Source organism: Siphateles boraxobius, unplaced genomic scaffold, assembly GCF_051911475.1.
Source record: "Siphateles boraxobius isolate OS27281-9 unplaced genomic scaffold, OSU_SipBor_1 8, whole genome shotgun sequence".
NCBI lineage: Eukaryota > Metazoa > Chordata > Actinopteri > Cypriniformes > Leuciscidae > Siphateles > Siphateles boraxobius.
The window spans coordinates 19891767-19963855 of NW_027509208.1; the positions used below are offsets into that span (position 1 = coordinate 19891767).

The 72089-nt window shown below is 42.7% G+C and overlaps 1 protein-coding gene across 1 annotated transcript; it reads left to right on the forward strand.

Moving 5' to 3' along the window:
• The first annotated feature begins 24996 nt into the window (after positions 1–24996).
• On the forward strand, positions 24997–25961 carry LOC143728608 (uncharacterized). The gene is made up of 2 exons (XM_077219405.1): positions 24997–25481; positions 25599–25961. Exons 1-2 carry the CDS (start codon positions 25000–25002, stop codon positions 25675–25677), a joined length of 561 nt encoding a protein of 186 aa, XP_077075520.1. The 5' UTR covers positions 24997–24999; the 3' UTR covers positions 25678–25961.
• Positions 25962–72089: the final 46128 nt, after the last annotated feature.

A 72089-nucleotide genomic window follows, 5' to 3' on the forward strand; every position in this document is an offset into this window, starting at 1 on the left:
CATTGCGTTATCAAGAGGAATGCTATCTTTGAACGAGCGCGATTAAGAACCAGGAGTGAGCATTGAGTCATTTATTACAGCTGTTCATTTACTCGCTGAGCAATGTGATTTTGGTGCTCTAAAGGAAGATCTGATAAGAGACCGTATCGTGGTCGGCATACGAGATGCCAAGTTGTCAGAAAGTTTGCTGTTGGATGCTGATTTAACGCTAGAGAAAGCAATAACGAGAGTGAGACAAAGCGCGGCAGTGAAAAAACAACAGCCAATACTGCGCGGAGCAGAGCAGCCAATAGGACACGTTGAGGCTATACACAAGGAGGAAAGGAGATCACAAAAGCCACTTAAAATTAAGACAGAAAAACAGTCACTGGGATGTGGTAGATGTGGAAACAGTAAGAATCATCCTTGGAAAGACTGCCCTGCTAAAGATTCTGACTGCAGGAGATGCCACCGTAAGGGACATTTTGCAAAAATATGTAGGTCAGCAGGAGGGGTCCATAACATAACAGAGGGGCAGTCAGAGAGTTATGAGGATGGTGATTTTGCTTTTCTTGGAGAGGTGTATAAACAAGGAACTGATGGATGGAATGAACTGATTGTGCTGAATGAGGAACACACAGTTTTCAAATTGGACACAGGGGCTGCTGTCACAGCAATTCCAATCAGCAGTTTCTCCAGAGAAATATGGAGTGTTGCAGCCACCTGGAAAAGTGCTGTTCGGACCAGGCAATCAAAGGCTGGATGTGAAGGGACGGTTTAAAGGGCGACTAAGCATCAATAATAAAACTACAGAACAGGATATGTATGTAGTTGGTGGACTGTCCAAGCCCTTATTAGGGCTACCTGCAATTTAAGCCCTCACACTAATACAGCGTCTCCACACTGTACAAGCGCAACAGGAGGATATTATAGCAGAATACCCCTCAGTGTTCTCTGGCTTAGGCAAATTAAAGGAGCCATATAAAATCGAGTTGGAGACAGCTGCTGTCCCATATGCTCTGTCTTCTCCACGCCGTGTGCCACTGCCGATGAGAGATAAGGTGCAAGCAGAGTTAAAACGCATGGAGGATATGGGAGTGATTTCTAAAGTGACTATTTTACTTTAGATTTTACCTCCGGCACAAACAAGCGATTCGGTGGGCAACCGGGCGGAGGCGTTACCCCTTCTAAGGCCTTCTTGACCCTCGATTCGACCTCCCATGTGAGTGTGGAAACGAATAGAGTTTCGGGCAAAATGTACTCGGGAGTAGACGGGCGTTCGGAAAAATCAAATATGCGGGATAATGAATCGGGTTTGATGTTTTTGGAACCCGGACGGTATGAAAGAGAAAAATCGAAACGACCGAAAAACAATGCCCACCGAGCCTGCCTGGAGTTCAATCTTTTGGCGGTTCTGATGTATTCTAGGTTCTTGTGAACAGTCCAGACAATAAAAGGTACCCCCGACCCTTCTAACCAGTGGCGCCATTCCTCCAACGCTAACTTAACTGCCAACAACTCTCTGTTACCAATGTCGTAATTGCGTTCGGCTGGAGATAAACGATGAGAAAAAAACGCGCAGGGATGCATCCTGTCGTCTGTGGAAGAGCGTTGGGACAACACTGCGCCTACTCCCACCTCTGATGCGTCGACCTCCACCACGAACTGACGTGAAGAATCAGGGGCGACAAGGATGGGGGCTGAAACAAAGCGGCCCTTCAGTTTAGAGAACACAGCCTCGGCTGTGTCTGACCACCTGAACGTAGTTCTGGGGGAGGTCAAGGCAGTCAGAGGTGCGACTAGTTGGCTGAAATTGCGAATAAAACGGCGGTAGAAATTGGCGAATCCCAGAAACCTCTGCAGGGCCTTGCGGGAATCTGGGCTTGGCCAATCTACCACAGCCTTGATCTTCTCAGGGTCCACCCGCACTCCCTCAGACGAGACGATGTACCCTAGAAACGGGACCGACTGTGCATGAAAATCGCATTTCTCCGCCTTGACAAAAAGCCCATTCTCTAGCAACCGCTGAAGCACTCGTCTGACGTGTTGCACGTGTTCCTGGAGAGAAGAAGAAAAAATCAATATGTCATCCAGGTAGACATATATGAACTGATCGATCATATCTCGCAACACGTCGTTGACCAGTGCCTGGAAAACTGCCGGGGAGTTGGACAGCCCGAAAGGCATGACCAAATATTCAAAGTGCCCCCTGGGGGTGTTAAACGCAGTTTTCCATTCATCCCCCTCCCTGATGCGAACCAAATGATAAGCGTTACGTAAATCCAATTTTGTGAAGATGGACGCTCCCTGCAACCTCTCGAAGGCTGAAGACATCAAAGGCAAAGGATAAGTATTCTTTACCTTGATGTTATTCAGCCCTCGGTAATCAATACAAGGTCGCAGAGAACCGTCCTTCTTCCCCACAAAAAAGAATCCCGCCCCCGCTGGAGAAGAGGAAGGGCGAATGAACTTGGTTGCTAGAGAATCAGAAATATATTTCTCCATAGCCTTCCTTTCAGGAATAGAAAGTGAATATAACTTGCCTTTAGGCGGAGACTTACCTGGCAGTAAATCTATAGCACAGTCATAGGGACGATGCGGAGGGAGAGAAGCAGCACGAGACTTACTGAACACCTCCTTCAGGTCCAGGTACTCCGCGGGCACGTTAGACAGATCCCCTGCTTCCTCCTGAAACACAGAAACAGGCACAGACGAACATGCAGACACGAGACAAGACTTATGACATTCCTTGCTCCACTCCAGTACTGATCTATGGTGCCAGTCCACTCGGGGGTTGTGACGGATGAGCCAGGGATGTCCGAGGACGACGGGTGCAAGAGGTGAGTCCATGATATAGAATGAAATTGTCTCAGAATGGTTGCCGGAAGTGGTGAGGGTAATGTCTTCAGTGCAAAGGGAAATGGTGGGGAGTTCTTGTCCGTTAAGTGCGTGAACTGCAATTCTGTGAGTGAGGGGTCTGAGGGGAATCTGAATCTTCTGTGCAAAAGTGTGGTCCATAAAATTACCTTCAGCCCCAGAGTCCAGAAGTGCATGGCAGTCGTGCTGTTGGACTGACCACCTTAGTCTTACCGGAAGGAGCGTGGAGGTAGATGTAATCGATGATGAGGTCTTCCTAGCGGAGATCCCACCCGACAGTAGCCTCAATCTTACTGTCGGGCTTGGCCTTTTACCGGGCAATTGTATGCGTAATGTCCCGCTCCTCCACAATACAGGCAAAGGCCCTGGGATCTCCGCCTCTCCCTCTCCTCCCGGGAAAGCCGAGCTCGACCCACCTGCATTGGCTCGGGATCGTAGACAGGGCTGACCACGTCCCTGCCACTGGATCGTGGAGGGTCGGTCCCTGCGAAGGTACGGGTGGACGGAACTCGGCGCTCGACCCTAGACAGCCGAGCGTCCACCCGCAGAGCCAAGTCGACCAACCCGTTGAGAGTGGTGGGTAGATCCAGGGCGTAGATCTCCCTCTGGACGTGGTCAGCCAGCCCATGCAGGAACATATCACACTGCGCCTCCTCGTTCCAGCCGCACTCCGCCGTCAGGGTCCGAAATTCAATAGAATAGTCGGAGACCGATCTCTCTCCTTGCTGCAACTCTGCCAGTATTCTGGCTGCCTCCCTTCCAGAGACAGCCCTGTCAAAAACCTTCCTCATCTCAGCGGCGAGGATCTGGAACGAGGCGCAGCATGGGTGTTGATTCTCCCACACCGCCGTTCCCCAAAGCGCAGCCTTCCCAGTCAGCAGGGTGAGGACGAACGCCACCTTTGCCTATTCCGTATCGAAAGTGCGGGGCTGCAAAGCGAAATGCATTGTGCAGCGGGTCAGAAATGCTCTACAGAAGGCTGGCTCACCGGAATAGTGTTCTGGAACCGGAAGACGAGGCTCTGACTGGGAGGGTCTCTCTGGTGGTGTGGGAGGAACGGCCGGTGTGGGCGGCGCAGTGGGACCCAGTAGGCGTTGGATCTGCTGGGTGAGCTCGGACACCTGCGTCACCAAAGCCTGTACTGCGCGGCCCGTGTCGCCGATCTCTCTCTGCTGAGAATCCATTCTTCTGATGCTATGGTGAATAAACTCCTCCATTGTTCTCTGAGACGTACTCGCTGCTTCCCTTTCCTGGTCAGATCGTTCTGTCATGATCTGTGTGATGAACGACGGGAAACAATAGCGAGTAAACAGGTAATTTAATGATGAAGGTGAAACAGTACAGGCAGATGTAAACAAGGTGACGCAGGGACTTCGGTGGTCAGGATCCGTGATGAAGTGAAGAGGTGCGGTGACGGTGAGACGGCAGACGAAAACCCAGCGACGAAGACGAAGAACAGGAACAGGAAGACAAGGCAGGAACCGGACACTGGAACACCAACACGAACGACATCAAACAACGATCTGACAAGGATGATAGAACAGCGGTAAGTATAAGTAGAGTGGTGAGATTGATTGCAGCTGGTGAAGTGGATGAGGATCAGCTGAAGTGGATCAGGTGATGTCATACACTCACGCCCACTACACACGTGCATTCATACCACAACATAAACACGAGACGAGAAGGAACAGAGAATGTGTCTACCGTGACAAAAATATTTACAAAACTGGACGCTACCTCCGGCTTCTGGCAAATTCCTTTGTCAAAGGACAGCTCACTTTTGACAACATTTATCACCCCATTCGGGAGATATGCATTCAACCGTCTACCATTTGGAATTTCATCAGCCCCAGAGCACTTTCAACGTCGCATGTCGCAAATGCTGGAAGATTGTGAAGGAGTTGTGTGTCATGCGGATGACATTTTAGTCTATGGAGAGGACATGCAGCAGCATAATGATAGACTGCATCGGGTCCTTAATAGACTGAGAAGTGTGTGTTTGCAACTGACAACATGTTTTTTCTGGGGCACCGAATCGGAACAGATGGTGTGGCACCAGATCCAGAGAAAGTCAGGACGATCTTGGAGATGCCTGAACCAACTGTAGGGGATGGAGTAAGGAGAGTGATGGCTGAACCAACTGGAGTGGATGGAATAAGGAGAGTGATGGAAATGGCTAATTACCTCGGTAAGTTTTTACCCCATCTTGCATCCTACACCCGCCCACTCAAAGATCTGCTCAGTGAGAAAAATGAATGGTGCTGGGGATCACCACAGAAGGAGGCTTTTAAGAAATTAAAATCAGAACTGAGTTCACATCGTGTGTTGGCATCATACTCCCCAAAGCAGAGACATGTGTTTCCGCTGATGCCTCATCCTTTGGCTTGGGGGGTGTACTGAATCAAAAGCAGGCAGATGGAACATTGAAGCCGGTTGTGTTCATCTCTAGGAGCTTGTCTGAAGCAGAAAAACATTATGCCCAGATTGAAAAGGAGGCTTTAGCAGCCACTTGGGCAATTCAGACTGGAGACGGATCACAAACCACTGCTTTCACTGTTAAGCACCAAAGCACTAGAGGAACTACCTCCACGAATACTGCGGTTTCGTCTGAAGCTGATGAAGTTCACTTTTGACATAGTGCATGTGCCGGGTAAGCAAATGATGACTGCCGGCACATTATCCAGAGCTCCAATGAAGCACACGTTCACAGAGGTGGTGAAGCAGAATGAGAGCGACGTTAAGGTGTTTGTGGATGCTGTAATTCAAGCCGTCCCAGCTACATAAATGAGGTTGAATACAATAATCAAGAACCAGAAGGCTGATCCTATCTGCGCTAAACTAATCCAATACTGTGGGACTGGGTGGCCTGAGAAACATGTCCTTCCACCAGAGCTGGGACTATACTGGTCTGAGAGAGAGAATCTTACAATGGCGGGAGAGCTGCTTCTAAGGGGTCAAAGAATCGTGGTTCCCCACAGCATTAGGCAAGAAATTCTTCAAAGAATACATGAGGGTCACCAGGGCAGAGTAAAGTGTCGAGCTAAGGCTCGCCAGGCCGTCTGGTGGCCAGGATTGTCTGTGCACATCAATCAGCTGGTGGAAAGCTGCAGCACATGCTCACAACACAGGGTCGAACACAGAGAGCCGTTGTTAACCACTTCAGTACCGGAGAGACCATGGCAGCGGGTGGGCACAGACTTATTTTTCTGGGAGAAAAAGACATACCTTTTAGTTGTAGACTATTTTTCACGTTACATTGAAATAGCACACCTAAATGTTGCCACAGCCAACACTGTCATCGCGGCTTTAAAAGATGTGTTTAGCCGCCATGGGATCCCAGAGACAGTTATGTCCGATAATGGACCACAGTATAGCTGTGCACTCTTTAAGAACTTTGCCAGTGAATACGGGTTCACACACATTACCAGCAGCCCAGGATATCCGCAAGCAAACGGGGAGGCTGAGCGCACAGTGGCTACTGTGAAAGGTCTCTGGAAAGGTGGGGGTGAGAAAACAAAAACTTTGCTGACATATCGTTCTACCCCTTTGGAAAATGGGTACTCTCCAGCACAACTTTTAATGGGGAGACAACTGCGTACTACCATACCACAGCTTCCAACTTTTCTAACCCCTCGATGGCCAAACATTAAGAGATTCAGAGAATCTGACAAGTGGGCAAAAGAGAGACAGCGAAGCAGGTACAACAGGCGGTACAAGACACGTCCCTTACCAACTTTGCGGCCTTGACAGAGCGTGTGGTTGCAGAAAGAGAAATCACAAGGGACTGTCATTCGCCAGGCAGAAACACCTAGGTCTTACGTAGTACACACTGAGGGAGGTCTGATCAGGAGAAACCGCACTCACATGCGGCCAGTTCTTTCACTGCTTCAAGAACCCATGGAAACAAATGACACAACCCTCGAACAGAGTGACATTGACACTTATGTGCACACTACTAAGGGAGTGAACATTTCCAGGGACACTGACATGAGTAGAGCACCTTATGTGACCAGTTCTGGCCGAGTATCATGGCCTCCTGAACGTTTGAATTTGTGAAGAGGTAGAAAAGAGAGAGAGAGAGAGAGAGAGAGAGAGAGAGAGAGAGAGAGAGAGAGAGAGAGAGAGAGAGAGAGAGAGAGAGAGAGAGAGAGAGAGAGAGAGAAAGGGTAACTCTATTCACTGTTCATAAGAAGGTGGGAGATTGTGTGGCCTATAATTGAATGTTTAAAGGTTTTTCAAAGAGGTATCCAATATATTACAATTGGAAAACTTTCCCTCCTTTCTTAAAAGGGGGATGTGTTCTGAAATGGGAACTATGTTTAAGGGAACTGTTGTAGTACGGGGAGATAAGTGGGGACACAGTGTTATGATGTGACTTCCTGAGTAAAGAGTTATTCTGATTATCACGAGCATTCCTGGTTTGTTATTGTGAAGATAACACAACAAACTTGAAGGGTTTAAATGGAGAAGGTTACATAAAAACAACAACATTCCTTTTAATTAATTTCTGTCAATTATGAGACAACGCCTTCCTGCCATTGATGGAAATTTCCGGCTTTCTGTATTTTCACTGTTACTATGACATCTTCTGAAAGAGTGCAGAATCTCCTGATCAAAACACAGGTGAAGAAGAAGCAGAAACAAGCCACACTGGACAAAATTATAAATGCAACACTTTTGTTTTTGCCCCCATTTTTCATGAGCTAAACTCAAAGATCTAAGACTTTTCTATGTACAGAAAAGGCCTATTTCTCTCAAATATTGTTTACGAATCTGTCTAAATCTGTGTTAGTGAGCACATCTCCTTTGCCGAGATAATCCATCCACCTCACAGGAGTGGCATATCGAGATGCTGATTAGACAGCATGATTATTGCACAGGTGTGCCTTAGGCTGGACACAATAAATTGGGGGTTATTGCTGCTCTCCCTGCTCTTATCCATGCTAGGCTGCATGGATGCACAAGGAGTTCTTGCCCAGAACAGAACCATACGGCCAATCCTAACTGAATGCTAATTGTCAATCGTATTTGACGAAAGTGGTTCTGACAGAAATGCGATTTCCTCAGCTTTTTGCATAAAGTGTTGTTGTTATGAAACTTTCCAACATTAAAGTGTTAATGAAAAAATAAGGCACAAAGCTACAAAACTTTTTTTTGTTTAAAAGCAGAGGGTCTGTCTTTTTTTCTTTTCTTTTTGATATATTGCATATTCAGATATTCATACAACATAATATTCTGTGGGCCATGGAAATTAGGGTCCAGCATGTGAAGAATAAATATATCCCTGCTTTCCACCTTTTTCAATGAGTGCATTAATTCAATATTATGCCACAGTCTCATATATTTTTCCGATTTAATTTTATGGCAACATAAAACTTTCCCCGACACTTTCAGCGAAGCCTCTCTTTTAGATGACCTTTAGAGCAGAAACTGCATCACTTTATTAATGTATTGACTTATCAAGGACCCACCACTGGATAATTCTTGCCGGATTTACTGCAGACAGTCCCAGACGATGTAATGACACCAGTTGGAGTGAAGCAGGTCAGATTTATTTCTACAGCCTTTGAAAAGTGACTTGAGGAATAGACAGCAGCAAGCTCATCTTAGTGGATTCAAATGGACTCTAATCAAGACAAATGTTGCTTACAGGGCCAATTAGATCTTGAGCTTCCTGCTAGGAAGAGTCTGTAGAAGAAAATCAATCAGTTATTTATTATGTTCTTTCTGAGTTTTAAAAGCTTTGTGGATGCCCTTCTGGAAATGACTTCCCGCCTGATGACTCAAGAGTTTACCAAATGAAAACGCTTCAATCAGCGCAACGATAATGACACAAAGAAAGTCGTTAAAATGGGCTTTGGCTTCAGTAGTACGAATGTCTGCATTCAGTATACAGTATATGACAAAGGGAGGGTGCGCTCCTGTCTTTAAGAGGAAATTAGATTTTGCCAGTCATAGTAAATCACTCTGAATTAATTTCAGTTAGATTACTGCATCAAAGTAGGCCAAGGCTCTGCTGTACTATCAGAAGCTCATGGGTCACAACTAAGTAGATGAGACAATTTTAGTAATGCAACGATGCAATCAAACAACTTATACAGGTCAGATAAAGAAAGATCACAAAAAGCAGATTTTAAAAGAAGATACACTGAAATTCAAATAAATTCAACACAGGTAAAATGTATTATTGGAAATAAACCTTCAAACTTTAAAGCTTAAAAAATCTAACTTTCAAAAACTTTGCTATATGTGACTGAGTGATTAAGGATTCGGTATGGGGCGGAGCGTGTATATTTCACCTGAAGCAGGTTTGAACTAAACTCTGCAGGACAGTGGCCCTCCAGGAGCAGGATTGAAGACCTCTGCCTTAAATGTTTGAGTGTGGCACCTTGTTGTAGATGAGTGCGTCTTGCGTGGTTAACGCCCCCTTTACACACCTGTTGATGATCCTTATTGATGGTTTCATTACCCATGATCTCCAAGGACTCTGATGAAGATGTAACTTTACATCGAAACGTTAGTCACTGGTTTGTACCTCAAATAAATGGATTACTAAGAAGATTTATGTGTTGCACCGGCAATTTTCCTGTTCTGCCTTGTCCTGTCCTGCCCTGCTTGCACCGGATTGTTTGGGAATCACAGTAGCGCAGCAAGCCTTCCTTCTCTTTTTCAAGTCAAGTCAAGTCAAGTTGGTATTTGTGCTTCGTTCCTTGCCTTCTGTTGGATTGTGTTCACCTCATCTCCCACCATCTTTTGTCCTGCCTGCTGTGTTTCAATAAACGGTTTAAAACTCATTCTGTGCTTGAGTCCTCTCTTACTGTTCTGTGACACCTGTATTAAATCTAACATTGAATTGAACTTAATTCACCAAGTTGAGTTACGAAAATAACGATTTTGATGTTTTAAAACAGGTTGCCCAAACACTTCCCTCACTGGTTTGTCAAACAGGTGGCCCCGCCCCCAAACTGATGCTATTGGTTGATTCAAAGTTGAAGTGTCAGGCTGATCGGGACTCTCAAACTAAATAAAACAATGAGCCTCACTCATTAATAATTCTGTACAATTTGCATACTTATGTTTGCACAAACTTTCCATCATTTTTTCAGGTATGTTATATTTATTGTTATACAGAAATAATGACTTGTTTATTAGGGATGTCCCAATCAAGTTTTTTTTTGTTTGTTTTTTTGGCCCCCGATCCGAGTCATTGAATATTGAATATCTGCCGATGCTTGTAATATTATTCTAATAATAAGATACACATGCTCCCTCTCTCTCTCACTCTCTCTAGATATTGGTAGAAATAAACATCTCTTACAATGGTAGACATTTTAAACAGTGTGGTCACATATGAATATGGGACTACAAATATAAGAGGTTTCATGTTCTAATCCACCTTCGTATAGTTTTTTTTTCTTCCACATTAAAATCAAAGACGTTTATCAATGATTGTATGTCAAGAGCAGAGACATGTTTGTGTGAATTTTGTTAGTGATTTCTCCAGAAAATAATAGAGAGTCTCTACAATGGCATTAAGCGATGTCCTAGATTGATTGAAGGTTGAGCACGAGCCAAAAGAGAACGTTCCGCCACTGATAACATTGGCAACAAACACTCAGCACAATTTCAAAAACACATTCCAGCGTCAGATCCCCTCTGATTTAAGATAAATTAACGTTAACTGGATATGTTTCATTTGCATATATCCAGTTATATCTGTGCAGCTAGATGTATCATAAAAATGGTGGGGACATGTCCAGAACCTAAGATGAGTACAATGCAGGCTAGGCACAAAAGCTTATCCTGAACTGGAGCAGTTCCCACTTTCTCAAGACAATCTGTTGTTTATGGATAACAACTTGTAAGTATGTCTTATTATTTGTAGTTGTGTTTTCTATTAAATAGTTCCAATTTTAAGTTATGTTATAGCTACGATGTAAACAAAGGGCAAAGCGTTTCCTCCGCTCGCCTGCTAACTACAGTTTTGATACAGTGTACTGTAGCTTTTGTAAGCTCTCACTTTTGTAAGGCTGTTCACCACTCCACAGGAAAATTCACAGGAAACATTTCGTATTTCGGAAGGAGGGGCTTCATCAAAACAGGAACTAACGACGCGTTCGAGACAGACTGGGAAAAGAGGTGCTGTAATAATGTAAAATATGTGAAAAATAATGTTTTTTGAACAATCAAGCATGAAAGCATGTTCTAGTACACCCCAAAAACTAAATCAAGACTACTTAAAAGAGCATAATAGGACCCCTTTAAAGAGCTAAATCCAGGACTCATGACACTGAATGGGGATATTTTACAAGTGCAGCTCTCAGACAAAGAGATGTCAGCATCTGTAGCCTTGAGATAAGCTCATCAAAGTTTCATTCTAGATGTCACTATTTTTCTGTCTGATTGTTCTAGAGACAGTGAACCCTATTAACTTCACAAATGTTTCATGAAAGCTAGTTGTATCACCTCAATCCTCCATCAATAAGTCATTTAAAAAAATTATCCTCTTTCTGCCAGTATGTGCTCCTGGCAAGAGCCATCAATTAAACATGTCAAATGAATCACTAGAGTCTCGCTGGGTGTGCAGATGATCTGCTCCACTGGAAACAACCCATTTCCACTTCAAAGTGCAATCAGAGATTATTAGCAAGCTGGTTTGGAGGAAAGGTGGGATGTGAAAGGGGCTGACCGGCACGGCAGTTCAATCGGTTTTGTTCACATTTAATCACATTTTGGGGAGAGATTCATAATTCATATCTGAAAGACATCAAAGCAAACGATGCAGTGCTGGTCCACAGGGGCTCCCAGAGAGGCAAACGCCGAAATATTCCTGTCTACTGTATTAAATGATCTTAAATGATTAAAAGCTTTTTTTGAATAATACCTTTTATGCAGTGTAATATAGCTGTTTGTGAATGTAAAAGGTCTGCAGAGTTTTAAAGATCAAAGCACACAACAAATTAAGTTATTGTCTCCTAAAATAAATAATTGATTCTGAGCTGCCGAAATAAGTCATCACTAATTCCAGTTTCACTGGACTATGTAACAATATAACATTGGCTACCTGTGAACAATTACTACTCTGACCCAACCTCAGCATTAGCTGAGTCCTGGAAGATTTTGGTTAATGTTGTCGACATGTCGGGACATGTCAGACGCTGTGTTTTGCGCTGCGAAAACAAATCTACTTTGCATACATTTCCAAAGGATGAGGACTTGCATTGGAATTGATACAGAAAAAATAATACTACACCATTGTTACTGTTCGTTTCACTGTGTATCAAGTGTTGAAGAAGCCTGGGGAGCTGAAATTCAGATATGGTAATGGACGTTTCATTTCCAAAATGCGCTGTGAGCAGTTGACCAATCAGAGCAGGGTGAGAGGAGGGTTTAAGAGAGACTGAAGCCGTTTCTCAATGTCAAGGATACTTCCATGTCAGGATTGATCCTTCCAAGTCATTTCCTTCAGAGGCTAGGCGAGGCTCCTCTTTAGCATTCGGAGAACACGTAAATGGAACAGGCTAGCAAGTGCACGTCATTGCGTCATTACGTCAGTGAAAAGGTCCGCTTTTGGCGCTGCAAAAATTCAAAAAGATCAAAAAGTTGTGATGTACACTACCGTTCAAAAGTTTGGGGCCAGTACGATTTTAAATGCTTTTAAAAGAATTATCTTCTGCTAACCATGTTAAATTACTTTGTACAACTTAACTAGTTATTTATAAAAGAAATGCCGGTGACGGCAACCAAGCTAAATGACAGGTCCGGTTCAGTTAGCCATCAATAACGTAATTTGTATATATTTGTATAATTTGTAATATCAATACGATAGTAATTTGTACTGGCATTTAAACGTTAAACTTTACTTATATGTACAACGGTTATAACAAATGTATGGTAACTTACATGTACAAGCATATTGCCCCGTTATTGCTCCGACTCCGTTAACGTCTGACATTTTTTATTTTTTGAACAAGATAGCAAAGCTAGCGCATAGGATTGTGGGTGATTTGAGAGCGCGAAGGCTACACATATGCATCCTTTCCTGTGTATGGGATATTTTTCGAATGAAGGGCTCAGTCCTTGATTGAAATTCTGAGGATCCTCGACATTGGAACAGTCCTTCGACGGATGTCGATGACGTAGCATCCTCGAAATAACGGCTTCCGAGGATCCTTCCTTGACATTGAGAAACACCTTGAATCTTTGAAAGTACCATTTAAGTCTCTTTGAGAAATGTACAATATGAGAAAGTTAATGTTTTTTTTTAACTTTAATGCATGTAAACCTATTGTAGGAGACATCCAAAACAAAATTAGAAACCGTTAAAATAGTATAATAGGGGCCCTTTAATACTGACAGTCACGTTATATGGCCTAAGCTTATCTGAATTATACTATAACTTTCTGATTACATTAATTAAATGACTGAGATGCAAACAGATTAAATGCAATTTAAAAACAAACAATTAAATGTTTCTGTTTTATTAATTTAAACCAAGTCCATCATGCAATTTATTTAATTTAATTTATTAGTTTATTTAATGCCATTTATGGCACACGACAGAAGTTAAATGTGGTGCCTCCAATGAGACAATAAATTGTGTTCTAAAGCACATTGAAATCTCCAAGCATATGTGCAACTACACGTGCGCACATGCATGTACATGCGCACATGACCTATCCAGCGCAGCCGACGTTGAGTTAGCAAAAGGTGCATGCTGTGGGAATTTGTCTGTTCCAGGACAGATGTGTTGGTGATCTTGTCTTGCCAGGTTATACCAACTTTCCAAGCGGTTTTCCTGTCTGGCATATGTCGTCCAGGTTTCGCTGCTATACAGCAAGGTGTTGAGAACACATTTTTGGGTATACTCTGAGTTTGGTATTCAATGAAATGTTGTTATCCCACACTTTCTTACTCAGTTTGGACAATATTGCAGCAGCTTTTGCAATACGTGTGTCTATTTATTTATCAACGACAAGTGACTGTTGATGGTGGAGCCCAGATACTTGAACTGGTCAGTGAAGTGGTCAGTGTTTTCCAGCACCTCGTCGTCAATACTGATTGATGGTGGTGAAGGGACATTTTGGCTCATGACATTGGTCTTTTTAATACTGATCATGAGCCCGAACTCTATACATGCATGGGAAAACTGACTGAGCAGCTGCTGTAGTTCTTCCTCAGTGTGAGCCACCAGGGCCGCATCGTCCACAAGCAGCATCTCTCTAATAAGTACTGTGCTGACTTTAGTTTTGGCTTTCAGGCGGGTCAGATTGAACAACCTTCCGTCACTCCTGGTCTGTAAATGAACACCTTCTGTAGAGTGTCTGGAGGGCCAAATGTAAGCAACACAGAGAAGAAGATGACAAACAAGGTTGGGGCAAGGACACATCCTTTTCGCCGCTCTTGATTTCAAAGGGTTTAGAAGTTTTGCCATCGCAGCTTACAGTCCCCTTCATGTCATCATGAAAAGAGGCTATGATGTTGAGCAGTTTTGGGGAGGGCAACCAATCTTCTTCATCAGCTGGAACAGACCCTTTCTGATCACTAGGTCAAACGCCTTAGTGAGGTCGACGAAGGCGATGTAGAGTGACATCTGCTGTTCTCTACATTTTTCTTGAAGCTGACGCACAGAGAATATCATGTCCACTGTACCTCTTTTAGCCCTGAATCCGCATTGAGACTCTGGATAGAGGCGGTCAGCAAGGACTTGCAGTCATTTTAAGATCACTCTAGCAAACACCTTGCCCACTACGCACAAAAGTGAGATGCCCCGGTAGTTGTTGCAGTCTCCTCGATTGCTCTTGTTCTTATAGAGTGTAATGATCTTAGCATTTCGCATGTCGTGAGGCACCATCCCTTCTCTCCAGTAGAGGCACAATAGATCATGTAGCGGTTCCAGAAAAGTTGGTTTACCGCACTTGATGATTTCCGGTGGTATGCCGTCCTCACCAGGTGCCTTGCCACTGGCTAATTCGTTGATGCCTTTGCTGAGATCTTCCAAAGTTGTCTCAGTGTCCAGGTCATCCAGCACAGGCAGGTTTTCAATGCTGTTGAGGGCTTCTTGGGTAACGATGTTTTCTTTGGAAAAAAGTTCAAGGTAGTGCTCAGCCCAACGACATATTTGCTTGTCCCTGTCAATGATGACATCTCCTGTCTTGGACTTCAGGGGCACAGTTTTCCTTGTTGGTATGCCTGTTGCCTGCTTGATCCCCTCATACATTTTACTAATGTTACCAGTGTCTGAGGCTTCCTGGATGCTATCTGAGAGTTGGAGCCAGTTATTGTTTGTGCAGCGTCTTGCTGTTCGTTGTGCTTTATTGCGAGCAGTTCTCAGTGCTTGCATGTTTTGCTGGCTGGGGTTTCGCTTATAGTTGATCAGTGCATCCCGTTTGGCTTCAATGACTGGCTCCAATTCCATAGTATTGGCCTCAAACCAGTCCGTGCTCTTGTATTATTTCTTTCCATATGTCAAGAGTGCAGAGTCAAAGATGGTATTCCTGATGAAATTCCATTGATCTTCTGCATTCAGCCCTTCTCTTTTGGCCAGAATCTCTTCAAGTCGCTTGATGAACTCCTGGTTTGTGTCAGCATAGGCAGTTTTGCAGGTATCGATCTTTGGTTGACCTTTCTGTTTCCTGTGGGGAGATTTCTTGGGCTTCAGTTTGATCTTGGAGGCTACCAGAGAGTGGTCAGTTTCGCAGTCAGCACTGTGGTATGCTCTGGTGTTGCAGACACTGTTCAGGGAATCCTTCCTAGTGATAATCAGGTCTAGCTGATGCCAGTGTTTTGACCTGGGATATCTCCAAGATGTTTTGTGACACACCTTGTTCTGGAAAAAGGTGTTAGTCACACAGAGGTTGTGATAGCAGCAGAGTTCTAAAAGTATCTGACCATTTTCGTTCATGTTTCCTATGCCTCGATGACCTAGGGTGCTTGGCCAAGACTCTCTGTCTGCACCAACCCGAGCATTGAAGTCCCCCAGAAGGTACACTTGTTCTTGTTCTAAATACATATAAGATTTATAACACCTTGGACTGTTAACCCTCTGAGGTCTGCTATCGCGCCAGCGCGATAGTCTCGCTTTTTTTTCTTATCAGTGCAAAAGAGACTCAAAATACTCTGTTGATTGTAATCTTATGTGTTAGTGTTATACATCATTCGATCCTGTTAAGTGTGTATTTTTTTGTGTATTATATTCACAATATAAACAAAGTATTGTGCTTTTAGTCAAATGAAGAAAAATAAACATGATGCTAATTTTGCCTTCTCTCTGTCAGTGAAGTCCATTCTGAAACGCGTACGAAAATTAACAATAATTCCGCGAATACTTGTCATACAGGCACGAGTGTTTTTCCATAATGAAGCTTGAACTCTCTTCTTTTAAATGAATTAATTTATATAAAAAACAAATATTCTCAGTTTATGTAATCTGTATGAAAAAAGAGAGATGTCAGTCTTTTTCTTTCCAGCTCATTATACCTAATTGCGCGTTAATTTGCCACACCCACAGAGAGTGCACGGTATTCAAACGCAAATGATCTAAGGCAAGCCATTCAAACATGCCAACGCCCACCAGCTGGATTATAAAACAGATCAATTTTAGTAAGTATTTTACTATCGCTGTGTACACAGCGTATCCCTATGCTGTGAGGAATAATACTATCTAATAACCCTGGAAAATGTACCAGACGCGCTGGTAGTTTCTTTTCGAGGAGCAACGGATCCAGCTGATGTAGTAAGTCATTTATTCTTAAGTGCTTTGTTCTAATCGCGATGTCTGTAAACCGCAAAAAGACTGTTTAAATATGAATTGCGTGTCTGTGTGTAGGTTAAATGATGAATGAACGGCAAAGGCGCGCGCACGTTGTTTACTACAGTTATACAGCGCGTGTCTGTGCCGTTCATTCACTCTCGCACCTACATTAGTAAACATGTACATGAACACATCCAAACTGTATTGCTATCCTACTAAGATGAGTAAAAATAGACTGAAATATGTTGAAATAAAATGTCTATATAAGCAACAAACTGCAAATTAACATGCTAATATAATATCATAAACACGATAGGTTACAGACTAAATATGAATGTTTAGACAAGATTTCGTGATTAGTTTTGGATAGATTATAAAGTTTTGACTGTAAAAAAAGACTACTGTGCGGTTTGTGTTTGTGTTTGGAGCTCCGTCGAATTGATTCATTAATCCTTGATTTTCTTCTTTTCAACTCATTTATAAACAAGCACTTTCTATTTTTATATCATGGGAACTTATCCTCGCTACTATTCCTTATAAAAAACAATCGGATTACTTTGAGATCGCTACTTAGATCCAACTTTGCGAATCTCGGCTACTAGCCTTTAGTCCGCTAGCATTTCACGCGTGGCCTCGCGCCTACAGACCGTCTTATTTTACACCCGTTTCACTGAAAGGATACAGGTTATATCCAGCATTTCAGTCCTAAATTAGTAGTGATATTGGTAGTATCACTACTAATTTACTGTTCATCTGTTATAATGGCGAACATATCGGATGTGTGTCTAACGTTACCTCTGAGTGCAGGTGAGGACACATTCGAGCTGATTTCGGTACGATTGGAGCTGGAATCGGTGGAGAAACAGATCCGTGGTCTGCTGGAGAAACAAGCCGAGCTGCGGGATCGGCGATCAGCACTTGAAACGTCACGCGCCGATGCTCATAAGTCAGTGGTTAGTAACTTTTTGACTCCGACTTCGTCTACTCGGTGCGTTTCTCTGCCCAGGAGGACGCGATCATCTCTGGCATCATTCACTCCGGCACCGACACAACACCATGGACCCTGGGTGATCCCACAGCGAAAGACACGAGCCAGGACCAGAGCAAGAACCTCACCGCCCCTCCCGGTCTTCGAGATCTCCACCCGGAACCGCTTCTCCCCCCTTCGCGAGTCGGAACGCGTCGACGCCGTGATCATCGGCAGTTCCATGGTCCGTCATGTCCGCACTACCTCAGGTAAGGGTACGGTGCGCACTCACTGCTTTCCTGGTGCTCGTGTTCTTGATGTCGCCGCACAGGTTCCCGAGATCCTGAACGGTGACGAGCGCGTCGGAGCTGTTGTGCTGCACACGGGAGTGAATGACATCAGGCTGCGGCAGACGGAGGTTCTGAAGAAGGACTACAAGAGCCTGATCTAGACGGTACGCAGCACAGCGCCTGAGGCAACGATCATCGTGTCTGGACCGCTTCCCACGTACCGACAAGGACAGGAAAGGTTCAGTAGATTATTTGCACTAAATGAATGGTTAATGTCATGCTGTAATGAACAGAAACTGCTCTTTGTAAATAATTGGAATCTGTTCTGGGAGCGACCTAGGCTCTACCGTGCTGATGGCCTGCACCCCAGCAGAATCGGAGCGGCTGTTCTGTCGGACAACATCTCCAAGACGTTACACACCATATGACTAGAAAATCAAAGTCCAAATCACAGTCTTTGCTGTGCCAAATTAATTGATACAAGTAGTGTAGAACATTATATAGAAACTGTGTCTATTCCTCGTTTAGTGAGGCCATATAATAAATCTACTGTAGGATCTAGGAAAAATATTATTGTAATTAAACCTGAAAATCTAAATATCAGTGAACAAAAACAATTTCTAAAACTAGGTCTTCTAAACATTAGATCGCTCACCACTAAGGCGGTTATTGTAAATGAAATGGTCACAGATAATAGTTTCGATGTACTTTGCCTTACTGAAACCTGGCTTAAACCAAATGAGTATTTCGGTCTAAATGAGTCTAGTCCACCAGGATACTGTTATAAGCATGAGCCCCGTCTGATCGGTCGTGGCGGCGGTGTTGCAACAATCTATAGAGATATTCTTAATGTTACTCAGGAAACAGGTCACAGGTTTAATTCGTTTGAAGTACTTGTACTAAATATTACGCTCTTAAATGTAAGAAAGAAATCCCTATTATATCTAGCCTATGCTACTGTATATAGACCTCCAGGGCCCTATGCTGATTTCCTAAAAGAGTTTGCAGAGTTTCTCTCAGATCTATTGGTCAATACCGATAAAGCAATAATTGTTGGAGATTTTAACATACACGTAGATAACACAAATGATGCGTTAGGGACTGCGTTTACAGATTTATTAAACTCTTTTGGGGTCAAGCAAAACGTCAGTGGTCCCACTCATCGTCTAAATCATACACTAGACTTAATTATATCATATGGAACCAATCCAACTGATATAGATATTATACCGCAAAGTGACGATCTCACTGATCATCACAAGTTAACTTGTATAATACGTACTGCTGAAATTTGTCATGTTGCGCCACGTTATAGACCAGGCAGAACAATCGTTCCAACCAATATAGATAGATTCTCAAATAGCTTACCTGATCTATCTCAGCTGCTCAGTGAACCCAAACAAACAGATGAACTAGAGGAAATGACTAGCAGTTTGAGCACCATTTTCTCTAGTACATTAGATATTGTTGCACCAATTAGATCAAAAAAGGTTAGAGAGAAAACTAAAGCACCTTGGTACAACAGTGCTACGCATGTTATCAAGAGAGAAACTCGTAACTTAGAGCGTAAATGGAAACAAACTAATTTAGAGGTCTTTAGAATCGCGTGGAAAGACAGTATATCACGTTATAAAAAGGCTCTAAAAGCAGCCAGGGCTGAGCATCTCCACAAACTAATAGAAAATAACCAAAATAATCCAAGGTTTTTATTTAACACCGTGGCTAGACTAACAAATATACAGACATCACCAGAGCAAAATATTCCGTTACAGTATAGTAGTAATGATTTTATGAACTACTTTAATGAGAAAATAGAAAGCATCCGTAACACAATTGTAAATGTACACTCTTTTATGGTGTCTTATGATTCAGCCTCAATTATCGCCCCTCTGGAACAACTACACCGCTTTACAACTATAGGACAGGAAGAGCTAAATAAACTTATCATTGCATCGAAACCAACAACATGTTTATTAGATCCAATACCCACTAAACTACTGAAAGAAGTGTTACCTGTAGTGGAAGAGCCTCTTCTCAATATTATTAACTCGTCTTTATTTTTAGGTCATGTTCCAAGAATATTCAAGCTGGCAGTAATACAACCTCTCATTAAGAAACCGCAATTAGACCCAAATAACTTAGCAAATTACAGACCCATTTCGAATCTTCCATTTATGTCTAAAATACTAGAAAAAATTGTGTCCGCTCAATTGTGCTCTTTCTTGCAAGAAAATGAGATATATGAAAAATTCCAGTCAGGATTCAGACCGCATCATAGCACAGAAACTGCGCTAGTTAAAATTACAAATGATTTACTTTTAGCTTCTGACTAAGGCTGTATCTCAATACTAGTTCTACTCGATCTTAGCGCTGTGTTCGACACTATCGATCATAAAATACTCCTGGATCGACTACAAAACTACACTGGTGTTCAGGGACAGGCATTAAGCTGGTTTAGATCGTACTTATCAGACCGTTATCATTTTGTCTGTTTAAATGGGGAAAAATCAAAGATAACGTCAGTAGACTATGGAGTGCCGCAAGGATCGGTGTTAGGCCCTCTGCTATTCTCAATATATATGCTCCCACTTGGTAATAATTATTATAAGAAAACATGGAATTAATTTCCACTGTTATGCTGATGACACTCAATTATATATTTCATCACGGCCAGATGAAAACAATAACTTATCAAATTTGACAGAGTGTCTCAAAGATATAAAATGCTGGATGACGCGTAATTTCCTGCTACTAAATTCAGATAAAACGGAGGTATTACTTATTGGTCCAAAAAACTACCCACAAACTCACTTACAATACAACTTTAATATAGAAGGATGTCCTGTTACTTTATCCACTACAGTAAAAGACCTGGGTGTTATACTAGACCGCAACTTGTCTTTCGAAAATCATATTTCATATGTTACAAGAACAGCCTTTTTCCACCTTAGAAACATTACAAAGCTACGTAACATGCTATCTGTTTCTGATGCAGAAAAGTTAGTTCATGCTTCATGACCTCGAGACTAGATTATTGTAATGCTATATTAGCTGGCCTTATTTCAGACACTTTAAGTTTTAGTTTTTTCAATAACCATGTATAAACAATATTCTCTCAAAAATACAAAACATGTACATACATCTTGCTCACATATTATGGCAGCCCTGTTTGTGCTAAATAGAGTGTAATTACACCTTTGCAATTAATATGTTTGTAAGCAACTGAAAAAAGCAAAAATGTCAGGGCATGTCAAAACATCTCAAGGACCCCAAAAACACCTTAGACCTCAGAGGGTTAATATCAGGGTTTTCCTTCCCCTAGACAAACTGCCTTTCTAGCCTTACGAGCTCCGTCTGCCCTAAGCAAGTGGTTTTAAGGCGCCAGTGATCCGCCTACCACCCTTCTCCTGTTAGTTTAAACAGTTCCGCCGGGCTTAGAAACTAAGCCACACATGAAGGCCAGGAGCTGGACTTTGGTTGTCAGAGGCTATCAGAGTGAGAGACTCAAGCCTTGGGAAGCATTTTATAGGTAGTGGGAGCTTAACCCCATTACCACCTCCTGGCTGTAACAACCTTTTTGGAACGTTTTTGGACTACTTTGACCAAACCTGGAAGATTTTTGTTAATGTTGTCGACATGTCGGGAAGACGCCGTGTTTTGCGCTGCAAAAACAAATCTACTTTGCATACATTTCCAAAGGATTAGGACTTGCATTGGAATTGATACAGAAAAAAAAAATACTACACCATTGTTACTGTTCGTTTCACTGTGTATCAAGTGTTGAAGAAGCTGGGGAGCTGAAATTCAAATATGGTAATGGGCGTTTCATTTCCAAAATGCGCTGAGAGCGGTTGACCAATCAGAGCAGGGTGAGAGGAGGGTTTAAGAGAGACTGAATCTTTGAACGTACCATTTTAAGCCTCTTTGAGAAATGTACACTGTATAATATGAGAAAGTTAATGTTTTTTTAACTTTAATGCATGTACACCTATTGTAGGAGACATCCAAAACAAAATTAGAAACCGTTAAAATAGTATAATAGGGGCACTTTAATTCTGACAGTCACGTTATAGTGCCTAAGCTTATCTGAATTATACTATAACTTTCTGATTACATTAATTAAACGACTGCGATGCAAACAGATTAAATGCAATTTAAAAGCAAACAATTAAATGTTTCTGTCTTATTAATTTACACCAAGTCCATCATGCAATTTATTTAATTTAATTTATTAGTTTATTTAATGACATTTATGGCACACGACAGAGGTTAAATGTGGTGCCTCCAATGAGGCAAATTGTGTTCTAAAGCACATTGAAATCTCCAAGCACATGTGCAACAACATAGAGCTGTTTATCTCTCAGGGTATTTCCACAAAGTGAGATAAATCCATCACTAACTTCCACTTTCGACAGATTCAGGATGCTCTGACACCTCAAACGAGTGATAGCTACCAGCCAAATGTTTAATTTGACAAGTTAAATCTATCTTTTTTATTATTATTGCAGCACAGCTGTGTTGTTAGACAGTTTAATATTGCCTGAAGCAGCAGATATTCATTCAAAATGAGATCAAATCAGATTTTTGTCCTAATTCATATAAAGTTTTGTGAACAATATGAAAAATGAAACATTTGTTGGTATAAGTTTACTATCGTCAGTCACTTTTTAGAAACTACATTTGACAAGACTAAAATATAAATTACTTTTTTTGGTTGTTACTAGATGTCTGTTGTTAACCAATGTCACTAAACATCAACAATTCAACTAATCCAACAAACAATTTGAGGCTTTCAAGTTCCACATAAAAAATATTAGTTACACTTTAGGATTAGGATTAGGGCTTGGTTTAAAGGTGCTCTAAGCGATGTCAGGTGACATCACTTCTTGTTGACATTTAAAGTATTATCAAACAAAACGAAGGCTAGCTAGACCCTCCCTCCTCCTCATCCGCGCACTAACCCCGGATAGCGGATAGTTAGGAGATGTTTGTTGTATGTGACAAAAAATGTTTTGGCCTAAAAAACGCGTGACCGCTTTGAGCACCTTTAAGGTTAGTTATTACTGCAGTTAGTACACAACATGTAAAGACACTGCAAAATAAAGTGTTACCAAATTATTTTTCAAAGTTATACAAAGATTATTGGAGTATTTTTACAAGAAAATACTATTGGTCTTTGTAATTCTCTGTGTACTCCAGCAATTTCTGAGATTTTAATAAAATTTTCTGAGATAATAATTTTCTACAAATTATTAACCAATCGAAAGTGTTGAAAATAGCTTGTGAGCAAACCTCTTAACTCCATTGGACACTTCAACTGTCTGAGAAACCTTGTAACTCCACCCCTTCTTCACTTGGCGCCGCCGCGCTGGGAGCTTCACGGCATTTTTTCTCCTCAAGATTGGAAGTCGCAATCCTCTTCGAGCAACACGTCCTCTGAGGTAAATGCCCTTATTCATGATTTAGTTATACAAATTATACAATAACAGTTTATATATTATATATAACAGTTTTATCTCGATCGAAGTTATGGTAGTGCTAGTTTAGTGTAATGTATAATTTCTGAGGATGCTAGATTTTTCTTTCTGCTATGTCTTGCATTGGACGGTAAGTTAGCTAAGTTAACTTATCATGTTGATTGAAATCTTCCATGGTTTTGTTTCTGACGAGGAAATTTAATTTAAACCGCAAAAATTGTCTGTCGTTGACTTAGTTAGCCTCTATGTAACGTTATTGGTTTTGTCATCATGTTAGGTGAGATAGGCAGCTAACGTGATTTTCGTGGGGCTTAAATAAAAATCTCTCGACCCCCACTAACGCTAGTTCTGGCACTCATCTGAGGAACAACATAATAATTAAATGTACTATGTCAGTATTGTAGCTTACAATGTCAAGGCATTCCGTCATGTTCAACAAGTAGCTACCTTTTACGTCATGTTCATCACTTTAAGCAAGCTAGCTGGCTTCTTGCCTTGTTATCATACGTAAACATGCCGTATAAATTAGTGAAACGATCATTTGACCTTTTTATTTATTTTATTTTTTGCAGAAACCATGTCTGTGTCCTTAAAGGAACTCTGTCAGATGGTCAATGTGCCATATGATCAGGCAAGGGCCCTAATAGACAGTGAGAGCTCTGATGGAGAGAGTGTAACGTTAGAGGAAGAGGAAGCAACAGTGGTGGAGGATACAGTGGTGGAGGATACAATGGTGCATGCTGGTAGAGTGAATTTCTGAGAGATAATCATGATTTCACATGCCAAAATGAATGAGTTTTAATGTAGATGTATTTCAGAAAAATATAAATTAAAAAAAATCACACTAATTGTACGATGTGTTTGAAAAGATTTCTCTGGTTGTCTGGAGGAAGGGGAGGCCTCACTGCTGCCTCCAGAACAGGTGCAGTTTGACACGGGTAGGTTTGATGCTTTTCTACATTTTGCTTTTCTGCTTTCTGCTATTCTACATGGATTTCACAACAGTAAATTAAAAAAAAAGACTCTAATTGTACCATGTGTTTGAAAAGATTTCTCTGGTGGTCTGGAGGAAGAGGAGGCCTCACTGAGAAGACGCGTCTGCAAAACTATGTTTTTGTCTACCCTAGGAATAGGTGAGTGGTCTGCTCTTAACTGGGCAAAGGAGGGACACACGCAAGCAGAGACAGAGGGACAAACCAGCAATGCACGTCATTCAGTGGCAGGCCATGAATTCATTTGCAGTTTTTTGACCTCCCAAAGGTGCCCTCACATTATTGCAGATCCAGAACATCCAAACAGTATCTGGAACCTGTGTTTCAATCGATGGCTGATCTGTATGCAGTGTATTGTCGTGCTGCTGCACAGAAGAATGTAACACCTTTGTCAAGGCAAGTGTTCACAAATGAGTTCAAGCGTCTCAACCTAGGCCTTTACCACCAAAAAAAGGACCAGTGCAACATCTGCTGTGCTTTCAAGACCGGCAACTTACCTGATGACGAGTGACAGCACCATCTCCTTCAAAAAGAAGAGGCCCGCGCCGAAAAGTTGTCCGACAAAAGCAAGGCCAGCAACAACACTATGGTCTTATGTATGGACTTACAAGCCCTCCTTTTGTGCCCAAACCTAAAAGCCTCTGCCTTGTATTGTATGTACAACATGCTGACACACAGTGCCACATGTTATGTCTGGCATGAAGGCGAGGGATCCCTGTCTGCCAGTGAGTTTGTTTCATGCATTGTCGACTACCTCTCTGCACACACTGAGCCTGACACATTTATTCTGTGGAGTGACAGCTGCGGGTATCAGAACCGGAATGCAGTTCTAAGCAATGCACTTCTTCTGTTCTCCATGAAGAATAACAAAGTCGTCATTCAGAAGTACCTTGAGAAAGGGTATACTCAGATGGAATGCGACTCTATTCATAGCGTCATCGAGAGGCGTCTGAGGGACCAGGATGTTTATCTCCCAGCAGAGTATGTTAACCTTATGAAGAGGGCCCGTGTAAAGCCTCCTCCATATGAAGTCAAGTACATCGACCACACCTTCTTCCAGGACTTCACCAAGCTGAGGCTCTGCAAGTCTCTGCGCCCTGGAGGAAGACCTGGTGACCCAACTGTCCATGATATCAGAGCCATCAGGTAATTACCAATGCAAATCTTATGTCTTACCAATATACTCATGGCATTATGATGTTGCATATTGTTTTATGAAATCTTACAGTGATTATGTTGTTGTGTTATATGTTGTGGTATTAGGTACAACAACAATGGAACGATGGACTTCAAAATCAACCACTCTGATGACTGGCATTCACATCCAAGTCACCAACTCTGAAACTCCACCTCAGACAGCCACACAGTCACCCCGCTCTATTCAGACCGCCTGAAGATCAAAGAGCTGAAATTCAAACACCTCCAAGACCTGAAGGAAGTCAATCCCAAAGGACTTTCACAGCTTTTACGACTATTTACTTCACTAGCTTAATATAGGATGCAGTATTAAAGGAGAACTCCTGCGCAAAATGAACCTGGGGTGTAATAACACATTGATACCGAGTCGACCGTTCTCTGGGATTTGTTTTCATGATAATTGAATGTAAAGAGTTATATCTCTAAAAACTGTTTAGATTATAATGCTAGTATATGTTGGCATATAATAAGTAAAAAGAAATCGCTAATTAATACCATTAACAATGCTCAAAATAGCCCCACACTAACACTGTAGCATAATGAGGGTCCAAACTGAAGCACTGAGAACTTTGTAAGTGTACAGACAGTTTAATAATAATATACTTTATAAAGACAGTACCATCGCGGAGCCATCTTTGGGAAACAGCCTCGAACAGCTAACGCCGTGCTAAGTGAGCTGAACTTTGAGATTCCAAGTCACAGTTCAGCTCGTAGCACGGCGTTCGTGGTTCGACTGGTCGAGACTGTTTTCCAAAGATGGCTCCGAGATGTTACTGTCTTTATAAAGTATATTATTATTAAACTGTCTGTACACTTAAAAAGTTATCAGTGCTTCGGTTTGTATGTATGGACCCTCATTAAGCTACCGTGTTAGTGTGGGGCTATTTTGAGCATTGTTAGTGGTATTAACTAGCGATTTCTTTTTACTTATTATATTCCAACATATACAAGCATTATAAGCTAAACAGTTTTTAGAGATAAAACTCTTTACACTCGATTATAATGAAAATAAATCCCAGAGAACAGTCGACTCGGTACCAATGTGTTATTGGTGTGTTAATGAACGTCTCGGTTACGTATGTAACCCTCATTCCCTGAGTAGGGAACGGAGACGTTACGTCGGATGACGACGAATGGGGTTTCGCTTAGAACACCTATCGACTTCGAGTATTACAAAACGAGCCAATGGCAAAGAAATGCAATGGGTCTGCGGAATTTGCATAGCGTATCTTGCTTTACCTCGTGGGTATAAAAGGAGGACGCCGGCAACATGCAGATATGTTTCTTCGCTGAGGAGCCGAGACTGAACTCAGGCGATCCCCGCGGCACAGCGGAAAGTGGCAGGAAGACGTAACATCTCCGTTCCCTACCCAAGGAACGAGGGTTACATACGTATCCTAGACGTTCCCTTTCGTTATCACTCCGAGTTATGTCGGATGACGACGAATGGGGTTACCAGTCTAATCACGCCACCTTCACAGCTGTCTTCCATTGCCCTGCGTAAATCTGAGATCCCTGTCGTAATTACTAGCAAGGACTCCTATTTAACAGAGGTACACTGGGGGGCATATCCCATAGTTTACAGGAAATATGCAAATATTGCCAGCCCAAACGGGGGGGACTTAGAGAATACACATATGACACGAAGGATGCATATGGAGAACACTAGGGTGTCCAGCCGCAGGTGGAATATTTCAACCCCAGGGGAGGCAAGGTGGCTTGCCAAGGGAAGACACATGTCCAGAGAGGCTTACAGTGGAAATACACATGTGGGGGTCGCTCAGAGGAGGGACCATGCACACGGGAGGCACCTAGCCGACGCACAAGGCAATAGACACTGGCGCCGACGTCATAAGTGCTGGAGGAACTCAGGGCTTTCGGAGAAGCTCACCTGAGGAGAATATCGCACGTATCCAGTCCGTGGAGTGGAATGGCGAGCAAGCGAAGACACCTGAGCGGGTCCAGTACTAGCTGGTTGAAGCGAGTACATGAGAGGACACTGGCTCCACTCGGAGATTGTAGAATCTGACGAATGTGTTAGGTGTCGCCCAAACTGCAGCTCTGCAGATGTATGTTAGCGAGGCGCCATGCGCTAGAGCCCAAGAGGACGCCACACTCCGGTGGAGTGGGCAGTCACACCAAGGGGGACCGGGTCGACCTTGCTGCTGGTATACCAAAGCAATGATGTTCACTATCCAGTGAGACAACCTCTGCTTGGAGAGAGCCTTCCCTTCAGCTTCCCACCATAACAGACAAGAGCTGGTCTGAGGTCCTAAAACACTGCGTTCTGTCTACATAGGTGTGGAGAGCACATACTGGACAGAGCAGTGCCAAAGCTGGGTCTGCCTCCTCAGAGGGCAGCGCTTGCAGGTTCACCACCTGGTCCCGGAAGGGAGTGGTAGGAAACTTGGGCACATATCCAGGCCGGGGTCTCAGGATCACGTGAGAGTAAGCCGGCCCGAACTCCAGGCACGCTTCGTCAACGGAGAATGCGTGCAGGTCCCCTACCCTGTTGATAGAGGCCAGTGCAACCAGGAGCGCAGTCTTCATCGACAGGAGCTTAAGCTCCACTGATTGCAAAGGCTCAAAGGGAGCACTCTGCAGGGCAGTTAGAACCACCGCGAGGTCCCAAGAGGGAAGGAGAGGAGGGTGAGGAGGATTCAGTCTCCTCGCTCCTCTCAGGAACCTGATGATCAGGTCGTGCTTCCCCAAGGACTTACCTTCTACCAAGTCATGGAGTGCCGGCAAAAGCGGCAACATAGATTTTGAGGGTGGAGGGAGACAGCCTTCGCTCCAACCCTTCTTGAAGGAAGGAAAGCACGACACCGACCGAGCATCTCCGGGGGTCTTCTCGGCGAGAAGAGCACCAGCTGACGAAGAGGTTCCACTTCAACGCGTAGACGTGTCTCGAGGACGAAGCTCTAGCGGAAGTGATAGTATCCATCACCGCAGGTGGTAGGGTACTCAAACCTGCCTGGTCCTGCCCAGGAGCCACATGTGGAGGCTCCAAAGATCGGGACGAGGGTGCCACAGGGTGCCCCGTCCCTGAGAAAGAAGGTCCTTCCTCAGAGGAATGGGCCAAGGAGGTGCTGTCGCGAGGAGTATGAGTTCTGAGAACCAGGTCCAGGTGGGCCAGTAGGGCGCAATCAGAAAGACCTGCTCCTCGACCTCCTTGACTTTGCGCAAAACCTGCGCATGAAAGCTCACTGGGGGAACGCATATTTGCGGCCCCGCGGCCAGCTGTGCGCCAGTGCATCCGTGCCGAGCGTGCCCTCGGACAGGGAATAATACAGGTCGCAATGGGTCGAGTCGTGAGAGGCAAACAGATCTATCTGTGCGTCACCAAACTGGTCCCAAATCAGCTGAACCGACTGGGGATGGAGTCGCCATTCTCCAGGGAGGGGCTGAAGCCGCGAGAGCTCGTCAGCTGCACAGTTCAGGACTCCGGGAATGAAAATGGCTCGAAGCGACCTCAGATGCTTCTGACTCCATAAGAGGAGGTGGCGGGCGAGTTGCGACATACGGCGCGAGCGTAGACCACCTTGACGGTTGATGTACGCTACTGTGGTGGTATTGTCTGATCGGACTAGTACGTGTTGACGCCAGAGCAACGCCCGGAAGCGGTGCAGGGCAAGGTGTACTGCCAGCAACTCGAGGCAATAGACATGCCATACTGCTCAACACTACTTGCGAGAATCACTGAGCTTCAGGAGCAACCTTGCTCAACACCTCAGTGTGAAGAAATTCACTGAACTTCAGGAGCATCTCTGCTCAACACCTGGGTGTGATAAATCTCCCTGAATTTCTCAGGAGCATTTCTGCTCAACATTCATTCATTCATTCATTCATTTAGCTGACGCTTTTATCCAAAGCGACTTACAATTCATATATGTCAGAGGTCGCACGCCTCTGGAGCAACTAGGGGTTAAGTGTCTTGCTCAGGGACACATTGGTGTCTCAAAGGGGATTTGAACCTTGGTTTCTCACACCAAAGGCATGTGTCTTATCCACTGCGCCATCACCACCCCCTTAAATTTTTCAGGAGCATTTCTGCTCAACATGAGAGTGAGACAGCATGTCCATTGAGCATGGCGCCCCAGCCCGTGGAGGCATCTGTTGAGACAACAACATGCCGGGAAGCTCGTTCCAGGGGCACTCTGACCCGTAGAAAACTGAGGTTCGACCACGGGGTGAGTACTGACGACAGGTCGGAGTAACTGGTACTCGAAGTGTGCCGTGTTGCCATGCCCACCTCGGGACTCGGTCGCGAAGCCAAAGCTGAAGCGGTCTCATATGAAGCAATCTGAGCGGCGTACCGCGGCTGCAGATGCCATATGCCCCAGGAGCCTCTGAAAAAACTTCGGTGGAACCGCACTCTTGCGCTTGATAGTCTCAGGCAAGTCAGCAATGGCTGAGTGGAGAAGGCGACCAAGTCCATACCGAGAAAAGAGCTCCTCTGCACGGGGCAAAGTTTACTCCTTTCCCAGTTGACCCGAAGGCCCAGACAAGCTAGGTGCCGGAGCACTGGGTCCCTGAGCTTAAGACAGCCAGTCACCGAGATAGTTCAGGGGTAGGGGCTGTAAACCCGGACCCCATTTCGGCTGGAGGGACAGTCTCAATCGCACCCTTCGCCAGTAGGGTAGCAACCTCCGCTCTCATGATAGGAGAATAGCCATCGACCGAAGTGGAGCGGACTCCCCTGAAGCGGGGAGGAGACCGTGCAAACTGAATCGCATAGCCGAGCCGATGGTTCGCGTGACCCAGCGGAGCAGATAGGGAAGCTCTAGGCAGGCTCCCAACTGTGCCAGCGGCGTCAAGAACTACAGACGTCCCCCCGGTGGTGCAGCGAAGCGGAATGACCGGCCCAGACGTGGACGGCATAGCGGCCCAGTGTGGGGGCAAGGTCATAACCGCACCCTGACAGAGGAGGCCAGGGAAGGACCAGCGTTCCACGGGGGCCTGCTCTGTCAGGGGTCTGGCGACAGAGAGGGACAGGGGCGAAGCGGTCCGTGGACGGCACGCTGTTTAAACCGCCTCTGGGACAGAGGGGGACGAGGAGAGCAATGCTTGTGGGCGGCGCTCTGTGTCGTCCGAGAACTCTGTATGCTCAGTGACGAGAGAGTCAGCTGTTTCTGAATAAGGATTCTTCCCCAGCCCTCTACCGGGGAAAGGAGTGGCCCTGCTACCAACTCCTGGAAAGAACTGAGTCTCATCTCTGAGCAGCCCATCTCAAAAGTGCCGCTTAACCCGACGTTTAGCGGGGGGCGAGGCTGGAGAGGGCTGTGGCATCCCCCCTACGGTCTTCCAGAGCCAGGCCCGGGCGAACGGGCGGGGTTGGAACCATGCGAGGGCACCTTCGACGGTGGGCAGACTGAGGGATCTGAGCGGACGGCAGGGCCGTCGGGCAGAATAACCTCAATTTGCTCACGGGCGATTGAGAACTGTTGGGCAGAAGCACTCAACCGCACCGCCGGAGAGGCCGACCTGGGAGATGGGGGTGTCGAGCAGACGGGTCCGCCCGACATCGTGCACATCAGACCGGTCAGCCCCAGACTGGTGAACATCACCTGACTCCGAGAGCGTACGGCCACTTTCGTCGCTCGGAGAGCAAGGTCAGTGGCGGCGCGCAGCTCACTGAAGAGCCTCGGGTCAGTCCCGCCCTCCTGCATGTCCATGAGCATCTGGGGCAGGTAGACCAGCAGAACGGTCATGGGATGCAGTGAGGGACAATACTGTAGTTGGAGCAGTATTGTAAGTTCCCTTTCGAGGGAACTCTACACTGCGTCGAGAATCGACTCTTTGGGGACGCTCCCTTAGCGTGTGCCTCTGAAGTATGAATGAAACTATTCCAATCCTGATTGGTGTTGCGTCATGACGTAACATGTGACGGCATAACCGGATGCATAAAAGCGACGCCGGCACACACACACACTAGCTTTTCGCTCTTCAGCAAGCGCTCTATGTTGAAAACTGTCTGTCTTATTTGGTGTTGTTTGTCACAGAAAGTTTGATTAAATGGCCAGCGAACAATTTAAAGCTTGTGTGCACCCTTGCCCTCGTTTTATCACGGGTGGGGACACACATGCTTTATGTGTGAATTGTTTGGGAGCGCAGCATGCACGAGCAGCTCTCGAGGGGGCTGCTTGTGTAGACTGTGAAGCACTTCCCATTAGAGTGCTGCGCTCCCGGCTGGCGTGCTTTGATAAGCAGGGTCAGGCTCGCGTTCCCCATGGTTCTGGTCCCGCGTCTGTTGAGGCGGCGCGGCGATTGAGATCGTGGGGTTCGCAGCGGGATCTTTTAGATGAAATTGAGACTGCTGAGGCACCTTCTCATTCTTCATCTGAGGATCTCGTGGCCCCTGAGAGTGGTGCAGGAGCCCGCAGCGCGGCTTCTCCTGCCCATGATCAGGTCCCAATGCTTGAGCTCTCTGGTTCCGAGGAAGTGGATGTGCTCAGTATTGAAGCGGATGACCGTGATCTAGGCGCGCCAGTTCACGGCCAAGGTTATGAGGAGCTGGTAGAGGTTGTGACTCGTGCTGTGGACAGACTCTACATTAGCTGGCCACATGATGAGCAGGGAACGCAAGTGAGAAGCAAGCTTGATGAGCGTTTCCTGCAGCACAGATCACAACCTCAGCGACGGGGTTTGCCGTTTTTCCCCGATCTCCACAAAGAGATCTCGAGATCGTGGGATAAACTGCACTCATCCCGTGTCTCCAATCCCAGTGTGGTGGATTACAGCAATGTAGTGGGGGCACGGGATTTGGGTTATGGGAAGATGCCTAAATTGGAGGAGGCTCTAGCGGGTTATCTTTCCCCTGAGTCTGCATCTTCCCTAAAAACCCCGGCGCTGCCTAGTAAGCCCTGCAGAGATACATCTGCATTAATAGGCAGGGCTTACATGGCGGCAGGTCGGGCTGGTTCATGTCTGCACTCTATGGCACTCTTGCAGGCATACCAGGCCGACCTCCTGAAAGATTTAGATGAGGGGGAGGGGCCAACTCCTGAGGATATTGCGGAGTTGAGAAGAGCCACAGATCTGTCTCTCCGGGCCACAAAAGAGACGGCCCGCGCCATTGGCCGCTCTATGGCAGCTATGGTGGCCACGGAGAGACATCTGTGGCTAAATCTATCTGGTATGAAGGAAAAAGATAGATCCTTTCTGCTGGATGCGCCGCTTTCGCCTTCTGGCCTGTTCTGTGACGCCGTTACATCGGTCGTCGACAGGTTTCAGGAGGCGAAGAAACAATCTGCGGTATTCCAGCAGTACCTCCCCCATAAGGCGAAGTCTAAATCTAGTAGGGTGGGGCCAAGAGATCAGCCCCAGCCATCAGCCAGCTCCTCACACCGAGCAAAGAGAGAGCGTTTCCTCTAGAGCCCCTCCTCCTGGAGCTTGGCAACAGAGGAAACACTCTCAGAAATCGAAGTCCTCCAGCCAGAAAGGCGACCTGAGGGATGTCATTCAGGCTAGGAGGGCTTCGGGAAAGAGGTCCTAACCGAAGTGGTTGGACCTCTGAGGGCTGTCCCCTCCGCTGTAGAGCAACCGAGGTTGTTCTCGCAGCGGAGCCCTCTAGGAAACGATGTAGGTTGCCCGCCGTCAACGACGCTTCGGGCCGCATCTCTTTCCAGCGAAAATATTATAACAAAGAAAGAGCATCAATTGTGGTCACAAAAACCGTTTCGACTACACCCTGCCGGTATTCCGCTTCAGGGAGTCGAGAAAAATGCTCGAAAAACACCAGAGGCCAGTCTCGAGTGGCTGGTACCCTTAGTAGATTTTGTAGAGGCATGGTATCATCTTCCCAACATATCTGCATGGGTCCTGCATATAATAAAATCAGGGTACAGACTGCAGTTCGCGCGCTGCCCCCCCCAGGTTTTCGGGGGTGGTGCAGACTACAGTGGTTCCAGAGCAGGCTCAGGTGATGGAACAAGAAGTACAGACTCTGCTGCTAAAGGAAGCCATAGAACGTGTTCATCCTTTAGACAGGGAGTCCGGGTTTTACAGCCGGTACTTTATAGTTCCAAAGAAGGATGGGGGGTTAAGGCCAATTTTAGATCTCAGGGTTTTGAACCGGTCTCTGAGGAGGTTCAGGTTCAAAATGCTAACCATTCCTGCAATCGTGAGTCAGATCAGATCCGAGGACTGGTTTGTCACGATAGATCTAAAGGACGCTTATTTTCACATCTCCATCCTTCCATGTCACAGGAGATACCTGAGGTTCGCTTTCGGGGGCGAAGCTTACCAATATCGGGTTCTTCCGTTCGGCCTAGCACTCTCTCCCCGCACATTCACCAAATGTATGGATGTAGCCTTTGCTCCACTGAGACTTCAAGGCATCCGTATATTGAATTATCTCGACGACTGGCTCATTCTGGCCCAGTCTCGGGAGGTGGCAGTTCGGCATCGAGATGTCGTCCTTGGCCACATTCAGAAATTGGGGTTAAGACTCAATACAAAGAAGAGTGTGCTAGAACCATCCCAGTGCACGATGTTTTTGGGAGTCGTGTGGAACTCGATTACGATGCAGGCACGAATGTCTCCCGCACGTATCGAGTCGATTCTGACGATGGTATCCAGGTTAAAGCTAGGCCAGGCCATCACTGTAAAGCAATTTCAAAGAATGCTGGGCCTCATGGCAGCGGCATCCAACATCATTCCTTTGGGCCTTCTACACATGAGGCCCCTTCAGTGGTGGTTAAAAACCAAGGGGTTTTCTCCCAAGGGGAATCCATTTCGCATAATCAGAGTAACGCGCAGATGCCTTCATTCTCTACAAATATGGAAGAAACCTTGGTTCCTATCCCAAGGGCCAGTGTTGGGAGTGTCAGGTCGCCGGAAAACCGTTTCGACAGACGCCTCCCTCACTGGCTGGGGCGCGGTCATGGACGGCTGCTTTGCCAGGGGTCTGTGGCAGGACCATCATCATTCGTGGCATATAAACTGCCTAGAGATGATGGCTGTGTTCAGGGCTTTGAGGAGCTTCCTCCCAGACATCAAAGGTTGCCATGTCTTAGTACGATCAGACAATACGTCTGTGGTAGCTTATCTGAACCGACAAGGGGGACTCAGATCGCGCCCTCTGTGCAGACTGGCGCATCAGATTATTCTTTGGTCCCAGGGGAAAATACTGTCTATCAGAGCAATGTATATTCCGGGGGTTCAGAATCAGGGAGCAGACATCCTGTCGAGGCAGGGGCTGAGGCCCGGGGAATGGAGACTTCACCCAGAGGTGGTGAAGCTAATATGGGAGAGGTTTGGACCGATGGAAGTGGATCTGTTTGCGTCTCGAGAGACGTCCCACTGTCCACTTTGGTTCTCCCTCTCGCATCCAGCTCCACTGGGGTTGGATGCCATGGTACAGGCCTGGCCGAGGCTTCGCCTGTACGCATTTCCCCCGATCGCTCTGCTTCCGGCAGTCCTGGAGAGGGTCCGTCAAGAGGGCATCAGTCTACTTCTGGTTGCCCCATTGTGGCCGACCCGAGTATGGTTTTCAGACATAATATCACTCCTGATAGCTCCGCCATGGCAGATTCCTCTGAGGAGGGATCTGTTGTCTCAAGCGGAGGGCACAGTCTTCCACCCTCACCCAGAGCTGTGGAAGCTGTGGGTCTGGCCTCTGAGGGGGTTCAGTACCTAGATGCTGGTCTATCAGCTGGAGTGGTTGAAACCATACTTAGCTCTAGGGCTCCGTCTACTAGGAGATTATATGGCCTCAAGTGGAATGTATTTTCCACTTGGTGTAGAGAACAGGAGTTAGATCCAGTTAACTGCCCAGTGGCTTCAGTTCTGGAGTTTCTTCAAAATCGTTTCTCTGCGGGTCTCTCCCCTTCCACACTTAAGGTGTACGTGGCTGCCATTGCGGCTTTCCATGCGCCATTGAGTGATGGGCCTCTGGGGAAGCACCAGTTGGTCATTCGTTTTCTCTGTGGTACTCGGAGGATGAGACCGGCAACCAGGTCCAGGGTTCCTGCCTGGGACCTGGCAATAGTTCTTGAAGGGTTATCCCTGGCCCCCTTCGAACCTTTGCAGTCGGCTTCGCCTAAGGACTTAACGCTAAAATTGGTATTTCTCTTGGCTATTACCTCACTTAAGAGGGTGGGAGATCTCCAAGCCCTGGCAGTGACACCAGCTTGCTTGGAGTTTGCCCCAGGCAGAGTAAAAGCTTTTTTTGCACCTGAGTACGGGCTATGTGCCTAAAGTTCCATCTAATGCGGCTCGGTCTACAGTCCTTCAGGCATTCCATCCTCCGCCTCATGTGTCGGCAGAAGAAGAGAAGCTTCATTTGCTCTGCCCCGTCAGAGCTTTGAGCATGTACCTTGAGAGATCCTCTTCTTGGAGAAGGTCGGACCAATTATTAGTATGTTTTGGGTCACCTAAGAAGGGGCTCCCGGCATCCAAACAGACTATTAGTAATTGGATTGTTCAGGCTATTACTGAGGCTTACAAGGTGCGCGACTTGCCTTCACCTTTAGCCGTGAGGGCCCATTCAACTAGAGGCATAGCTTCCTCTAGGGCTTTTCTTTCGGGAGTACCTCTACAGGAGATCTGTGAGGCAGCCGGTTGGGCTACTCCACATACTTTTATTAGGTTCTACAGTCTCAACCTTCCTTGTACGCCTGGTGCACACGTGCTCAGTCCTTGCTGAGTGCCTAAACAGTTTCACTCCGGGACAGGCCTATTTCGGTGCGTGGCCTAGTGGGCACTCGTTCCCCAAAGAGTCGATTCTCGACGCAGTGTAGAGTTCCCTCGAAAGGGAACGTCTCGGGTTATGACTATAACCCTTGTTCCCTGAGAAGGGAACGAGACACTGCGTCGTCCTGCCACGCCCATCGAGGCCTTAGAGGGTCTTGCTTCATCGCTAGGCTAGTGTGTGTGTGTGCCGGCGTCGCTTTTATGCATCCGGTTATGCCGTCACATGTTACGTCATGACGCAACACCAATCAGGATTGGAATAGTTTCATTCATACTTCAGAGGCGCACGCTAAGGGAGTGTCCCCAAAGAGTCGATTCTCGACGCAGTGTCTCATTCCCTTCTCAGGGAACAAGGGTTATAGTCATAACCCGAGACGTTTTGTGGTTACTGTGCATTTACAACAAATGACACATTAAAACTGCAAATACTGTGGTAAAAGTATGGTAAGTGTTGCGCTTACTGCGCTTCTACTACAAATACCACTTTGGAACTAATTACTACTTAGAACCTGATATGAATATATATTTCATATATGATTAACTGATTGAAGGTCTAGTCCTAAGTTATAGCACGTCACGTGACAGACAGTGTTTAATCACGTTAGTTTAGTAATGTGTTTTGAATTAGAAACCAATGAAACGCAAAGCCTCCGTGGAGATGACAGATAATGCAGTGACAGAACGTGAGAGAGCTAATCTGATTAATATTGACGAACAGAAAAGACATTAAAACAAACATTTTTTGGACAGCGTATTTACGACTACTTACCAACATCTGGCACACGTGACCTGATGCCAATCATCGCGATGTGTTCGGAATGAGACTTCTTCAACGCAATTTCCTACTGATACAATTCGCGTCTGTTATTGCCCCCACAGGTTTCCCATTGAAAGCAATGGAGTTCCTAATGCACCACAGAGTGACACCAAGGGGCGCCTTCAGCGTCTGCTATGTGACGCCTAGGGCGCTTGACCATGCTTCAGTTGTTGACGCCTTGGGAGTGAGAATGGGTTGGAATATTTTAAACTTACGTGTGAAATGGTTTACTGTGATTTTATTATATTATAAATATTATTTTACATTAATATTATATTTATTTTATTGTTAAACTATGATATTAGTTATTGATGTATTTTAAATGTCTACTTATTACTAGGCTTTTTATAAATGTGCATTGAAGTTTTAAAATGTATATAATATAATACTTGAATTGAATGTTTTGGATACCACCATTAAATTATTGTTTTTAGTATTATTTTACTGACTCAAAGTTCCCTCTCTTGGCACTGTGCATGTAAAATACCCCAACTAGTGTTTTTATGGGAGAAAAAAACAGCTGTCTACTGGCGTCGAGTAAGCCTATCTTTGGATAACTCTGTCTGTTTTTTAGGTAATAACGAGTGAAAATAGTTAGGTTAGATACATTTGAGTAGGCCTGTTTTGTTAGGCCTGTTTTGTTAAAGATCGAAAGCTGTAATGCTTAGGTGCAGAAGGAAGCCTGTGAGCCACAAAGGTAAGTTTGCGTGCAGATTAGGCTAATTTCCACCTATTAGACAGCCTAGTCAGCTCGTTGTTGTTGTTTTTTTGGCATTGCATCACTTATAGCTCATAAACTTTTAAAATAGAGTTTAGGAAGATATATGTAACCAAAACCATAAGCTTTGATTAGCTCTTAAAGCCTTGTCTCGTCAAAAGGCTCAACGCGATCACAGATTTTTTATTTCCTGAAAAATAATGGTTTTGGAGATACGAGGATTCCGCCCGACAGCGACGATATGCTATATTCTAAAGCCATACGTTATTTTGTGCATGAGGGTGAGTAAATTAATAACAGTCCTTAAGTGACTTAAAGATGCAGACAATGTCACGCACCTTCAGTAAACTGTGAAACTAGCAGAGTAACAGCAAACAAAGAAACGAGCTTATCTGCAGTCGTAGCTCTTTGCTAAGGAAATGAGGTAAGAAAAGTGCTTAACAAAAGAAATGCAATTACAGGCCCAATGGGATTCCAGATCATTGTAATTAGCTGCTGTTATAAGAAACCATCCCCTCTTTTAAATTTACCAGAAGAAACTAAACACAAACAATCCTCAAGGTATTTCTATTCTACAGTAAGAATGAGCAGTGAGAGTCTAACTGCACACTGTAGATAAATGTCTCAAATAACAGCTGCTTAGAGATGGTTGAATATGTTAAGTGATGTACTGTCCATAATCAAAGTAAATGCAGACCATTTGTAAACTTAAATCACCAGTGTGGAGAATGTAATTTGCTCCAACTACACAGAATCATTTAATTTTAGTTTGTTTAACAGACCTTTTTGCAGCTGTATGGTGAAGATTAAACTTTCTTGGTGCCTCATGGAAATTCACAGAGCTTTATTTTATCTTTGACATGAGAGACAGATCAGAGAGGAAAGACTCTGAGAACAAAATGAAAAGCTGAAGGATTCAGGAGAATAATAATTTAATAATTTAACCACAGCCTGTCAAAAGCTATACAGTAGCAGAACATTTTGTGCACAACCTTACTTTTGCCCAAATACAAAAAAAGGATAATTTCCTGAAATTCTGTTACCCAGTAACATTTGGAAGCCTTCTACAGCATGAAAGGTCTCAAACTTGAGATTTTTTTTTTGTAGATATAAATTTACCAACCAAATGTTGTTCCAAGCTAGACCCATACTGACTAACATCTTAATTTAGGCTATATATTATATTATATTATATTATATTATATTATATTATATTATATTATATTATATTATATTATATTATATTATTATTATATTATAATTATTTTAAATTCATTTTTTTTATTTTAATATTTGAAAATTATATATATGAGCAGAAATACGAATATATATATATATATATATATATATATATATATATACATTTGGTGGATTGATTATTATATATATATATATATATATATATATATATATATATATATATATATATATATATATATATATATATATATATATATATTCGTTTCCAAATAAAAAAATGCATTTAATATATATATATATATATATATATATATATATATATATATATATATATATATATATATATATATATATATATATATATATATATATATGCATGGTTTCAATCTATACTGAGATTGGTGTAATAATTTTAGCAAAAACAATAAAATGCACACCAAATTATGTAATATTTAATTTAACCAGAGGTTGGCAAAATCAATTTACTGAATATTAAGTACAATATTTATCTCAGATTTAGTCACAAAAAAATAAATAAATAGATATACTGGACAAAATTATAAACACAACACTTTTGTTTTTGCCCCCATTTTTCATTAGCTGAGCTCAAAGATCTAAGACTTTTTCTGAGTACACAAAAGGCCTATTTCTCTCAAATATTGTTCACAAATCTGTCTAAATCTGTGTTAGTGAGCACTTCTCCTTTGCCGAGATAATCCATGTACGTCACATGTGTGGCTGTCTAATCAGCATCTTGATATGCCATACCTGTGAGGTGGATTGATTATCTTGGCAAAAGAGAAGTGCTCACTAACAGAGATTTAGACAGATTTGTGAACAATATTTGAGAGAAATAGGCCTTTTGTGTACACTTAGATCTTAGATCTTTGAGTTCTGCTCATGAAAAATGGGGGCAAAAGTGTTGCGTTTATCATTTTGTTCAGTATAGATAGATAGATAGGTAGGTAGGTAAGAAAGGGTATCAGGCCCTATTTTAATTATGTTGCCCTCTAATGTATGGTGAAATTTATTCCAGCTCTAGTGAACCACATTTCCATCTAGTTTTTGTTGAATTATTTATTGTCTTAGATAAGTTGATTTTATTTTATTTTTCCACTAAAGATTATCAAGAAAAAAATTATAATAAAACACGACGATGATCTTAACTTGACAATGAACATGACATGAACATAAACGTGAAAAAAGATATGACCATATATGTGAAAATTGACATGACATGACAATAAATGTGTAAATTGACATGACATGACATGACATGACCAGATGACAGACCAACAGCGGGTTACATAAACAAAAAAGCAAGACAAAGACTATGGAAACAAGAGGGCTATATAAACACATGGACTAATGACAAACAATATACACCTGAGCATGATAAAGACAATGAACCTATAAATGTATTCAACTTGAAGCGGTGCTGCACAGAACGATCGAAACGTGAGAGCAATTCGAAAGCATGCAGAGCCGTCAGCTCTCTAATCGCTCTTGAGGTAGGCCTACTTTGATGTCATACACCGAGTGGTCTAAGCGCACCACTAGAAAACAGAACTGAGTAATACATGAGAAGATCAACCAATGAAAACATAACACATAAGACATAGGAAGCACATGGCCAGTACGCGTGAGGTGAACAAGGAGTCACATTACATAAAAATACTATTCTATCAGTGGAACACAGTAATACATATTTAAGAGATTAACAGAAATGTAGAAGTCATGTCACATGAATCATTTAGTAGCATTAAATGATCCAGAAAGAAGTATGAGTTTAATAAGATAAAGCAAAAGAAAAAGGTGTCTCACTTACAACTTATTTCTAAATTATACTATACTAAATTATAGATTCACTAATATAATGCTGCAGTAAACTTAATCTGCTGTACACAAAAAGTTCTCATTACTTGAACTGCTTTATAATCACATTCTATGCAGTGTTTTTTGGTATTACACCATCATTAATGCTACTAAATGATTCAAGTGACACAACTTTAACCATGAAATATAAGAGTCAAAAGATTTAGAGCAGTCTTCCAGTCCAGCCACATTTAATTTCATCAGCTCTCTCTCTTGGATGCACTTCACTTCAGCTGAAACCTTACAATCAGCATCTAGTAGAGGCACTTCAGCTGATGACACCATAAAGCATTCAATCCGAACCTTTATACCGATGGCATTTATATCCTGAATACAGGTGTAGAAAAGCTGTATGCATTTGGCTGCCTTTGCTGATCAATTTGTTTTTTTGACAAAGCTTTGAAAACTCAAAACACATACAAAGACCTTCCAACCTGACATTTAATGTCTTCTCCTTTAAACTATCCAAAAATTTGATCTCAGTCAGTTCTGTGAGAGGTTTTTATAATGAGGCAGGTGTTCAGAAGAATTTGGCATTTGCTGAGTGCTTGAGAGCAGCAGGACCACTGACATTTGCAGTACACTGAATGAAGAACTCCTGCTCAAGCACGGCAAGGCTTTGACAAACTGTAATTTATTACTTAAAATATGTTATTTTGAAACTATATTAAAATATACTGTTCACAGTTCCCATTGTAGTTTTCTCTATGTAGTTTTTCTGCTTGAAATGACCAGGTTAAGAAATATTTCATTTTTAAAAGAAAAATAAACTAATAGTGTTATAATGCACTAAAGAAATGATTAGTACTTATATAACATATTTTAATATTTTAAATGGCATACAAATTAGTTATTCAATAGTCCAATTACATCAGTGGCCTAGATAAATATATTTTATTGTTTCTAAGGGAGGGCCTGATCACATTACGTTACTTTAGTCCCAAATTACACACATTTGGTAGCAGACTATTGATAACCATATATAAACCAGGGTAAACTAAAAAAATAAAATTAAAAAATTAAAAAATAAAAATACACAAAAATTAAATGAATTCAAAATATCAGGGAAAACCAATAGCTTTATGATTAGCTTTTTTGGCAACACTTTACAATAAGGTTCATTAGTTAACATTACCTAAGAATTAACAATACTTCTAAAACATTTATTAATCTTAGTTAATATAATTTTCTACATTTACTAATATGTTATTCAAATCAAAGGTTGTATTTGTTAGCATTAGTTAATGCACTGTGAACTAACATGAACAAACAATGAACAGCTGTATTTTTATTAACTAATATTAACAAAGATAACCAAATACAGTAACACATGTATTGCTCATTGTTAGTTAATGTTAGTTAATACATTAACAAATGAACATTATTGTAAAGTGTAACCGCTTTTTTGCTTTTTTCCATTTTAATTTTAGTTTTAGTAATATTATTATGTGCTTTTATCTTTTTGTTTTTGTTTGTTGGTAACCCTATTTTACATTTTCCCTATAACACGTTACATGTAGTAATAACTATAACTTTTTGAATAATTACAAGTAACTAACCCCACAACAAACCTAATCCTAACCCTATAAGTACATGTAGTTAATTAATATCACAAAGTACTTAAATGTATAATTACACTGTAATAAGGACAGCTTAAAATAAAGTGGAACTAATTTAAAAAATATATATTTTTATTTAGCTTTAATTTATTTTTTAGTAAAAAATCTTACTCTTAATCTTTAGTAGTTTTGTTTACTTACTATTATACTATTTTTGTTAACAATAACAACTTGGAAAATGTGTGATTCTAGTTGAGTACAACACAATCATAAAAGACTATAGATACCTTGCCTCTGGCTATACATTATATGGGATAAAAAGGACACTTTACAGTTTATTCTGTCTATGAACCACAACAGAAAGAGACTGTTTGACCAACAAGTAAAGCGAGCAATCAACAGTGCATCGTTCTCATCCACACAAAGTAGCACTGTGCTAATCACATCGGTAAATAAATCCATCATTGCTGAGCCTGGTCAGTAAACCTCTGTTAAGCTCAGTGGCTGCAGTGTGTGGCTTTGTTAGATCTCTGTGACTTTATCCTGAAGGATGAAGGGCTCTAAAGTCTCACATTATACTCACTGAGGGATCCAGAGTAAATGACAGGATGATCACTTCTGCTTATCACTGCCCTCCTGCATATATAAGAGCTGTACAACAACATGGCTTCTGTCACAGCTTTCTTTCTACTTATCAGCTTGACCCAAAATTCATAATTATTGTCATTATTTAGCAAATCGACACATGTGCCCTGTGCCAAATGGCACACTTCAGATGTACTTACGGTCTTGTGGAATAACAATGGACACCGTATGCACGTGATTGTGAAGTCCCCGAGACTGTAAGGGGTCCCATTTGTCATTTTAGGTTTCAGAAGTGTGCTTCCAACTTTGCAGTCCATTGGGGCACACTTTTGGTCACCGTGATTTTGACAAGTAAGACATGTTCCTGTATCAACATATTGTGTTGATCCTGGAATAACATTCCCGTCTGAAAATGTATTCCTAACCATATCCCTACCCCTAAACCTAACTCTATTCATAACATATCCCTAAAATCAGGGGGACATAACTTGCCATAAACTGTAAGCTTGCCCCTCAAATCTGATTGGTTGATCGGAATGTTGTTCCAGGATCAACAAAGATGATGGTCCACGGACTTGTTGTACTTAATGAAATCAGGTTCTGCATGATGGAGCACCCCACTGTCACGGTACACACACACAAACAGGTAAGTTCCAAAAGCAGTAATTTAATTGGGTATTCCGTACTCACAACAGTTCAGGCAGGGGGTCAAAGTCCATAATATCAATCCAAGAAGCACAAAACAGAAACAGGCAGACTACAAGGTGGCGTGACGAATAACAACGACTCCGTGACAAACACTAAAACAGACAGGGTATATATACACTCAAACTAACAAGGTGATGGGAAACAGCTGAGTGCAATGAACTGATGAGTGACAGACAGAATGCTGGGAAATGAAGTCAAACGTGAAAGACACCGTGAGAACGAGGACCTCTAGTGGCAACCCAGGGAACACAAACCAGACACTCTGACATAACCCCCCCTCTACGGAGCGGCTACCAGACGCTCCAAGACCCACAAAAAACAAACAAAACAAGAGGCCAGGAGGGAGGTGGAATGGTGGAGGATCAGGGGGAGGGATGGGGGGCCAGGTCCATGGAAGGGAACAGAAACAGGGGGTGATGGTTTAGCCGGCGGCCAGGGCGAAGCAGACAGTCCATCGGGCGGCCAGGGCGAAGCAGACAGTCCATCGGGCGGCCAGGGCGAACCAGACAGTCCATCGGGCGGCCAGGGCGAAGCAGACAGTCCATCGGGCGGCCATGGCGAAGCAGACAGTTCATCGGGCGACCAGGGCGAAGCTGACAGTCCATCGGGCGGCCAGGGCGAAGCTGACAGTCCATCGGGCGGCCATGGCGAAGCTGACAGTCCATCGTGCGGCCAGGGCGAAGCAGACGACCCATCGTGCGGCCAGGGCGAAGCAGACGACCCTTCGGGCGGCCAGGGCGAAGCAGACGACCCTTCGGGCGGCCAGGGCGAAGCAGACAACCCTTCGGGCGGCCAGGGCGGTGAAGACCACCCTTCGGGCGGCCAGGGCGGTGAAGACCCCTCGGGCGGCCAGGGCGGTGAAGACCCCTCGAGCGGCCAGGGCGGTGAAGACCCCTCGGGCGGCCAGGGCGGTGAAGACCCCTCGGGCGGCCAGGGCGGTGAAGACCCCTCGGGTGGCCAGGGCGGTGAAGACCAGGGCGAGGGCGACCATGGCACAGGAACAGCAACAGACACCGGCTCATGAACAGACACCGGCTCATGCACTGGAACAGGCACTGGCTTTGGAACAGACATCTGCTCCAGCTCTGGAACAGGCACTGGATCTGCCTCCGTCTCTGGAACAGGCATTGGCTCTGCCTCCGGCTCAGGAACAGACACTGGCTCTGGAACAGGCACTGGCTCTGTCTCCGGCTCTGGCTCTGTCTCCGGCTCTGGAACAGGCACTGGCTCTGTCTCCGGCTCTGGAACAGGCACTGGCTCTGCCTCTGAAGCAGCAGCCACCGGCTCAGGAACTGCAAACACCGGCTCAGGAACAGTCACTAGAACAGAAATAACCACAAGGACAGACACAAACACAGAAACAAGCTCTGGCTCAGGAACAGACACTGGCTCCGGCTCAGGAACAGACACTGGCTCCGGCTCAGGAACAGACACTAAAGGTCTGAAGGGCGTTTCCAGGATCCGAGCTAGACGCTCTAAATAGCCGATCTGTGCCCCTCCGGCCACGAGAATGGGCATCTCCTGATCCGTCTCCGACTGGGCAGACGTGGCGTGAGCCGTCTCTGTCTGGGCAGATGTGACCTGAATAGTCTCTGACTGGGCAGACGGGACGTGAACAGTCTCTGACTGGGCAGACGGAGCGTGAATAGTCTCTGACTTGGCAGACGGAGCGTGAACTGTCTCTGACTGGGCAGACGGAGCGTGAACTGTCTCTGACTGGGCAGACGGAGCGTGAATGCTCTCTGGATCCGCAGATGGACTGTGTCTCTTCCTCCTCCTACGTCCATGAGAGCGAGAGGGCGCTGGGCTGGACGGCGCCAGCAGTGAGAGCTCTGGGCTGGACTGCGTCTGCAGTGAGGGCTCGGGGCTGGACGGCATCAGCGGTGAGGGCTCTGGGCTGGACGGAACCCGCTGTGACGTCCTCCTGCTGGGCGGAACCTGCGACGAGGGTCTTGTGCTGGACCAGACCAGCGGCTCCGGATCAGGAACATGGCAGGGCGGAGGACGGTGTCATGGAATTTGTCGGCAACCTCCTCCCCTGCAAGCTCCCCTAGTTCCGGAGAACTTGGCCAGACGAGTCCCCTCAAACGATCCTCCTCTCTCGAAGGAAGAGGCCTCGGGGGACTTTCCCGCCACGGTCTCCTCCGTGATGCGAGCCCACAGTGCAAAACAATCGAAAATGTTCATTCGAGTTGGCACTTCTCCAGATTGCGACCTCCCCCCCTCGGTGGCTGGGGAAGAGGCCCGGAACCCCATACTGCTGGAACTATTCATGACGGAGTCGTTCTGTCACGGTACACACACACAAACAGGTAAGTTCCAAAAGCAGTAATTTAATTGGGTAATCCGTACTCACAACAGTTCAGGCAGGGGGTCAAAGTCCATAATATCAATCCAAGAAGCACAAAACAGAAACAGGCAGACTACAAGGTGGTGTGACGAATTACAATGACTCCGTGACAAACACTAAAACAGACAGGGTATATATACACTCAAACTAACAAGGTGATGGGAAACAGCTGAGTGCAATGAACTGATGAGCGACAGACAGAATGCTGGGAAATGAAGTCAAACGTGAAAGACACCGTGAGAACGAGGACCTCTAGTGGCAACCCAGGGAACACAAACCAGACACTGTGACACCCACCCCTACCCTAACACTTCTCAACAATATTAAAAGGTAGGGTTGGGAATTGGAAACCGATTCCAATTCTTGAATCAGATACTTAAGGTCAGGAATAGGATACTTGTGCTTGAACGGAAAAATACACACGAAATTGTCAAAATATCCTCGTAAACACAGTCTCTTATGTCTTAAGTGAACGTAAACAGTTGAGAAAGAAAACGCATGTGTAACAGTATATTGGATCTGTGCATTAGTTCTTAAAGTGACAGCAGCCTAGTAATCCTGCTGCCGTCTGTGATTTTATTTAGAAAAATATTTAGTATTATTAGTATATTAAAATATAAGTATTATTTTTCTTTGGATTTCAATTCTGACCTTTGTTCAGTTGTATTTATTTATGCTATTGCTAATTTGCTTATTTTTTTCTTATTGAATTACTGACTGAATACTCATCTTTAATAATGTTTGACTAGTTAGTCTAGTTTATTAGTTAATTGTTCTTTGAGCTGCTGATTTTTTTGTTCATTGTATTCAGCTAAAACAGATTGTTTTGCAAAAAGACACAGAACAAATGTTTGATATCTATGTTTGACTTTTTTTTTATTACCACATTGGAATCCAAACAGGAAACTGATAAGAATCCGAATCAATAAGCAGAATCAGAATTGGAATTGAAATGGCTAAAATTCAAACAAAACCCAACCCTAGTCACAGGTTTTTATTACAACAAATGACCAACAAACTGTATAAAATTATAACAATCAACTTGTGTTGCAATCCAAGTCTACTAAAGTCATACAATATCTTTATGTGAAGAAGAGTGGAACTTAAGGTTTTAAGCGCTGAAAATGATTCCTCTCTGAGGACGTGTGCACAGCCTTTTCAACCAACGGCACTGCTGGTATATTCAATTTAAATGCGAATTCCATACTGGTGTGAAAAATATGATTTGCTGGCAGGTGTATAAGTGCACAAGTCATTGGGATCACTTTTCCATAACTTTCTTTTCATTTTAAAGCTTGACAGTCCTCCAGTCCTCGTTCACTGTCATTACACCAAAAATAATGGCAGAATATGCTTAAAAAATGTACCTTATCTGTTCCAATATTAATGTCAGGCTTTGGAGTGAAATGAGCCTGAAAAAATGAAAAAAGAGTTTTTGGGTTATGAGGAATATAAGGTTATCATTATACTTAAGAACACATTGAGTCATTTTTTTTCAACCAAGTCTTGCCCTCTAAACGACCTCACTTAAAGTAAACTTCACCTAAAAGTATTCTATTCCCTAAAGAATACTTAATTTCAGTTAATAGAAAATATTGATTATTCATTTTCTTTTTTTAAACAAAGTGCACTTACAATGTGTTTGAGGTGAAATACAATGTTATGTCGCAAAAGATAGAAAATAATAAGCTAAATATCTAAATAACTTGTTAACAAGACATTTATATTGTGTCTTTTTCAATCAATTTGTAATTTTCTCAAATTATACAAAAGTGTGAATGTTTTTTAATTTTTTTATTATTATTTGTATTTTGGATACATAAAATTCTATGAAATTAGCCATTGCCAGACAAACTAGACATTTTATTCCAAATCTTGTTTAAATGTCAATTCCACCACAGAAAACTTTTAAACACATCATGCAAGTGGAATTACATAGACTAATGATTTTCTAAAAGATTACAGGGCTGGAGGTGCTCAAATTTGAAGAAACATTTTTGTACATGTGATGTTGTCCTTTATTTTGATCATTTAGATACATGTTAAATTGTTCCTACAAGTATGCCATCACACCTTTTTGTCAATAAACTCTAGAAAGGTGCGGGTCTTTTTGCATGTACACTGCCTAATCATGATATACGTTTATTTAAATAATTTGATCAATTTAAAAGAAGGCAAACCATGTTGAATATGAAATATTATAACGGGCTCTTTGAACAAATTATATCAAAAGGTACAGCAGAACATTTGTTACGCATTGAACTCGACCCCAGTAATTACTTAACACAATGTCAGCTTTAATTAACTTTATTTTTAGACCTCATTTAAACATTCATCTGCATAGATTTACATGTGATAGCACTACATGATGTTTGAATATGAGGTGATGTACAGATAACTATAATGATTTTGCTGTAATTAATTATGTATGTATGTATAAAAGTATTAATTATGCATTATTGGTTCTGTTTATTTCATATGCTTGAGGCAGTATATATTTGGAATGTGCCCTGAAAGCATTTTGTTGAGTTATCTGTTGCAATAACAAATATGTGAACGAGACACTGCTATGGGAACAAAATATCCACTTTGCCATACTGAAAAAATGCCTGCTCATCGGTCTTGTAAACTGCCCAGTAAACTAAGGTGTAGCCAGAGCATTGCCACACAACGCATCAATGACCAAGATCTAGATAGCCTGAGGTTACGTCCACAGCTCAATCTCTGCCGAGATTAACTCGGGTCGCTGCGGCTATATGTTCAAAAGGGAAACCTGCTCCAATGGGCCGCAATGTTAACAACCCTTTCCACAGGACATGTAGAGGCTACAGGAGAGAACGGTATTACTCCTTTTTCACCAGAATGGTGGCCAGAGCCTGTCATGAACCGGCTACATGTTTCCACAGACTTGAGGAACGAACGCTGACGTAGTGATGCCATGTGTTCTTAACCTGACTATAACCAGTCTAAAAAATCATTGCACATCCGATTGTTTGTGCAGTCAGTATGGCACGGTAACACTTTAGAATACGGTTCCTTCGTTAATGAATAACTACACAAGAACCAATGAGTAACACAATATTAACAATCTAGTAACTATTATTAACTAACAAGAAACTCTGATTAACGAACTAATAAGTAATAGCGCACAGATGAAAGTGGTAGTTCACTATTAACTAATCAATAACTACTATTTTTTTAATGCTTCCCAGAGAACTACTGAAAAAGTTTATTAACAATCTAGTAACTAGTATTAACTAAAAAGAAACTCTGATTAACAAATTAGGAAGTAATAGTGCTGAAAGTCATACATAGTAACAGATGAAAGTCATACTTCATACTTTTATGGGAATTTACTAATTATTTGGATCCGTATTCTAAAGTGAAGATCATGGGAACTAACTAGTAATGACCCAAGTGTTACTACATGATCTAGTCATGATTTGTGCAACCAAACACAAAAGTAATTTCAAGTGTTTGAGATTTTTGGTGATCTTTAGTATACTTTTAGAAAATTTCTTTAGAAGTATAGTAACACTTGAGTCATTACTAGTTAGTTACCATGATCTTCACTTTAGAATACGGATCCAAATAATTAGTAATTCCCATAGAACTATGTAGTAACACTTGAGTCATTACTAGTTTGTTCCCATGATTCTTACAGTAGTTACTAATGAAAAGCCAATAAAGTGTAGAATCTTCTCACTCACGAGACACACACACACACATATATGTATATATATATATATATATATATATATATATATATATATATATATATATATATATATATATATATATATATGCTAGGAGACATACATACAAACAAATTTTTTTCTGAGGTAAGTTAAATAATAAATTCAATCTATATGGTACTTGGATGGCTGATGACTCAATATGTTCCAGTCGTCACCGTGACTCTAATGATTCAATGCCAGTCCAAAGGAATGCCAGAAGATTGGCCACAGGACAAGTAAGGTCCCGAGTCCCGACAACTGAAATCCATTTCTTTAAATTTATTCAGTTGAAAAATAGACAGCAAAGGCCAATTATTAACAGCTTACATATTGATAATTTAAACAACCTTGTGTATTCATTTAGGGTAGCAGTTCAAATGTTAATGTAGTGCTAGTCATTTATCCTGCATTGGTTGTTGATTAGTTTTGTATGAATTATGAAAATTTTCAGTTCTCTGGGAAGCATGAAAGAATATAGTAGTTATTGAAGTACCACTTTCATCTGTGCACTATTACTTCCTAATTCGTTAATCAGAGTTTCTTTTTAGTTAATAGTAGTTACTAGATTGTTAATAAACTTTTTCAGTAGTTCTCTGGGAAGCATAAAAAATAGTAGTTATTGATTAGTTAATAGTGAACTACCACTTTCATCTGTGCGCTATTACTTACTAGTTCGTTAATCAGAGTTTCTTGTTAGTTAATAATAGTTACTAGATTGTTAATATTGTGTTACTCATTGGTTCTTGTGTAGTTATTCATTAACCAAGGAACCGTATTCTAAAGTGTTACCGTATGGCACTTCTGTTTTGCTGTTCAAAGTACCGGGAGTTATTCTAGCGAACCGGCAGCTCGCATAACCTGTCGGTACTCTCATCTGTCCTTTTCAGAGATAACTTAAAACTGAAATCATTGACTCACTCGCTCTATTGCATGGTGGTCTCTCTCACGTGCATGGCTTTATAAATTTAGATATAAAAGAGCAATATAGTGCAATGTTATGAGAATGCTCAACGAGACATCTACAGCGTTTCTCCACTTGTCACTAGAGCGGCATAAAGGCATCGAGAATGGTTTATCCCACGACCATGAAAACACATTATGGAGATCAGGGATAAAGGGAAAGCTCACCGGAGTGGAAAGCCTATGACCTTCAATGAATCACTCATCCAAAAGGTGATTTCCTCTCTCTTCGCAGACCAATCTAGTTTTAACCTGGCTGTGGTGGGGGGTTATTACATCGACCAGCTCCTCATGTGGGGGTGAAGGAGGCAGGCTTCACTCAACACATCTGCCTCGACTCCTAACACGTCTAGTTCCTCAGAACTAGACCGGGTCAATAACATGCTCTCTGCCAGATCGGAAGAAGCCTCAGAGCATGCTTCCAGACATGGTATGAGAGCTGAGGAGCAAGCAGGCGATGCCTGAAGAAAGGGTTAACCCAGTGTTTCCCAACCACTGTGCCACGGCACACTAGTATAGTGGTTGTCAGGTGTGCCGTGGAAAATTATCAAATTCCAAAAATAAGTAAAAATAAATGCTACAATTAAGAATATATAATCGTGCTGTCGGGCCGAAACCTTGTATCTCGACATTTAATCATTGTTTTATAAAATTACTGCTATTGTTCATCCTTTACGTCTATATGTGGGTTTTTACAAATATTTAACCAATAAAAAGCATTTAAAAGAGTTTATGACTAAACCAGTGGCTCCTCAAACTGTCAAATTCATAACTCCAACTTCATAACTCCACCCCGCCTCTATTTAGAATGTACCGCGTCCGCACACTTCGGAGATCTCTGCTTGTTTGATGCAAGAGTATATAAAGAACTGATGTTTGAGTAAGTACAGTGTTTTCTTTACTCAAGAAACAGTATAGGGATATACTGTTATGTGACTTGTTATGTGACTTGTTTTGTCTCTCAGAGACCTGACAACAACCCAGTGACTGCATTAATTTTAACATGCTAACCCCCCCCTGGCTACTGCTACTTATCCAAACCCAGATCTGTAGGGAGAGGGGGTGGGTTGGCTGTAGTGCACCGCTCAGATCTGACTACTAAAGAACTTAGGCCATTTGAAGTGACATCCTTTGAATATATTGCTGTGAAGGTTGTTTCTACCCCACCCCTTATACTATTGCTGATCTACCGCCCCCCTAAATGTATCTCTACATTTTCTGTCTGAATTGAATGAACTTCTCACTGTTATTTCATCTCTTTGTTCGGCTATGATTATGTTAGGGAATTTTAACATCCATGTGGATACAAATTGTTCTTACACCTCGGAGTTTAACTCTGTATTGAACTGTTTTAGTTTGACACAGCATGTTGACTTTCCAACTCATGGCCACACTTTGGATCTGCTCTGCTCTTCTGGTCTGAATGACATCTCGGTCTCGGGTTCCATCTCTGGTGTCTCTGACCATAAGCTCATTGAATGCTGCTTTCATATGATCACTCCTCCTCCCTCCTCAGAAAAAAACAGCTATTACAAGTCGTAACATTGGGTCAATAGACCACAGCATGTTTGCTGCCTGTATACAGGCCTCGCCACTGTTTGACCTTGACGAGCTCTCGTCCGCGGATGACTTGGTTGCTTTGTACAATGGCACCCTGACCAGCCTGCTTGATAGCTTAGCCCCAGTTAGGACTAGACTTGTACCAGCAAATCGTACATGCCCCTGGTTCACCCCTGAGCTCAGGCAACTTAAGGCCGCTGGCCGCCGTCTCGAACGGCTATATAAGAAAACTGGCCTTACAATTCACTCCATGCTTTACACCGAACATACTCAGACGTATAGGGACACTCTCAATGCTGCCCGCTCAAACTATTATTCATCACTCATAACCTCTTCTATATCCAGGCCTAAAACCCTGTTCAGGACCTTGGACAAACTCATTAAGCCTCCTGTCACTGCCTGTCCTAAGACCCCTGAGCAGTGCCAGGCCTTCTTACACTTCTTTGATGACAAAATTAGCCAAATTTACAAATGCTTCAACCCAAATGCTATCTCTATCTCTTCTTCGCCTTCCTCTTTAGGACCTCGGCTTTCCCATTTCACTGCAATAGACTCCCTCACTATCACTGACATCATAAATAAGTCCAACTCCTCATCGTGTCAGCTTGACCCTGTCTCCACCCCTCTACTTAAAGCTTGCATCACATCCTTATCTGAACCCATTGCTTTGATTGTAAACACCTGCCTCAACTCGGGTGCTGTGCCTGCTGCCCTCAAGACTGCTGCAGTCACACCCATTCTCAAAAAAACTGACTGCGACCCCACATCACTATGTAACTAACGCCCTATCTCCAACCTCCCCTTCCTGGCCAAGGTATTGGAAAGAGTGGTGGCCTCACAACTACACACCTTTCTTAATCACCATGACCTGTATGAGCCTTTTCAATCTGGTTTCTGTTCATGTCACAGTACAGAGACTGCCCTTCTGCGCATCGTTAACGACCTTCTACTGTCTGCTGACTCTGGTTCACTTAACATTCTCATCCTCCTTGACCTTAGTGCTGCCTTCGATACTATCAACCACAATGTTCTAATCACCCGTCTGTCTGCTATTGGTGTTTCTGGTACAGCCCTCAATTGGTTCCAGTCTTACCTCTTCAACAGAAAGCAGTTTGTGACGCTTGGTCCTCATCAGTCTTCCAAGTCCTCTGTCACACGTGGTGTCCCCCAGGGTTCTGTACTTGGGCCCCTCCCCTTTCTCATATACATCCTCCCTATTGGCCCGATTATACGCAGCCACGGTCTTAAATTCCACTGTTATGCAGATGATATCCAACTCTATGTGACAACTCACTCTCCCTCTGATCCACCACCGTGCTCCCTCACTGACTGCCTCTCTGACCTAAAATTATGGATGCAAAACAATTTTCTTAAACTCAATACAGATAAAACTGAAATTCTGCTGATTGGCCCTAAAAGCATCCTGTCTAAATCTCCCAGTCTCATTCTTAATAGTGATGGTTCATCTGTCCACCCTACCCCTGTTGTCAAAAACCTTGGCATTTTGCTTGACTCCACCTTTAGCTTTGATCCTCATATCAAATCACTCACTAAGACGGCCTTCTTTCACCTCCGCAACATTGCTCCCCTCAAACCCTTCCTCTCTGTTAGTGATGCACACACTTTAGTTAACTGCTTCATTATGTCCCGTCTAGACTACTGCAACTCACTTTTCCTTGGTCTCCCTGTCAAATCACTTCAAAGGTTACAATATATTCAAAACTCAGCAGCCATGCTCCTCACCCATACCAGAAGATCAGCACACATCACTCCCATTCTCTACCAACTCCACTGGCTACCAGTTCCGTCCCGGATCAAATACAAAGTAGTACTACTCACCTTCAAAGCGCTCCATAACCTTTCTCCCTTGTCTTTGTTGTATTGTTTTGGTTGTTGCTGTTGTGTATACTTTCCTTCCCACTATGTAAAGCGACCTTGGGTTTGAGAAAGGCGCTATATAAAATAAACCAATTATTATTATTATTATTATAGTATGTCCATAAAGGCTGTCATTTTTTTTTTTTTTTTTTGCATTTGTAGAGCGGATAATAGTCTTAGGGCCCTATTTTAACGATCTAAGCACATGATCTAAAGCGCACGGCGCAAGTGAACTTAGGGAGTGCAATCAAGTGCAAGAGTACGGTTCCACTGAACTTTTTTCAGAGGCTCCTAGGGCATATGGCCTCCGTAGCCGCAACATCGCCGCTCGGATTGCTCATATGAGACCACTTCAGCTTTGGCTTCGCAACCGAGTCCCGAGGTGGGCATGGCAACACGGCACCTTCCAAGTGAACACCTTCACCTGTGGTCGAACCTCAGTTTTCTACGGGCCGGAGTGCCCCTGGAACGAGCTTCCCGGCATGTTGTTGTAACGACAGATGCCTCCAGCATGGGCTGGGGCGCCATATGCAATGGACGTGCTGCCGCGGGCTCTTATGGAGTCAGAAGCATCTGAGGTCGCTTCGTGCCATCTATATCCCCGGAGCCCTGAACTGTGCAGCCGATGAGCTCTCAGCCCCTCCCGGGAGATTGGCGACTCCATCCCCAGTCGGTTCAGCTGATTTGGGACCAGTCCGGGGACGCTCAGATGGATCTGTTTGCCTCTCACGACTCGACCCATTGCATCCAGTATTTTTCCCTGACCGAGGGGAAATATGCGTTTCCCCCAGTGAGCCTTCTTGCGCAGACCTTGCGCAAGGTCAGGGGGGGCGAGGAGCAGGTCATTCTGGTTCCGCCACACTGGGCCACCCGGACCTGGTTCTCCGAACTAGTACTCCTCGCGACAGCACCTCCCTGGCCGTTCCCTCTGAGGAAGGACCTCCTTTCTCAGGGACGTGGCACCCTATGGCACCCTCGTCCTGGTCTTTAGAACCTCTACGTGTGGCTCCTGGACGGGTTGAGGCAGGTTTGAGTACCCTACCACCACCGGTGGTGGCTACCATCACTTCCACTAGAGCATTATCCACGAGACATGCCTATGCATTGAAGTGGAACCGGAGATGTTCGATCAGTGTTGTGCTTTCCTTCCTACAGAATGGATTGGAGCGAAGGCTGTCTCCTTCCACCCTAAAAGTCTATGTCGCCGCCATTGCCGCACAGCACAACTTTGTTGAAGGTAAGTCCTTGGGAAAGCACAACCTCCTCGCCCTCCTCTCTATCCCTCTTGGGACCTCTCAGTGGTGTTAACTGCCCTGCAGACTGCTCCCTTTGAGCCTCTGCAATCAGTGGAGCTTAAGTTCCTGTCAATGAAGACAGCGCTCCTGGTTGCACTGGCCTCCATGAAGAGGGTAGGGGACCTGCACGAATTCTCCGTTTGACGAAGCGTGCCTGGAATTCGGGAATTCTTACTCTCACGTGATCCTGAGACCCCGGCCTGGATATGTGCCCAAGGTTCCTACCACTCCCTTTCGGGACCAGGTGGTGAACCTGCAAGCGCTGCCCCTGGAGGAGGCAGGCCCAGCCTTGGCACTGCTCTGTCCAGTAAGTGCTCTCCGTACCTATGCAGACCGAACGCAGTGTTTCAGGACCTCAGACCAGCTCTTTGTCTGTTATGGTGGGAAGCTGATGGGAAAGGCTCTCTCCAAGCATAGGTTGTATCACTGGATAGTGGACGCCATTGCTTTGGCATACCAACAGCAAGGTTGACCGTGCCCCCTTGGTGTAACTGCCCACTCCACCGGAGTGTGGCGTCCTCTTGGGCTCTAGCGCATGTTGCCTCACTAACAGACATCTGCAGAGCTGCAGGCTGGGCGACATTGAACACATTCACCAGATTCTACAATCTCCGAGTGGAGCCAGTGTCCTCTCATGTACTCGCTTCAATCAGCTAGTACTAGACCCGCTCAGGTGTCTTCGCTTGCTCGCCATTCCACTCCACGGACTGGATACGTGCGATATTCTGCTCAGGTGAGCTTTCCCGAAAGCCCTGAGTTCCTCCAGCACTCCTGACGTCGGCGCCAGTTTCTATTGGCTGCGCGTCGGCAAGGTGCCTCCCGTGTGCATGGTCCCTCCTCTGAGCGACCCCCACATGTGTATTCCACTGTAAGCCTCTCTGAGCCACCTTGCCACCCCTGGGGTTGAAATATTCCACCTGCGGCTGGACACCGCAGTGTTCTCCATATGCATCCCTCCGGGTCATATGTGTATTCTCTAAGTCCCCCCCCCCCCACTCTGGGTTGGCAATAATTGCATATTTCCTCTAAGCTATGGGATATGCTCCCCAGTGTACCTCGGTATTCCTGTGCTAAATAGCAGTCCTTCGTCCATGCAAGTCTCACGACAGGGGTCTCAGATTTACGCAGGGCACTGGAAGACAGCTGTGAAGGTGGCGTGATTAGACTGGTAACCCATTCATCGTCATCCGACGTAACTCGGAGTGACAACGAAAGGGAACGTCTCGGTTACATATGTAACCCTCGTCTGTAACCGTAACGTTACGTCTTCCTGCCACTTCCGCTGTACCGCGGGGATCGCCTGAGTTCAGTCTCGGCTCCTCAGCGAAGAAACATATCTGCATGTTGGCGGCATCCTCCTTTTATACCCACGAGGTAAGGCGGAGATACGCTATGCAAATTCCGCAGACCCATGGCATTTCTTTGCCATTGGCTCGTTTTGTAATACTCGAAGTCGATAGGCTTTCTAAGCGAAAACCCCATTCGTCGTCATCTGACGTAACGTCTCCGTTCCCTACTCAGGGGACGAGGGTTACATACGTAACCGAGACGTTTTGTGTACATGAATTAAAAAATAATAATAATAATGATGTTCATGGATTTTATAAAAAAAAAAACAAGAATTGTCCATTTTAATTTCACAGTTACTTTAAATGACAAAGAAAACACTGTTCTGCGCACTATTTAAAGTATTCTGAGTAAGAGGAACAGAGTGAAATGTATTATTTATTTGCTGAAAATGTCCCACAAAGCCTCATCCAAAAAGATTCATTCAACAATCTCGCAATAGACACAAAAGCCAATGACATTTTACATCACTGACATTTAAATAAAGCCAATAGAGTACAAATTTCTTATGAGAGTGTCTTGAAACTCTGGACGTGCACTTTTACACATGTGTATGAATGAACAAAGCAGGGGAATGACACACTTCATATAAATATGTACAAATAATGAGCCATTTGCCTCATGACATCTTTAAGCATCTTCTCTCCCTAGCAAAACAAAATCCATAGTTTTCTGATTGAAATGCAGTCTCCAAGATGTTCCAAGCTCGATTTCTCTAGATCTACATATACCTCGGTCATCTGCTGCAATAAATTCAATATTCACCCCGGACTCCCTCAGAACATCACCTCTGAATAGATAATGGAGGCACCAGGGACCAATAGTTATGCTTATCTTGAGAGAGGTTCAAGCCTCACAACAGCTGCATCTCAATGCCTCACTGCACAGTCTCTGCACATCAACATCTTCCTTAAATTCATTGTGGGCTCTGTCTAGCTAGTCGTGGCCTCACAGGGTGATGCTGTTCTGAGTGTTAGATCAACTCTGGCACATGCTTTGATCAAAAGCCTGTGCTCTCCTAACGTGCCCTGAGAAATGTAATCGCTAGCAGACCAGCTGCCCGAGTGCCTTCTCGCTTTCTGACAGCATGACACGGTGTAAAGTACCAAAATTACCCTTGCACAGATTGCTTTTTTGTCTGAGAGGTGATCATCAGATGTCATCAGTAGTGAACAGGCCGGAACTAATAGAATTGGGGTTCTTGAAACAAATCATTGCAGAATGTATGGTATGACAGTCCTGGGAAAGTATTCAAAGTCCCCCTGTAGTCAATAATTTTATCCCTTAAAACTCATGTTTGATCATCAAAATGACATATTTAAACTTTTTTTCCTTGAAAAAAATATTCATGCTTTAAAATAGCTTGAATGTAACTCTTCACCATTGAATCATTTAGTATACGCTGTTCTATGCATATGCAAATTAGCCCCACCCCCACTCACTCACTCCAGATCACATCACACTTTGACGTAATTGGTTACAAGGTTGTTTGTGACATCAGAAACACCAGCGATTTCAAACCACGTTTTTGAGACTATATTTGGTTCACAGCAGTTTTAAGGAGAAAATACTCAACAATGGTGTTGACTTATGAATTTGCACATGGTTTGTCTTAAAGCATATTAAAACTTTAAAACATTAGGGAGTAAAACATTAAAAATGGTGTCAGTGTCCATGGTGACAGATTGTGGTGGGAGAAAAAGAACAAAGGGAGACATGTGATGAATGAAAACCAAAACAAATTGAACATGACTGTGACAACTTACTTGAGGAGACACTTGATATTTTGTTATCATCCCTTAATTTACTTATGCATATTTAAGTACTTAACCCGTTAAGTCTTTTAGCAAAGAATAAGTAAAAGCAAGAACTCGATAAGATTTGCAGCAAATGCCTGGTGATCATCCGATAAATGTTCCACACAGTGAAAGTCAATGTTTTTGGACCTACTTGAAGTACTAATGATAGAAAAATGACTGCCATTTAATAATTCATTGTGTGAAAATATTTCATCCACTTTTTAAAGTCGAAAAAGACTGCAGTAAATTGGCAGATTACATGATATTTCAACACAAAGATCAAACACAGTTCTGCAAAAACAAAGAAATGGAATTTAATTAATTCAATAACATTATGGTGATGATTTATGATGCAGTGGTGTGCTTTATGACTTCTCAATGAATCACACCTAGTGAGGTAGGTCTATCTCAATCCATTATATATGATTTTATTTTTCATTGGCAAAAATAACAAGTGTCTCATTGGACTGAAAACAGACAAACAAAAAATGTTTTAGCTGCATAATAGTTTATATTAAAATAAATATGAGATCATGCGGCATGCCTGAAAAAATAGCAATATTTACACATGATTTGACTTTTTATTTTATTAAATATCAAAAATCTAAAAGGTGTGCATCATGTCTGACACCTACATGTAAGGAACTCAGCTTTTTGGAAATATTAATAATCAATAATATCTTGTTATTATTAATTATAAATATTTGGGTCAGTTAATTGGATTAACTTGATGTGGCTGAATTAATATTACAATCAATTAATCAGTTCTTCCAACGAACTCTTTTGATTATTAATTTATTCTAAGAAAAGGGTATCTTCCATGACCACAGAAGAATAATTATTTCTTCGCCTGTACAGTACTTTGAGCCAGTAGCAAAAACCGTGATCGTAAAGTGACTTGTATTGCAAACAGAACAGAACCAAATACATATTATGTACAAGTTTTATTAACTAAATATAGATATTTATATGAATATAAATAAACTAAACAACATACACAAATGAATACATAAATAGGTTAGTGATAGGATGAAATTGGAAACCGGAAGAGGGTCTATGAGAAGAACCATCAGAATTTCATTTTCACATTTCATTGAATTGAATACTTGCATTTGTAATGGGAACAATTCTTGAAGTTGTTGAAAATTGAAGTCGTTGATGGTTCCGGCAGTGTCAAGTGGAAGTTGGTTGAGCGTTCTCTTTCTCCAGGAACGCATCGCTGGTTTGGTCAAGGCCTGGGACTCTGTTGAGGCCACGCAGAGCACCCAGGAGAAATGAGGAAGTCGGAAGGATGGGTGATTGGAGTCGTTGTTGGTTGGAGTCTTTGTTCCAAAACTTTTGAGATTGTCCTTGGTTCTTTGTGAGAGAGTCATCTCTCTCCTGCCTGAGCCCATATCTGGTTGGAATCGAGGCCTGTTGGGCCCTGGGGCCCCCGTGGAGGGGGAGGGGGTTCCCCAGTAACACCAGAACAGTGTTCCAGCTGGATGAAAGAACTAAGAGAGGGAGGTCACATGTGGACTGTCTCTAATAAGGCCTGGAGAAGATCCTCCCCTAAGGGTTGAACTCGACCAATCAGAAAGGGGACATGTCTGAGAGGGAAAGTGGCTCTTAGTTGATTTACGGATCTTTGTCCCATAATATGATTATACCTTCATTAATGCTAAAATAGCTATAACACATCCACACTGCATTCTAGAAGAAGGTGATGTACATCAAAGTGTGAGTCATTAAATGAGGATTAATTAGTTAGGAGGCATGATACAGGTGAGGTTACATTGATCGTTAGTTGGTTGTATACCAGGATACATACCATAATATATACCTAATAGTACACGAGACAGTAAACCATTTACACTGTTTCTTTCACAGTTTTATGCATGTTCATTTATAGATCAGTTAGTCTATGATTAATGCAGCAAAGTCTGTTTTAAAGAGGGTTTCTGTTTCATAGTCTCTCTCTTGAGTATGTGGCCACATTCCTCGGAGGTCGTAAAATCTTCTTATCATGCCCTGTAACCTGACACTGTTTCTGCCCTTGTGTTTGTTCATTTGGGCTGTGTGAGGAGCTTCATAAACCTTTGTATATAATGAATAATTAGTATGTGTCTGATTGGTCCATACCCTACATACATGATGATTGTAAGCCATTCTCTTCAAATGCTATTGAAGTTAGAAATGTGTACCAATGTCGTATGCTCTTCTTCGTCAACAGCCGCTTGCACCCCCAATGGTGAGGTCGACTAACAGCTATGGAGATTATCAATCGGCAATCTACTGATATTCCTGCTGTTCCCGGATGTCAAATGTTAAATTTTCTGTCAAATTTGAACCACTGAATTTGTGGAAGCGAATTTGCAAGGGAAATAAAATGGACCGAAAATTGCCTGTCGAATATATTGGAAGTGAAACCTGAAAGGTGAATATGGATTATTGAATTTGTAATAATGAAAACGTGTTTGAAATGTTTTGAATTGAAATATGCACAGCTTAAATATGCAACCATGTTGAATTTCAGCCCATAAAAATGCAAGCCCTAAAAATACAATGCATTAAAATGCAAGCAAGGTTAATGCAATGCATATTTTTTTCAATTAGTGCAATTCAACAAGCTTTTTTGTTTCAAAAACATTTGTCATTATTTTACTTCCATAGAAGACATTGTTAAAATAGTCCATGTGACTACAGCGGTTCAACCTTAATCTTATGAAGCAACGAGAGTACGTTTTGTGCAGAAAAAAAAACAAAAAAAACTTTATCCAACATTTTATTTTCTTCAGTGTCAGTCTCCAACGCTTTATTATTTCTGTAATGAAGTTCACATGATGTGTCCTTACAATCCAATAGAGCAATCCAGTAGCCTAGAAATCTAGACGCACCCTAGCGGCAGCAACAATTATTTTGCAGCAAAGTGTGGTCTAGCAACTCTCCGTTGGCATTCGAGCTGGAAAAAACAAACTCTGGTCAGGCCAATCACATCGTGTATAGAGTTGGTGGGCGAGCTTAACATAATGACAGCAGAGTTGTGTCGGTTCCGTGTGATTTCCATAGGTGATTTCCCTCTGCTACTTGAAAACAAAGAAGATGCTGCTGGCGAACAGCGGTCTTTCGAATCGGCTTTGGCTGCGACTCTGGATGACTTGGAGTTAAGAGAATGTAACTTAAGTTATTCTTAAAAAAGGAAGATGTGTTCGGAGTTTTGACGACCGGATACGGCAAAAGTTTAATATATCAAATAGCTCCGCTGGTGGAAAAACGCATGGGACTCACTCAGCCACAGCCGTTCATTGCTCTAGTTGGTTGTAGCGCTGTCCTATTGCGTGCAGAGGGAATTTGAAAGACAACCGTTTATCCCGCCCCTCGGATTGAGGTATGCCAATTGTGAGTTCCCAGACCTAACAACTTGATGTAGGTCTGGCTTGCCAGGCTAGCAATTCAATACAAGCCATGAAGAATCAACCTGATATTTCAATGTTAAGTAAAAAAAGAGAGATATTGATATAGCCTTGTGGTGTCTCAAACAGATGGTTAAAGTATTCAATAATAAAGACTTTTGTGAACAGTCTGAAGAGTGACTGTTGACTGCTGAAAGACACTAATAGAGACGAGTAACAATCTTGTCTAGGTTTAGAGTGGCAGAAGCTCCAGGATGCAGCACAGTAGGACACATTCTGACAAAAGGGCATCATCTCAGAACTTGTGAGGAACATTCTGTTCCACATTATTTCAAAGCCTCATCCTCTTCATCACTGTCACAATCTCTCAGTACTCTCCACCCAAGCGGCAATGCTGTAGCTTAGATCATTACAAAGAAAACATCCATCGCTGTTCGCTACAAATGCAAGAATGCCCTTACAAACATTAGTGGTTGACCAATACCAAGTTCAAATTATATATATATATATATATTTTTTTAAATCACTAACAAAAAAATAAATAAAAATAAATAAATAATAATGTAATAACTTGAATTATTTTAATTAGTCCAACTGCAATTGACTGCAATTTGAAAGTAGTGCTGTGGATTATTCTAATATGTTTATTCATTTATTTTATTTTTTTAAACATCGTTCATATTTCCACCAAAATGAGTTTAGGTCACAAGTCTATTAGGTATTATGAAGACTAAGCCTAAAGTAATTACATGATTAGTGGCCCAAGAACACTGAACACTGCAATGTGTCTGTAATAAGAATACGTTGGCAGCAGAAAAATCAAAGATAATTAACTTGAGTTATGTTTAATTAACTCATTTGGTCCCTAACCCAGATCTGAACCTTTAAACAGCTTAAATTCAATATTACAATTTGCAGGCTAGATCCCATAATCTTCAATTTCACTCATAGGGAAAATTATCCTTTAGCCATTAATCCATATTCAGCTGACCAAACGCTATTTTATAATGTTTGATGTATTTGTACATATGCAGTCAGATTAATAAGCATTACAGTACAGTGGTGCTGGTACTCTGTTTCCACTCGTTCTAGTAATGAAATAAAATAAAAATCACCAGCTTGAAAAAAAAATGAAAATACATAAATGTATGATTATTTCAACAACAAGAACAAATGTAGACAGACAATACAGACAATATTCAAGTTGTGTCTGCATATATTTAGAGTTTGACTGCATACAACAGCGATTTTCATTGAAATGTAATGAATGAAACTAACCATAATTATATGCACAAATTATCTTAATGAGTTGCTAGTTTAAATGATCAAAGACAGCAAATACAGTACAATATGTTACTTATATAGTTATTATATAATAATTTTTTCATTCTTTAGTTTGTCACACCAAAATACACTCAAATTATAGCAAAAAACACAATGAAATATCATAAAATTTATAATAATGGATCCTCTGTAATTGATTTACTTCAGATCGTTAATTAATCATTTTAAGTAGATTCATATTTTTTCATATTTATTATTAATATTTACTACTTACTATATATATATATATATATATATATATATATATATATATATATATATATATATATATATATATATATATATATATATAGTAATTATTTAATTATAAAAACCATTACATTTTAAAAGAAAGATTGGGTCCCACTTTATATTAAGTGGCTTGAAGTACTGTGTACTTGCATTGAAAAATAAGTACAATGTATTTATTGTGTTCATGTTTAATTGTATAACACTTTAGCTGCTATTGAGGTGTGATAATGGGTAAGGTTAGGGACGTGTGTGTGGTATGGGTAAGTTTAAGGGTGGGTTAGGGTGTAGGGAAGGGCCAACAGTGTAATTACAAATGTAATTACATACATTAATTGCAGCTGTAATTACATGCAGGTTTTTTCAAAATATAAGTACAATGTAAAAACATATGTGCACAATAAGTCCATTGTATCAAATTATTAATTCCAATGTTAGCACATAGTAGTTAAAGCCACTTAATATAAAGTGGGACCTTCTACTTTTAATTTCTTGTAATTGTTTGTAAAGATTACTAGCAATTGTTTGAGTGAAAACACAATTTTTTCATTGTCACCACTACTTTTTAATACAATATTTTTCAGTTAAACCAGAGCAGTTATTTTTTGACAAAGACATTAACTAAAATATAATATGACCAATGAAATGTCCATCAATTAGGACAAACACAAGTTTAAACTTTTCAACACCAGGAACAATACCACATGGACTATTTGCACGAAACTGCAACACCCACCATCAGCAATGTGTTGTGTTTTGCAGGCTGGGAATGAACTCTTAAGAAAGACGAAGTGAAAGAGCATGTTCAGAGAGAGAGATGTGTGGAAGATTCCCTCTCCAGGAGGAACACGTCCTCGCCGCACCGATAGCGGCACAATCAAAGAGCCGAAATGAACAGCAGATGACTCTAGAGGAGGCAAGAACAACCCCGTGAGCTGAGAAGACAACATGCTGATTTCCCAAGATCCTGCTGCTGTGCCTCACGCCGTGCAGCCCGACTCAGGAAGTAATACATGATATCCGCATGTAGTCAACAGCAAATACATTTGATTTTACACTTCGCTGACATGTAAGTCTTGCCGCTTCGTTTTTCCCTGTGTGTTTTGGGATCGGATTCTTTTTATATTATAGTTCTATTTCGATGTTAAAGACAATTGCTCTGTGTGTGCTCAGTGAAATAAAGATCTTCCCCCTCCCGCACTTTGGTATTTAACACAGATCACCAACCACAGGAATTGATTTTCCCTCCTAGCGACAACATGATTGCTCTCACGTTCAGATGTTCCGCGCGATATCGTGCTTCTGCGAGTGGAGCTGGTGGAACACAGGGAAACATGCAGGCCGAGGCAGATTCTTTAGCTGTTCTCTATTCCCCTCCATTAACCAGAGCCCATAAATATGACATGTGCTGTAACCTTCCCACCATGCCCTATGCAGATCAGATACTCGAGGATGCCACAGCGCTTACATGTTTTATTTATGACGTACAGCCATTGATTTCACAGAGTGTGATCGAATTTAGCTCCGCTAGTTTGAGGGCGTATAATGATGAACCGAATGTAACCGCATGCAAAGGTGAAATAATCATAATATAATTGTCTTTAACTGTAAACATGCTAAAGTCATGTGCATTTATTACATATGTAGAAATGAAGAGAACTGGATTTATCTTTACTGGGATGGTAACTGTGTGACGCTTTCCACAGCTAGCAATGAAATACGGTGAGAAATTTGGCAGGAACAAAATAATTCCATGTGGATCTTGCTAACATCTCTTCATTTTTTCAGATGTTACATTAACAAGACTTATGCTGGATGTAAATAATGAGTCTCTGAGGTTTGGGATTTGACATGAGGAGTTTGGAAATGGAAAGGCCCGTTTGAGTCTTGAGTTATTGTACCGGTGAGGCCTTTAAACTGGTGGAACTACATGAGAACTGTGTAAATGAATGGAACATCTGCCCTGAAACTTCATAAAAACACACCTTTTAAATGTTTTGTTTTAATGATGCATGCAAATATCCCTGTAATGAAACTAGAATGTTATTTTAAATACAATAAAATTCTATTCTTTTTTATAATAAACTTATTGCACTCACCATCCTAATCATCTGTAATAATGAACATCACACAATGTTACTTTTCAATTACAGCATTCAAAGCAAAACCCCAGCAGGGGAAAAAATAATGACTATGCTGCACTGTAATGACAGAGTGACCTCCAAGATTTGTTTGACTGGGTTTGAAAAATGGCATGTGGAATTATACAGGCTTGTAGAAGACAGGAAGCCTGGCACAGACTTACTACATGTGCAGCTTTTATTATGTCTTAATTTAAAGGGAGTGTTTTGCATTGTATTTCTTCTATAATATTATATATTCAAGCAATGCAGTAAATGCTTAAAATGGTATTTACATAGGGAAACTATCCTTAGGGAAACTAAGGAATCTTTACTCTTCTTCTGAGGTCAGAACTCTCTTAGCACTGTTTGTGTGGTCAAAGTCATGTAGACACAATGCATTTGCTAAAACCTTGGGCATTAACATGCATGCTGTGTTGTCTATTTTAAGTATTTGCATTCAGTGGACTTTTTAATGGCTTTTGCAAATGGTCATTTGATACTTGAAGCTCTTTAGAAAGACTAAATTATACCATATGGTGCATGTGCCCATGGGTACTTTTTTTGTGCCAAAAATACAATGCTGCACTAAAAAGTGTTGGAGCAACCCTAGAGAACAGATGACTGACGGGGACAATACTTGCTCCACCAAAATGGTGCCACTTTTGTAAATATGTTGAATATTTTGTGCATGCCATGTGCATAAGAAGCATGAAGAGGAAACTGAAAAGAATATACATTTGGACATACTTTCCCTTTTGAAAAAGAAGTACACTTAGCATATTTTAAAAGGGTACTTATTACGAAAATAAAATAGTTCAAATAATTAATTGAGAACTTAATATAAAATTCAATTAGTTGTTCAAAAATTCAAATATTGGATTTTCAACCCTCTTTGTATTTACAAATATGTAGATTAAAATTTGTAACAGATGGATAGATAGATAGATAGATAGATAGATAGATAGATAGATAGATAGATACATAGATAGATAGATACAGTATATATATATATATATATATATATATATATATATATACTGTATATATATATATATATACTGTATATATATATATATATATATATATATATATATATATATATATATATATATATATATATATATATACACACACATTCCATATTATGATACATATAGTGGTTACACTTTATTTTACAGTATGTATACTTACAGTGTACTTACCCAAGAAAGCACTGGTAATATAAGGTAACTACATGGGTTAAGGTTAGGTTGAGGGGTAGGTTCAGGGTTAGTACCTAGTTATTACCCAGTTATTGTAATTGCTATAAGTACACATAATGTACACGGGGAACAGAACTGTAAAATAAAGTGCTACCAATATAGTCATTCCAAAATACTGTAAACTACAATACTATCTGAACTTACAAAAGCTGCAAATCACTTCAAATCATTCAGTCCCAAGACAAAAAGGAAACGATGGCAAAAATCTCCTTCCACTTCGTATTAGAGATAAGAAGCCTCTTCCTTCTTCCTGTCTAGCAGCCATCATCAAAAGCATCAGAATTAAATGTTTCTGTTATACATGATCAGGAACAGCACTTTGAACTTCAAGAGAACACAGATCTAAAAAGTTCAGACTGAACAACTGTCATTCCTTTAGTACAGGAATCCAACACATTTAACATATTGCCTTTTCGAATCTTTAAAACTCCAACCCACATAAATTACAATTGCACTAAATAAAAACACTTATCCCTTTGTATTCCACAGAAGAAGAAGAAAGAAAGAAACTAATTGAAGTTTTAAATAACATGAGGGCGAGGAAATGATTACAGAATTTACTTTTTCGGGGGTGTACTATCCCTTTAATGAAGGCACTCTGTCTAGACTCAGCCTGTTCCTCAGTGGTAAGAGCATTGTGCTTGCAACTTCCCACCCAGCACATTGGCCTTAATCCTCAATATCAGCAAAACCTGGAGACAGGCTATAATCTTCTTAGGTGAAATACAAATTACTGTACGACTATTCTATAGACCTTTCATGAGACCCATTGTGAGACCACTGACTGTGCATGCTGATGAAAAGACTCAACTGCACATTTAAAGCACATCAATTCTGAAAACGGCTACTTATTCGTGTGAGGGCCACAGAGAGGTACAAAAGGATATTGGGTCAAGCTTCAGGTAAATAAATAACTGATCCATGCTAGTGTGAGTAAAGTAGGAGTGCAAACTTCAAACAGAGCAGCACCTTGATGAATGACGTTTTTAATTGATTCCATCAGCGTGTGGTGGAGCTGAGCCCCGAGCACCGGGTGATTATGGGAATGAATGGGAATGATTGCTTTAAACAGAAGGAGCTCCATTTACTAGCATAATAACACAAGCTGCTCTCGCTGGCTTCCCCATCATAACCAGTAGACCAGGCCCCCAGAAACCATTTCTAACTTCAAAAGGGATCACCGTTAATTGTTAAAATATTAACCCCTGCAGTGCTACATCAGCAGTTAAAAATACTATAGACTAAATTCTATTGCTGGTTAGATATGCTAATGTATTTGTCTATATTTACATACATTTTATCTTAATTTTCTATAACTATCAGTCCTGTTTTCACAGACAGGGCTTAGATTAAGCCAGGATTAGCATTTATTCAATTAGGACATTTAATTATCTTTTATAAATGTGCCTTAGAAAAAAACAAACAAAAAAAAAAAACATGGTGTGCATCTTTAGACAAAACAATGGCACTGACATATTTTAAGATATGTCAGTGGAAGTTGCTTTCTGTTAAAAAATCTCAATGCATTTTAGTCTGTGAAATCGGGCATCAATGTATTTGAATACTTAACGTTCACACACAGTTCGCTTATTTACGAGAATGACAACCACATTTGTAGCCGAACTCACACTCGTATATTTTTTTTACTCTAGTTTTCGATTAATATGTGATATGTGAGTGGAACTTCACCTATCAAGTAATATCCACATATATTAGTTGCAATAAGCAACTTTGCCACTTTATGTTAAATAACTCTCATTAGAGTATTAATATAGACTGTTAGGTTAGGTTTTAGAGGGAAGTACAAGGGTTAGGTGTTTGGGTTAGTAAAATGAGTTGACATAGTTGCAGTTACTTATAATCAGTAGAATACTTATAGTCAGTAGAATGTCTGTAAGGAGAACATCAAAACAAAGTGTTAGCAGATTTGAATCATACAGTCTACTAATACTCTAATGAGGGTTAGTTGACATGTAGTTGCAAAGTTATCAGTAGTTACTAGACTGTCGAAAGTGGACCATTGAAATAAAGTGTTATCCACATGCTACACAGGTGTTGCTGCATCCCAATTCACATACTATCCATCCTAAACATTATTTGAAATTAGAATTAGTGTGTGCCAAATCTGTCACGGCTACACCGGGCTCCCGCTCCCCCAACACTCTTCTCACTCTCTCCGGCATTCTGTTTACACACCCAGGACAAAATCACAGTTTGGTGAAATGAGTATCCTAAAGTTACAATACCCAGATGGTGGGAACCTGGTGGAAATTCAAACTGTAGATCGATGCACATGGCTAATATTGCCACAACCAATTGCGGATTGGTGGAAGATCCAGTCTTGAACTACAAAAAATAATAAAAAGCCTTAAATAAGTACACACATTTCGGTTAAGTAGAAAAGTTTTGCTAAAGGCAACAGATTTGGGACCTCCTGACTCATGGTCTTTCAAGACCATAGATCTCAAGACCTTCTTGGGTCCTCCTGGACTAATGGTTTTGGGGCATCCTGACTTGGTCCCTCCTGGACCAATGGGTTTAGAGCCTCTTGACTTAGGCCCTCTTGGGTACTTTTAAAAGGAACTGTACTAGAAAAAGAATATTGATGGAGCAAACGGATTCAGGTACTGTACATATAAATGTGTACAGAATATAAACAAATCTGTAATCTGTAATTTATTTGGAGTAATTTCAAGCTAAAGGAGTGTTCCCTTTCAAGGGAACTTCGAGCTGCGTCAAACGCTGCGGGAACGCCCCTGCGTTGTGCGTCATGAAGCACGTATGGAATCAGCCCAATGGAGAGATGAAACGTCATAGGCGGGTGACGTCATCGACCAGGAAACTATAAAGCACCCCAAAAACACAAGCGCATTAGCTTCTGTGCTTTCAGTCGCGCTACATGTGAATCTGTCCCTGTGTGATATTGTCTGTCTTACATACCCTGCACCACACAAACAATTTATCCCTATATATATATATATTGAGAGATTATGGCGGACGAACAGCAGTTTAGAAAGTGTGTTCCTCCCTGCTCGCGTTATTTAACGAGCGGGGATACACATGATCTTTGTGTTGTTTGTTTGGGAGTTCAGCATGCCCAGTTTGCTCTCGAGGGAGCAGACTGTGAGCATTGCGAGCGTTTGCCGTTAAGGACGCTCCGCTCCCGCCGGTCGCTCTTTGAGGAGAGCGGTTCGGTGCGCGCTCCCCGCGGTTCGGGTCCCGCTTCTGCCGAGGCAGAGCGGCGGCGCTTATCGTGGGGATCGCAGATGGATCTCACAGCGGGGTTTGAGACGGGCTCTGCCTTATCTCTCCCTTCACCTGTGAGATCCAGTGCCTCAGTCCCGGGTTCGGAAGCACGCGCTGCGGTTTCTTCCGCTCGGGCTGAGGCACCAATGCTATCCAGTTCTGAGGAACTTGATGTTGTTAGTGTTGAGGGAGATGTGGAGGATTCGCCACCCCACACTCCTGAGAGTGATGAGCTTATGGAGGTGTTAACAAGAGCTGTTGAAAAACTTAATATTGAATGGCCAGTGACTAGACAGGAGTCTGTTTCTAAATCAAAGTTGGATGAGAGATTTTTGCCGTCACGTGTGCAGCCTCCACGCCGGTGCCTGCCGTTTTTCCATGATCTCCACACCGAGGTGTCGAAATCATGGAGAAAACCGGTGTCATATAGAGTGTTTAGTCCCCAGACTTCAACATACGCTAATATTATGGGAGCCAAGGCTCATGGTTATGGTGCGTTGCCTCGTGTGGAAGAGACGCTTGCGAGCCATCTCTCCCCCGAAGCAGCATCATCTTTTAAGGCACCGGCATTACCCACCAAGCCTTTAAGAAACACTTCGGCTTTGGTGGGTAAAGCATATTCGGCAGCAGGTCAGGCTGCGTCATGTCTGCATACTATGTCAATCTTGCAGGCATACCAGGCTGATCTGCTAAGGGACATGAGTGAGAGTGAGGAGGTCAGTACTGACGTAGTTCGCGAACTGCGTCAGGCTGCTGATTTATCCCTGCGTGCCACCAGAGAATCGGCCAAATTAATGGGTCGTTCTATGGCAGCTCTGGTGGCCGCAGAAAGACATTTGTGGTTAAATCAGACTAATATTAAAGAGAGAGAAAAAGCTTTTCTTTTAGATGCTCCTCTTTCTCCCATGGGGTTGTTTGGTGATGCTGTGAATTCAGTTATCGATAAATTCCAAGAAGAAAAGAAACAAACTGCAGCTTTTAAAAAGTTTCTTCCCCTTAAAGTTCATGTCCCTGGGGCTGCTGGGCGGGAGCAGCCCCGGCCGTCTTCGAGCTCATCACATAGAGCGCAGCAGAGGCAGAGTGTCGCGTCTCGTGCTCCCCCTGCTGGACAGTGGGCTCAGCCGCGACACTCTCAGCCGAAGCCTTCTCCCAGTAGAACTGATCTGAGGACAGTTATATTGGCTAAGAAGGCTTCGGCTAAGAAGAAGTCCTGACGCCAAGCCGTTCAGGATGCTGAGGGTGGTCCCCACCGAGGCGGAAAGGTGTTCACCTCTTTTTACGGTGCCCATTCCTCCTCGGTGCCCTCAGGGGCTCGTTCTGCCAACCCCGCCTTTATGCCGGGGCACAGACGATCCCAGCGAGCGCTTTCCCGAGGGACGCTCGCTCCCTCTGAGGAGGGTCTCAGAGCGGTCAGACCAGTTGTTCCCTGCCGGTGCGCCGTTACAGGGCGCTGCGTCTGCTGCTCAAGTTACACCAGAGGCCAGTCTCGAGAGGCTGGTACCCTTAGTAGAATTTCTGGCAGAGTGGAAAAGCCTTCCAAAAATATCTCATTGGGTCCTGCAGACAGTAGAAAAGGGTTATGCTATCCAGTTCAGGTGTCGTCCACCAAAATTCAGAGGGGTTCTGCACACAGTGGTGGGCCCCGAGCAGGCTCTGGTATTGGAACAAGAGGTGAAAACGCTCCTTCAAAAAGAGGCTATAGAACGGGTTCCTCCTCCCAGTTTGGAGTCAGGTTATTACAGCCGATATTTCATCGTTCCAAAGAAGGATGGGGGGTTGCGTCCAATTTTAGACCTGCGCATATTGAATCGCTCGGTAGGGAAGCTAAAATTCAAGATGCTCACTATCAAGCAGATCGTGTCTCAAATCAGGTCCGAGG

What these genes read in the sequence shown, in the direction of transcription:
- LOC143728608 (XM_077219405.1), top strand. Translation starts at nt 25,000, where the DNA reads ATGCTGACACACAGTGCCACATGTTATGTCTGGCATGAAGGCGAGGGA. An exon ending in CATGATATCAGAGCCATCAG is followed by an intron (nt 25,482 to 25,598) that starts GTAATTACCAAT and finishes TTGTGGTATTAG; the next exon opens with GTACAACAACAATGGAACGA.